The sequence below is a fragment of the Chlamydotis macqueenii genome, chromosome 1 (assembly GCF_036417535.1).
Source record: "Chlamydotis macqueenii isolate bChlMac1 chromosome 1, bChlMac1.mat, whole genome shotgun sequence".
Lineage (NCBI taxonomy): Eukaryota > Metazoa > Chordata > Aves > Otidiformes > Otididae > Chlamydotis > Chlamydotis macqueenii.
Genome location: NC_141556.1, coordinates 38,374,725 through 38,431,775, shown reverse-complemented (window position 1 = coordinate 38,431,775; position 57,051 = coordinate 38,374,725). Strand labels below are relative to the sequence as shown.

Here is a 57,051-nt window from a genome sequence, read left to right as displayed (position 1 = left end):
GAGATGGGCAACAGCATACCCTTGGGCTGGGAAAGGGCTGGGCCATGGACTGTTGGCTTCCTAGGGATGGATACGAACTAGAAGACTACTGTTAACAACATGGGAACTGTCACCACCTTCTCTAGCAGCCCCGTTATACAGAACATCTGCGTGGCCAGAGGCTCACCTTCAGGAGATGATTTTGAGCTCAGAGCCTCAGTGGAAGTGCTGGTGTATGGGCAGTGTCTGGGCTTGTACAAATACTTCACCTTAAATAATGTTGCTTCTCTTCAAAATGGCTTTATTTAACTACTCAAGATGGTGTGGATTCATTACGTGATAAAACTGATGGTACTTGGCAAATCAAGGTGCGTAATGCTGCAGATATTTCGTAACCTGAGTAACTATTTGCCACTGAATTTTGGATTATAAACCAGCTTGCAAAATTCTGTTCCCAAGTAGAGTGGTTTTCTTTGAGATACACTATGTCAGTAATTCCACTTTGCCATGTCACTGAGTCACTGCTGTGCAACCACACCACATTAACAGGAAGCACAGAAGTTTCAGTTCACCTGATCTGACTATTTGCAAGAGATAGTTGGATAGATGTAGGTCACTATATAAAGTGGCAGAGTCTCGTAAAACATGCGTGAGTTTACACTCTGAATTAAAAGAACGAGCCGACTGGTGGAAGGGTAAATAGCAGTGCCTTTGGTGGCGTGCAGCTGCATCCACCGAGATGTTCTGAATTATCTTTTCTCCCTGGGATGTTCTGAGTTATCATCTTTTCTCCTGTCTGCATGAGCTAAGTGATGGCTCGTATCAGCACGTCTTATTAAAACTTTTGTTTATGTTTTACTGATTGTAAACAGCAGTTTACAGCAGTTGTCTGCAGAGGCAGGACCACTGGACTAAGATCTGTTGTGCTTCTGTTTACACCGGGGTTGTTTGGTTGGTTGGTTTCGTATTAATCACCAAATCCTCCCGGCACTGCGGTAAAAGTTACGAGATCAGGGGTCCTGGGGCAGCGGTGGTAGCGCTGGTAGGATCTGTATAATGTAGTCTCAGTGTGTCTTTGGGGGACGCTTTCTCCTGGACCTCCACTACATGTATGTTTCTGAGGTGAGAATAAAGTTATTTAAACCAAGGGGGTTTTTGTCCCAGAATGTAATTAAAAATTAAGACTGCTATGAACTATTAGTCCCCTTCCACTTAGACTTTTTATGATATGAAATACCAGTTTTATGATGTTTATTAAATAGCATCTATGTAACAGAACCAAATGAAGGTCAGAAACAAAGATGTTTGGTGAAATATCAGATATATAAGCAAAAGTGTTGCTGTTAGGGGAAATGTGTTACTCACTGTGTAACAAAATTGTTACTGTCAGGGAAGGTAAGTGAATAGCACATCCTCTGCAAAAACCCTGAGTCAGCAGTGTCTGTACCAACGTCTGACACAACGGCCTTTTCCAAAGTCGCCTAACACTCCCAGGCTAAGCAATTTTAATAATAATAGTACTTCTCCTTCCAAAAGATTCACAGTCTCTTACACAACGTTAAACCCATCATGAAAAAAGCAAAAATACAATAATCAAATGCTGTATGTCCTCCCCCAGTCTCTGTGTTGATGTAATTTGCTCCATAGAAAATTAATCCCTTCTACCATTCCTAATGATCATGCCCAGAAGACACTTGCCTGTGTACTAGAGTGTTTCCATAATGAATGGCTAAATCACAGAAAAGGTTATTATCAAGTTTTATGAAGAAGAATCAACTTCCATTACTGGTGTTTTCATTGCTGGGCAGCGAGCTGACTGAAATAAGGCTCTACTGGAGCTTGAGTGGAAACATTTTTAAGTTTGCTTTCATCTTTTTAATCTTGAAAGTCTAGACAAAAGCAGAGAAGAACTGAGATTAAACGCAATGAACTAGCTCAGAACTGCTCACAAAAGTGAAGGGGATGAGTGTGACCTGAAAGTTGAGGACGGATCCATATATATTGCCTGTCCAGTTTTAAGCACTACGTGACTTGTGGTCTGCTTGTGCAGATATTTAAGGGGGGAGAATTTTGTCACCAGGTAAAAGACCCAAGAGGATGATAGACAGGCTTGCTTTTCCTTGTGCCTACTCTTGGCAATGTTTCTAGCCCAGTGTCGGATCCTGAGGATGTTTCTGATAATGCAATATAATCCTAGCTGGTTGAAAATGTATTAAAGCTCAAGAAAATTCCTGCATGCCGGCGTGCTGGTGATGATACAAAACAGATAAACGTCAGAGTACAGTATTGGTTATTCACCTGTGGCCTCATTCAAAGCAAGAAGGAAGTGTTTGTGGCTTTTGAGGCAGATGTGATGTAGAGTTCCAGTCCTCCTCACAAAATCCTGTCTTCAATATGGGTCAAGAAGTCATTGTCGAGAATATTCAACCGCTATAGTTTCCTAATGAACTATGGAAAGTCCATGTAATTACACTTCAGAAGTTTATTGGTGAGGTCAGGGATAGAATAGACGTTTAACGCTTGGGTTGTTGCTGGGGAGAAAATACGATTTGTGCACAATTTCAAATTTAAAAAAAAAAATTATACATAAAAAACAATGGAGAGGGTACTTTATAGAAGTTCAGAGGTCTTTGGTAGTTTTTAATAAAAATAAAAGCATAGCAGATATGTTTTCTTGTAAGAATTTTGTATTTTAAATAGTGTTACTAGCCTCAAACATTAAAAATAAAATTAAATCTAGAAAAAGTAATGAAATTAAAAAAGAAAATTACTTTTTCTCCTCTCCCCTTTCTCCCTCACCTTGAGCTTGGAGAGGTCTTTTTTTCATAGAATCTTAGAATAATTTGAGTTGGAAGGGGCCTTTAAAGGCCATCTAGTCCAACCCCCCTGCAAGGAGCAGGGACATCTCCAACCAGATCAGGTTGCTCAGAGCCTCATCCAACCTGGCCCTGAATGTCTGCAGGGATGGAGTATCCACCACCTCTCTGGGCAACCTGTTCCAGTGTTCTACAACCCTCATTGTAAAAAATTTATTCGAGATCCAGTCTGAATCTCCCTCCTTCTATTTTAAAACCATTACCCCTCGCCCTATCACAATAAGCCTTGCTGAAGAGTTTCTCTCCATCTTGCCTGTAGGCCCCCTTTAGGTACTGGAAGGCTGCTATAAGGGCTCCCCAAGAGCCTTCTCTTCTCCAGGCTGAACAGCCCAAACTCTCTCAGCCTGTCCTCATAGGAGAGGTGCTCTAGCCCTCTCATCATCTTCGTGGCTCTCCTCTGGACCCTCTCCACCTGGTCCATGTCCTTCTTATGTTGGGGTTTCCAGAACTGGATGCAGTACTCCAGGTGGGGTCTCACCAGAGCAGAGTAGAGGGGCAGAATCACCTCCCTCGCCCTGCTGGCCACGCGTCTTTTGATGCAGCCCAGGATGTGGTTGGCTTTCTGGGATGTAAGTGCACATTGCCAGCTCATGTTGGGCTTCTTGTCCACCAGCACACCCAAGTCCTTCTCCTCAGGGCTGCTCTCGATCCATTTTCCACCCAGCCTGTATTTGTGCTTGGGATTGCCCCGATTTGTGTGCAGGACCTTACACTTGGCCTTTTTTGGTTTGTTTTGATTTGATTTTGTCATCGACATGTCCTCTCCCCTTCTTTTTTTTTTCCAAGAGAACACTGTTTTATAAATAAAAGCTTTGGACTACTATGCATCATAAGACATCAGCAATTCAGGCTCAGAGAGGAATTACCAGTTCCTATACCACTTGCTAGAACACCTAACAATGTTAAAGTAGAAGAATTAATGAGAAAGGCTACTCTTTTAAGACACATTCTTCAGACACATTTTTTCCACTTCTTTCTTTCTTTCCAAAGTGAGAAACACCAGTGATGGTTTCAGCCAGGGTACCACATTTTGAATTAAACACAGCTTTCCTTCCACTGATTTCTTCTGCCGGCACTACTATTCAGACCAGCTTGTTTGGAGAGGAGTGCCTAGGTAAGCAATTTCCCTGAGTTTCACCTTCAGGGCTGGTTCAAGCAGAGAGATTTATTGTATTTTCCCCTCAAACAAGAAGAAAGAGCAATTATTTCTCAATTACAGCAGAAAAGCCTCCAGTTCCTTCCTCCCTCTCTGGACTTCAGCTGAGGACTGGAGTAAGACTAAGTGGTAGGACTGTGCAGGTTCTTAGCCCCGTCTTTGCGTACAATGTAATACTGGATGTGTATCTCCCATCCAGGGTACGGTGAGCAGAAGAGTGACTAGACACATCCTTGTTCAATGCAATCTCAAAACAGAAATAGCAGACCCTGGGAATGGGAGGTGTATCTCCACTTCCAAAGAAATTCTCTTGACATGTTACAGCTGCTACAGCCACGAGTGTGGCTGTACTGTACCTCAGTGGTACACCCAGGAACAGCAGTCATCTGATGGAAGGTGGTTGGGAAGAGGCCAGGAGTGGACAATGAGCAGGAGAACCATACAGTCTGGTAAAAGTCCAGCAAGATGTTGAATATTCATTTTTTTTTGGCTGGTCCATACTCATAGCAAGGTAGAGGGATGGAAGATAGGTTGTTACAACAACTGCAAACAAAAGATTAAGAAATGTGAAGGCTTTAGGAGTGTCATAAAAAGGGAATTTGTGAAACTTAAATTAACAAACTTACAATGGGCATTTCAGCATTTCGATGTCATACCAGAAGCAGAAGGTAAACCAAAGAAGTGAAAACAAGATTTCTAAAGCGTCAGGAGGAGAACATCATGACATAGCCACAGAGAGAGGTGGCTAACAGCATAGATGGGAGAGAGCAAGCCTTATCAAGTCTAACTTACTATTTTCTATGAAAATAGGTATGTCCCAGTGTATAGTTTCTAATACTAGAGAAGACAGAGAGAAGACGTCCTGTAATCACTGCATAAAAGAAGGCAGAAGAAAGATTCAGCATCTAATTCCTCATCCCTCTGCCTGCTGTTGTTCAAATATCCATCAGGAGGTGTGGGAAGCTTGGGATCAGGTGGGCTCCTCGCAGCCATTTGAACAGATGCGACTGGCACAGCCACCTGCTTACCCAGGTCATGGACCCTTTCCATGGGACCAGAGCCACAAGAAGAGGTCAGGCAATTTGAATCCATGTCTGACAAGAGTAAGTGACCAAAGGGATGGAGAAGTGGAATCCAGAATGGTGGGAGGATAATGGGTCTGGGCCAGGAGCAGGGCTATGGTCCTCCCTTAGGGAGGGTCCAAATGCCCTGTCACAGGTGCTGTTCTGGGGTTGGGACTTCTGCTGGATGAGCTGGTGGAAAAGTGCGAGAAACCTCAGTTAGAAGCAGACTGTCCTATACACCTGGAGATGAGTTTGTGGGATTGCACTTCAGGGGAGGCCAATCCTTCAGAACAGCCTCTCTGTCTGTATTTCTCCCAGTTCGGTCTTTAATGTCTGTCTTTGAGTAAGTATAACTCAGTCTTCTGTCTTCTCATTATCCTGCTCCCCTGCTGGGCCTATTAGCCTGGCAAATGAAAAATTTATGGAAAAGAGAAAAAAAGTGTTCTTGAATAGCATTGTGGTATGTTTGGGGTCTGAATTAGGTTGTTGACATCCTGGGTCCAGACTTATTTTCTGCTGCCCACTGCAGTCAGGATGCTGTTGGAGGCTGGGCATGGGAATGTCAGGGATACCCTGAAAAGAGTGTGGAAAGGGACGTCGTCATGATGACTCCAGGGTGAAGGAATGCAGCTTCAAGGGCACAGAGCTGTTCATAGCTGATGTGGCAGGTATCTGAAGGCAACTGAGGCAGAACAGAGCCATGGAGAGGTGAATGTGTGCTGCGGATGCATCAGGGGAAGCTAAAGTGTAAACCTGGTGCCAGACAGCCTTTAACCACTTCCTTTCAGATATAAGCAAAAGAGCTGGGCATTTCAGCCCACAAGGTAAGGCTGATTGTGACTCTTGTCCTGAGAACCTCAGCCGAGAGCTGTGAAGCCCAGCCTCAGGGATGCCCCTGTTCACTCTTAGAGGCAGAGCTGGACCCTGGATTTCCCAGGTGTGATTTCTCACATTTGTCACCTGTGTGCCCTGTGGGTATCAGACAGCCAGGAGTTTGCATTTCTACCAGTTCTGTGTCCTCATGCATTACCATCTCAGTTGGGTTGCAAATTACTCTCTAAAGAGAGCACAGTTTCCCTTTAGCACCCTGCATAGTATTTCAGACTAAAGGTGCAGCACTGCGTCTATGTTAGCAGAACAGGGTCAGGAACATGGAAATCACCTGGATAAGTAAGTGCATGACCACAGCTCTGGTCATTACAGCTTGGAATATGGATTTTTTTTTTTTTAAATGGGAATTTGGAGATCAGGGGTGTGATAAATGATGTGTTGGTGCTACCCAGTTTCTGATTTCTGAGAGAGGTTGGCACATGGCTGGTAACTCCAGTGGGACACTGTGTGGGAAAAAGATATTTGCAGGGTAGGAACTGTAGGTGGTCAGTGCTTTGGGTCTGGTGCAACATCTGACCACTTGTCAGCACCAGCAGAGCACTATTTTTTTACCACAGAAAACGAACAAAAATTAATATAAATTACATTATCTACCATTCAATTGCCAATCCGACTAGTGTGTTACAATGAGGACAGAAAGCACAAACCTGTAAACTTCTCAAACATTTTTATGCAAAAGAAATTCAGGATTCCTGTCCTGGTAAAAGCCCCTGCTTTGCCCCGCATTAAAGTTTGGTTTGTTTTATAAGAAACTAAAGATTACAATGGCCTTGAAGTTGTATTTGTGGGTTTTGTAGTGGTTAGGTAGTTCTCAGAAGAGGATACTGGAAAGTAAGAGAGTTGCTGATGTCATTTTTAATTCACCAACAGCACCCAAAAAAAAAAAAAAAGCTGAGAGAGATGTTGGTGGCCCTATATAAGGTGTACCTCACCTCCTGCAGAGCACATCAAGAATCACAGCAAAGGTAAGACTTGCAGCCTTTGTGCCTCTCTCACTTTGCCTTGCCCGTTCTCCCTGATGCTAACACTACTCTCTCTCTTCAGTGCTGAGTGCTGTAGCTGCAACCCACTGGGACAGACAACTCTGGATCGTGAGCCATGGCCTCCCTGCAGACCTTGATGCAGAACTTCTCAGGATGGGTCATCTTCTGCTGCTGTTGCTGTCTCCCTCTTCTTCTCACCAGCCCTCTGCCTCCAAAAGGGGCAGGATTGGCTTCTACTGCCCACCATGCCTGCAGGCTCAGGAAGATCAATTTCCAGCAGCCCTATATCAGAAATCGCACCTACACCTTGGCTAAAATGGTACAGTAACACACACGTCCTTCATGGTGGGACCTGAGGACTTCCTCCTCTGCCAGTGCCCTAGCTTCTCGCCTTTGGCATTCTTCTCTCTTTTTCCTGCCTTTCTCCAGAAAAAAAATGTGCATTTGCAATCAGTCAGAGCTTGGGCTTGCAGAGTGGGTCTGTTGCCCAGTGGTTGTGTAGATGGAGGAAGCTGCTGCCTCTCCTTCTCCTGCTCCCCAAGGGAAAGGCAGCCCCTGGTACAGTACAGCTCCTTCTCTCAAGTGGCTGCTGCTAGACTGGGACAATTGTGAAACATGAGCTTAAATTTCTCTGTTTGCCCAGTCCAGTTGGAGCTGGGCCTGCCCATGACTCCAGCCATGGCCAGGTAGCTCCTCAGGCATGTTACAGTGCTCTGCTTGGGTAGGTTTCTTGGCTGCTCTTGCCATGGGTGGGTCTCTCCTGGTGCACACCATCAAGTGCTGCAGCACCACCCAGCAGCGCTGCGGGCGGCTGTGAGGTCGGCCACCTGCAGCATCTGGTTTAGTCATCGTAACCACTACGACATTTGACGTTTAAGAGGGGGACAGGAATTTAGGCTTCTGCATATTTATTTTCCAGTGATACTGACCTTGAATCTCACACAGTTAAGGAGAGAAACAGACACATTGTCCAAGCTTATCTACCTGTAACAGGCTGACTATGGTGTCCATTCCCTCATTTCAGCTGCAGTATCACCAATGAAAAAAATAGGGTTTATCATTATTTTTTTTTTGTAAGGTTCCCATCCCTACCTAACATTTCCTTTTTTTCCCTCTCAGGCCAGGGTCTCAGACCAAGACACGGACAACAGGCTCATTGGGCAGCAGCTCTATGCTAACATCAAGGTCAGTCAAGTCTTACACTAGAAGGCTGCTCTTTGTGTCCTTCTGCAGCACTTGTTGATCTCTTGCCATGATTTAACGTGACCTCTTACTTGCCTACCTAGGAAAGCAACCACTGCTACATGATGAAGAGGACTGTGGAGGTTGTAGTGAAAGATGTCCTCCTCACTGAGGCCAAGGACCGGTATCCGTATGTTGAGGAGGTGGCACAGTTCTTGGCGTCCCTGACCTCAGAGTTGAGCAGATGTGTGAGTAGTGTTGGGCTTTCCCTTCTCGTGACTCTTGTTGCTGCTCCTGAATCTCAGAATGCTGCAAACAGCGGCAAAAGGCAGTGATATGAAAGGAAACCTCAGATCAAAGATATCAAACTCGAGGTTGATAGAAAGATGTGAAACAGAAAAAAAAAAAGCACATTGTTGCATACAGCTGCCAATGTTGTGTCTGGATATTTTCTTTTTTTAGAAATTCTCAGGACGCAGAGAGCAAATTGAAAAGAATCTGGATGAAATGAAGAGCAAAATGAAACAGGTACATTTTTTCCCCCAGCATTAAAAAGAACAATTCCAAACTCCAGTCATTGAGTTGGATTAAGGCTGATCTAATTATGAAACTAACTCCAGAGATTATTTAGAAGGTGAAAGGGGGCATTAAAGAGGGGATTAGTGATGTTTCCACTTCCAGCCCTCCTTCACTTGTCCTGTTAACTCTTTGCATGTGTTATAGTAATTTAAAATTGTCCTTCATAAATCAGGTTGCACCAACTGTATAGGCTAGACTGGATTTGAATGAGCTAGTTTATACCTTAAGGTATAATGACTCTAATAGAACTACTTGAGAGAACAAGGAGAGTAAATTCTCAACGCAGTTTCTGTGACAAGCCTAATTTCAATTTTCTGACAAGTAACAAGATGCTAAAACTTACATTCTGCTCTTTTCTAGTTGGGAGAGAATGGAAAGACAAAGGCCATTGGAGAACTGGATTTACTGTTTGACTACATAGAAAATGCCTGTACCGATGCCCCAAAGAAGGGAGGGAACAAGAAGAAAAACTGAAAAAATTTCAGAGCAGACTTGAGAAGATGTCTCAGAAAAACTCTTGCTATAACTCAAATTGATTAACTGTTGTGGACCTCCCCCCTCTCCAGATGCAGTACATTTTTTAACTATGCCCAAAATAGAAAACTAGGTGGGCACAGACAGGAAGTATATTGCTGCCTTCTTTGAAAATGAAAACTCCAGGACAGTGTTTGCAGCTACATTTCAACGCAGGACATTGACTATTTTCAAAGGCTAAAACTGTTTTCCTGTCCTCCTCGTCTCCATTGGAATAAGGCAACTGTTTCTGTATTTTATAGGCTGAGATTTGCCACCTGTGAATCAGCTTTGGTCAAGGTAGGCAGTGATACCCAGCCAGGATGTTTTGAGCCTTCTGCTTGGAAATCTCTCTTGCATATGTTGCCCCCTTCTGACCTTTACCTGAAAAGTTCATATTTCAGACTAATTCAGAAATTATTTTTGTCATTCATATTTAATGGTAATTTATTTTATAGTAATAATTATGAAGTATTTTTATTTATTTAGATTAATTGAAAAATGTCCAATGAAATGTATTTATGAAACTGTACTAGAGGCTTTGAAGTGAACTAGGAAGTTAAAACTGCTGTGTGGTATTTATATGGAAATGGATTGTTTTATAAATACTTATTCTTTAATTTATTATAATAAATATTTTGGTCCTCAAATATTGCCATTTATGGAGCTTTTCTCTTTTACTCAAACACAAGGGAGTTGACACATATTGTGTCTGTGGGGCTACTGGCCAGTTGCTGTATTCTTCTATCCAGAAAGGATGCAAGCTTGGTCTGAGGACATGCTTCTTCACCATAAGGCTGAAATTTCAACTTATCACAGGCCAGGGCTTAGTGAAGAGCACGTGGGTCTGCCTTTCTTGTGGAGGGTGGTGGGAAAAATAGCATAATTCCTCAGAGTCATTGATTTGGTTCATGGATTCTGCCCCAGTACACCCATAGACAAGATCCTGTCCTGAATAGCTGCTGGTGAAAAGTCCCAAACTGTCCCACTCTGGGTCAAATGAGATAGAGACAAGCAGTCAGGCAGTAGTTGCTGATTGAAAACTCAGAGTGCTATGTTCTTGCTGCCCCATACGCATGCTGAGCACAAATGGGACTCTGCAGCATCAGGGACTTGAGAGCAAGAGACGTGCTTGGTGCCTACTCTCAATGCAAGGTTCCTAGACAGAAAAAAACCAAAGTCACTGAAGAGCAGTTTAATCCATCATTATTTGTTCCTTCAGCAATACCTCCTGGGCAAAGACAGAGGAATTGCTCTGGTTCAGCCAGGGACATTGGTGGCTGGATGAAGGTTAAAGAGGTGAAAAGCATCCAAACAGTGAGAAAGACAGAGGAAAAATATAATAGTGGATTTTCAGCAGCTGGTGAAGATTTCTTGAGCAAGACTTTACCATTTCTTCATCAGGGAAACAGGCATCCTGTCCACATATAAGAAAAAAAAGTATGTCCTCAAATAAAAGACTTGGGGTGGTAATGCAGATGAGGAGGAGGGTGAAGTTTTGCAAATACAGCATATCAGGGACATTCATATGAAAAAATCTTGCTAAAAGGGTATCTAGAAGACATCCCATGAATAGATACTGTAATATAGGAAAAATGTTGGCAGGAAATCTACCTTGATCTACCTTAGTAGCTTCATCAATTAAATTCAAAGATCAATTAAAGTTAGTCCAAAAATAGTTAGTGTCAACATGTCTTGCATCTACTGTTGAAGTTAGATGGCATTGAAGTGAGATCAAACTCTCCCATATTGCTCTTGAACCAGAGCGATTTTGAGATAAAAGCTTCCATCCATACCTAATTTGAACAAGGTTTGTGTGAACTGAAATTGTAACGCTTCCTTGTGGGAACTCATGTAGTAGACTGGTGTACGATCTATGTGGGTGATGGGTGCAATCAACAGGGTTTACTTTGCTCCATGCTCTCATTTGCATCTCACAACTTATGAATTACATGCCTGTTCACAGTCAAGGCAGAAGTGACCCAACAGTGACAGCCAGCCAGGATTTTGTGCTGCGTCACAGCGTTAGGGGTTTAATCTTTTGCCATATTCAGCAGCATATTTATTTTCTTTCTTGTGGCATAAGCAATGATGTTGTCAAGAGCTGCTGGCCAACATTCTTTGTATGTATATCATTTAGGACAGCTGACAGCAGAGGGAGGGAAGTTAAGCACTAAATAGAGAGTTCTTCTCATTGACCTTTGACAGACACAACCTATCCCCAAGCTACATGAGGCTCCCTTTGTAGTCAATGGAGGGTAATAGGAATTATCCAGGTGTCACTCATCTCATCTACATTAGAGGTTTATAAAGATTGTGCCAGACAGAATAACAGAATATGGCAGAATATTTGGACAGAATAACATGACTTTGTCCTAAAAGTATCTGTTCTCTTCCCTGATTATAAATGGAGACTACACCATGAACCACACATGCTTACAACCAGGGAAAATGTCTGGGACAAACAATTACTGACCAAAAGAAAATAGAGACATAGTTTCAGTCAGACAAGCTGGGTTTCAATTCAGTCAATAGTTACAACTCAAAAAAGGAAAATCATGCTGAAATGTTTCATTCTGGCATTCTCTAAAGAAAATATTTCCATTTTATGCTTCACAATAGTGTTTTGGTGCTAGAATTTTAGGTACATTTTCTTTCAAAACTTGAAAAGAGATTTGAAAGTAAACTGAACTGTTTCATTTTGAGTCGGACAAGTGCTTTGGGCTGACCCAAAACTAATTTTTTTTTGTTTAATTTTTCGGTTGGGTCACCAAAGAGAAACTCCGTTGTTCATGCAATTCTCATTTCCGTTGCCTTAATTTCCTTTCCTCACTCTGCCTCCAAGTCATGGACTATTTGTGATTTCCAGAGGTCCTGTTAGGGAAGACACCTGCTCCACATCCTTTATTGGATGTGGACATCTCCATTGTAGAGGCTGGAGGACCTCTTCCTGAGCAAAAATTGACAGAGATGCCTTCTGCCAAATTTGCATTTCATTGTCTCTTCCTTCCCTTTGCCTACATTAAGTGACGTGAACAGGCACTTTTTTTTTTGCTATGTAGGTAATAATAAAATATTTAAACTACCTCTGAAACTTCATATTGTGAAGACAGGGGAACGCAAAGCACAAATAGAAGTTTCCACATCCTGCTGAGTAAGTATTGGTGACAGTTTAAGAAATGTCTCTTAAATATGCTCCATGGAGTGTTACTCGGTTAGAGGATTTACATATTCAGTGTCTGAATGCATACTCCTTATGTGACATAGAATAATAGAGGGTTGATATTCCCAATTTGCTGCTGGGAGTATAAGCTAGACAATGCAAAGGACTGAAGCTATCCCGATAGTAAACCAGTGGCATGTGATTATGTCAGCCCGTGCTTCAAAGCACAATTAGTGAAACAATTAGCTGCTTTGAAGAAGGTAAGGACTGCATTGAACAACAGTAAATGCCTGATAACCTTTTCAGTCACAGCCATCATCAATACCCAAGGGATATTTGTAAAATCGGTGTAATCTGGAGCAGAACTGGCCTGCTAATGTGAAGCAGGACTGACTGACAGTCAACCACAGGCTTACAAATGATGCTGCCAGGAAGAAGTTAAAGACCGTGCAAAGAAGAAAAACCAACAATGCAGTTCTGTGGGACTCAGAGTATTTTTGGCAACCCTCTACCCAATGACATGTTACATAAAATAACATATTTAGGATGGAAAGTAATGCAATCTTTCAGGGGATCCAGACCAGGATTCTATGCTGTTCAAGAATTTAGTAGGAAGTCTTATTTGGGTGAGATAAATCACAAAATAGAAACGATGCTAAGACTGATGGCATTTCTGGGGCTACACATGCTTGTTAACACATACCAGTTTGTAACACCTTTTCCTTGGTTAACACGTGGCTGTAGACCTTGTCAGATGTACTGTATGAATTTCACTACTAGCAAAAGTGTTAAACAACTAAGTAAGTGAAAAGATTTCTTCTGAAGCCTAGGAAATCACTCTATCTGCTTAACCTTTGAATTCCAAATCTCTGCCCAAATTCACAGATATCAATTGCTGTAATTTAATCTGGAATTCACTGATGAATGATTTAGAAAATAAGGTATTTCTACATCTTTCCTCCTCTAAGGAGAAATAAAAAAAAAATAATTTTGTGAATTTTCCATTTATCTTCAGCAAATTAACCCATGAGACCCAAATGGAGACATTATGTCAGTATGAAGGATCAAGGCACAGCATTAAATATTTCCAGGATCAGGACATTTTTCTTCTCTGGGCTTGAATAAAGAGAAAGGGCGAATCTTCTAAACTAAAAACATTTTCTGTTTTGCTCAGAGCAAAAAGAACGGAAAGATTTTGAAAAGAAACAGGCCAAAAATATTGTCTTTGACTAGCTGACTTGAAACTGTGGTATGGTTGTTTCTGCAAGAACCAGTAAGGTTCCACAGAAGAGAGAAGGAAAACTCCTATTGACTTCAAAGTGTATAAGATCAGGCTTGTAGTTTGTGCATATATCAAGTTAATTATATCACAAAGAAAAGGTGAAAGATTTCTATACAGACGTTAAGATGGAAGTGATGAATTGGACTGCTTGGATGAAAGGCTTGTTCCAGAAAGTCCAGTGTATTCACACTGATTTGGGAAGCCGAGGTTCTAAAATAAAGATTAGACACTGCTTGTGATTATAGTGACCTTTTTTTTTTTTTGTTGATCTAAAACTATCCAGGCTTTGTCTTAGGTTAATACTTCTTATCAAATACGCCTCTGAAATTTCTGATTTGACCAACCTTTCTCCTTTAGCAGTTATCCTTTATAATGTGACTCTTGCCAGTCTTGAATAGCAGAAGAAAATTCAGATTATATATATTTTTTTTCATATTTTATCACAAAAAAAAGGGTAACTGAGATTTTAGGTAGATAATCCCAGATTTAGGGATTATCAACTTTGATGCTCATTTTTACTCTGGTGACTCAAAACCAGAGAATACTTGTTTGTAAAGCACAGCATTTGGCAAGCAATATGATTATTTTGTAGACATTAACTTGTCAACTTCAACACTGTGATCCATTACTCCTGCATGTAACAGAGGTTTCATTAAGTTTAGACGAGCATCTTCGTTTGATGGGACCCATATGTGTCTCAGAAAATGCAAGACGGTTATTTGCACATGAAATATCTGCTTTAACTCAATGTGAGGTTGAAGCCTCCAAAACAGGGAGCAGCTCAACCTTGGCATAGTGCTTTTGTTTTTACTCTGTCAATGATTCAGTTGTTACATGACAAGGACTTCTGGGCAGTGACTGGGAATACAAAACAAACCAGTGACCAAGACTCCAATTGTGCAAATTGGTAAAACACAACAATTTTTCCTCATTTTGATAATAACCTTGTATAAGTCAACTGCCCTAGCTTTGGTGCCAGAAAACTAGCTAACAAACTCTGAGGTTCTGCCCACAGGTCCCTGCCGAGCCTGTCTCTAGTTCTGTCAGCAGCAAGGATGTTAGGTAGATGAAGGGAGGTGTCCTCTGAGGGTCCAGTCCCCTCCATCAGCCCTGGATGATGAGCACAGACTCAGACATCCAGCCCACAGTTGTCTTTGGTTGGTCATGACAAGTCCCTGGCATGGACTTCATGGTGTTATTTTGAGTCAAACCACCAGCAAGAGAAAGAAGCAGAAACAAGCAGCTTTGTTTATGCCATTTTACTTTGGAAACCTTTTGGCAGTAAGAATTTAAATTTAGATTTAATTTTTCACTTCTTAACTGTTTTCCATTGGCACTTTTTACACTACTTGCAGTTACAAACTTCAGTTTATGCTGGTAACCTAGTGACATTGGAAATGAATAAATAATAAAGAACGTGTTTTAGATGAGATAAACATGGGAGGTTTCTCTGAAAATAGGAAGAAGGGAGCAACTCATCTTTTCTACACTTCTGAAAAGTAAAACAGAGAGTTTCTTAGAGTTGCAGAATGAAGTTTTGGCGGGGAGGGTTAGGTTTATGCTGTAACCTCATAATCAGAACCGAGATAAGAGAGAGGTTGCAGATTGATAAATTATCTCCTGTTCTTTACTGTGTGGTTACAGGAGTGTGTGATAAATAAAATGTTTGTTTTTCAGAACTGACAGATTAGTAAAAACAAACCTCAGTATGTTCAGAGGTTTGGGCAAATATTTTAGACCTAGGATACTTTTCAAGGTTTGCCTGCAAGTTTTGAAACAGGTTGGCTGAACAGCAAGGCAGAGAGAGGCTTCAGGGAGACCTTACAGCGGTCTTCCAGTACCTCAAGGGGGCCTACAAGAAAGATGGGGAGAGACTCTTCAGCAGGGCCTGTTGTGACAGGGCAATGGTTTCAATATAGAGGGAGGTAGATTTAGATTAGATACGAGGAAAAAAATTTTTGCACTGAGGGTGTAGAACACTGGAACAGGTTGCCCAGAGAGGTGGTGGCTGCCCCATCCCTGGAAACGTTCAAGGCCAGGTTGGATGAGGCTCTGAGCAACCTGATCTAGTGGGGGATGTCCCTGCTTTTTGCGGGGGGGTTGGACTAGATGACCTTTGAAGGTCCCTTCCAACCCTAGCCATTCTATGATTTTGTATTCTATGATCTGTCCTATAAGCCCATTTTAGGTACTGGAATCATAGAATCATAGAATGGTTAGGAAGACTGCTATAATATCTCCCTAGAGCTTTCTGTTCTCCAGACTGAACAACCCCAAGTCTCTCAGCCTGTCCTCACAGGAGAGGTGTTTCAGCCCTCTGATCATCTTCATGGCACTGCTCTGGACTTGCTCCACATCCTTCTTATGTTGGGGGCTCCAGAGCTGGGTGCAGTACTCCAGGTGGGGTCTCATGAGAGTGGAAAAGAAGGGCAGAATCACCTCCCTCTACCTGCTGGCCACCCTTCTTTTGATGCTGCCCCGTATGCAGAGCAGCCCTGCAGGGAAGGACTTGCAGGTAGTGGTGCACCAGTGCTGTAACCCTGCCATAGAAGGCCACCAAATTGATCAGGCACTATTTGCCCTTAGAGAAGCCGTGTTGGCTGTTAGCAACCATCTCCTTATTTTCTATGTGCCTTAGCATGGTTTCCAGGAGAATCTGCTCCATGACTTTCCCAGGCACAGTGGTGAGACTGACCAGCCTGCAGTTCGCCAGGTCTTCCTTGTTTCCCTTTTTAAAAATGGAGGTTATGTTTCCTCTTTTCCAGTTATTGGGAACCTCACCAGACTGCCATGACTTCTCAAATATGATAGACAGCAGCTTGTCAACTTCCTCCAATAGTTCCCTCAGGACCCATGGATGCATCTCATCATGGCCCGTGGGCTTAGATGGTCTTGAACCTGCATTTCTCCTACAGTGGGCAGTTTTTCATTCTCCCAGTCCCTGCTTTTGCCTTCTGCAACTTGAGCAATGTGGGTAGAGCCTTTGCTGGCAAAGGCTGAGAAAAAAAAGTCATTGAGTACCTCAACCTTCTCCATGTCCCAGGTAACCAGGTCTCCCATTTTCTTCTGGAGAGGGCCCACATTCTCCCTGGACTTCCTTTTATCCCTGATGTACCTAAATAAGCTTTTCTTGTTGACCTTGATGTCCCTGGCCAGATTTAATTCTGTGAAGGCTTTAGCCTTCCTTACCTGATCCATGACTGCTCAGACAACCTCTCTGTAATGTTCCCAGGATTCTTGTCCTTTTTTCTACCCTCTTTAGGCTTTCTTTTTTTTTTTTTTTTCCCCAGCTCTAGGAGCTCCTTGTTCATCCATGCAGGCCTCCTGGCGTTCTTGCCCGACTTCCTCTTTGTCGGAATGCATCGCTCCAGAGCTTGGAGCAGGTGCTGCTTGAATATCAACCAGCTTTCCTGGGTTCCTCTTCCCTCCAGAGCTTTATCTCATGACTCTTTACCTGGCAGATCCCTGAAGAGGCCAAAGTCTGCTCTCCTGAAATCCAGGGTAGAGAGCTTGCTGCACGCTCTCCTCGCTGCCCTAAGGATCTTGAACTACACCATCTCATGGTCACTGCAACCAAGGCCTTTGAGCTCCACATTCTGCACCAGGCCCTCCTTGCTAGTGAGAACAAGGTCTAGCATAGCACCTCTCCTCATTGACTCCTCTATCACTTGCAGGAGGAAGTTGTCATCCACACATTCCAGGAACCTCCTGGATTGCTTGTGCCCTGCTGTGGTGTCCTTCCACAGATATCGGGGTGGTTAAAATCCCCCATGAGGACCAGGGCTTGTGACCATGAGGCTGCTCTTATCTGTCTATAGAGGGCCTCATCTACTCAGTCCTGCTGGTGAGGTGGCCCCCCACCTGACCAGTAGCAGACCCCCACTGTAATGTCACCTGTCCCTGCCCTCCCTTTAATCCTGACCCATAAGCTCTCTATCAGTTCCCCATCCATCCCCAGATGGAGCTCCATGCACTCCAGCTGGTTGCTGACATAGAGGGTGACACTCCTTCCTGGTCTCCCCTGCCTGTCCTTCCTAAAGAGCCTATATCCCTCTATTCCAATGCTGCGGTCATAGGAGCCATCCCACGATGTCTCCATTATGCCAACAACGGTTATAGCCATGCAGGCGTGCACAGACGTCTTCTCTAGCAGAAAAGTCCCAGATATGATCATATCTGATAATTGAATAAGTAAATGTTACACTAAAAATGCCCCTACTGATAAGATTCATTGAAAGTGTCACTTCACAGCAAAGGCAGACACACCATGAGAAGCAGAGGAGTCTGGAGACAATGGAGGGGCTGTTGAATGAGAGCTGGGGAGATGGGGAGATGGCACCATATCAGCAATCTCTGACGGAAGCTCACAGACTTCTCAGGGCTTGAGGACTACTTCCAAGGGAAAAATAACTGAAAAAATAATTTGTTTCTCACACAACTTTACATTAGTAACACAGTTGCCTCTGAGAAGTCTGCTTAATTTATGTCTTCAATAATGTCCTTTTCCAACACCAAGAAATCTTTTTGGGATCGAGGCTGTAGTTTCTGCAGCTTCACAATATTCTAGCCCAACTCCCAGTTGATGTTACTCACAGAGCTGTACAGGTACCCTTGGCATGGCCAAGAGACTCAGGGATGTCCTGAGTTAAGAGAACAGATGGGAAAAACCTTTAAAAATTAAATTTAAAAAGAGAAGCAAGCCAGAAAAAAATCAGAGGGAGAGAAAAAAATGAAAAGTGGTGCACAAAGATAGAAGGGAAGAGAAGCATTTCAGCAGAAGAGTAGTGCTGTGCAAACTGACCCACTTCTGCCAGCCTAGCGGCTGTGGGCATCCTCCTCCCACAGAACTGGGCCCAGGTTTCCATTCAGTTTGCTTTTTCCTTTCATAATTTTAGTACAATCTTTTAATAAAGCCATGATGAAATTACAGGGGAAAGCAAGTCACAGACTCATGAGCACTCCTCCGTGTCGCAAGAGAAAACCAAGAGTTTGGAACAGCTGCCTGCCTGTACGGGCAAGCTGAGCTGCCTGTTATTGCCAAGCACATATGTACACTCTGCAGTAATAACGCTGTACAGGGATTTCCTAGTGTGACTTTGGTGGTAGCAGACGAACTTTTCTAAAGAATCTAAGGACTGAATCATTGTTGTTAAGTGAAATCACTTGACTGGTTGATGGAAACAATTTGAATACGCTGGAAGACTTTTTCGTATCTCTTTTTTTTTCATAATCTCTTTTCTCGAATAGTGGTCTACTCATCAGACTACAAGAACGTGAGTAATAGAGGCTATATACATAAACGTTTTATGTCAAATTCAGCACCTTGTCTAGCCATGAAGTGATTAATGATTTTAATTACACAGTTGAAGACATTTGAAGATATTCAGGGAGTGCTGAGCGTTCTTGCAAAGTAGCTAATTTTTGGCCATAAAAATTACTACTTTAAAAACGAACTCTTGTGTATTTTCTGTGCACAGAGAGACAATTTTAGTTTTAATAACTTGGCGATTTCAAACTGGACTCTGAATATCCTCTGTAATCTGTCTCTGAAAAGACTGAATGTGCTGAGACCTTCCTATCAGACAACTGAATTAAAACTATCTTTACAGACAATTGGCCATCTGTCACCAAACTGAAACACAAAACCAGGCCAGTAGCACAGAGAGATCCACCAGTTGAACCAGTCTATGCCATTTCTTGAAGACGAGAGGAGATTAACAATATGTTTATAGCAATTCACATTTGAGGTTACTCAAAATATGTTAGTCATAAAGTGCAAAGAGATGCAAATGCCCAGAGGAAATGTAATTGGGTTTGGGTTTTGGCTTTTTTTTTTTTCGGTTTGGTTTGTCTTCTTCGTCTAGGTTTGAGTCTGACTTCTGCTTTACTTAATGCCTTAAGATTTTTATGAAGTTTGTCTAAGGCACAGAGTGAAAAAACTCTGAGTGTGGTGGATATGTGTCCTTGGTGGTGGAGGGTGGCAGAGATAATTAAGGGACTGGGTCATCTTTGATCTGAGGAAAGGCAGCGAGAGTTGGGACTGATCAGCCTGGAGAAGAGAAGGATCAGGGAGATCTTAGCAATGTGTGTAAATTCCTGAGGAGAGGGAGCAAAGAAGAGAGCCAGGCTCCTCCCAGTGGTGCCCATAACAGGCAACAGACACAAATTAAAATGCGTGAAATTCCATCTGAACACAGTAAGACAGTTTTTCACTGTGAGGGTGACCAAACATTGGCACAGGTTCTGGCACACCAGAAAGGTTGTGGAATCCCATCTTCGGAGATACTAAAAACCTGACGGGACACAACCCTGGGCAACTGGCTCTACATGGCCCTGCTTGAGCAGGAAGGTTGGACAAAATGACCTCCAGAGGCCCCTTCCAACCTCAACCTTTGTTTGTCCTCAACAAAGGCAACTGAGGAGTGCCTGGATAGGCACCATATAGTGTGGATGTGTCATGGGACACACCATCCCCTACACCAAGTGTAGTGGTTTCACAGTTAGGGATGAGAAGGGCACCAGATTGATATCCAGTCCTAGGCATCCAATGTTTTAGCTTTCTTTACACTGTGTCAATTTCAGTTATGTAGGGTGTTTTCCTAACCAGAGTGATGTATGTACAATATCTAAGCAGGAGCTGCCAGTACCACCTGTTCATGCTATTCTGTTGTTCCCTTGCCTTTTATGACTATTAAGGCTGATGGCAGTGAATCCTTGGGTGCCTATGTGGTTAGTTTGCATGGCTAATTTAGGTACCCGTGTCTGAAAAATTGGCCCATAATTGTTCAGTAATTGCACAAAATCTATAGCAGCTCCAAAGGTTCCTATTACAAGAATAGAAGGTTACAAGAAACAACGTTTAAACACTGGTGGGTATTTTATGCTTACCTATGTGCCTATGTTCATTACAACCATGTTCAGAAAATTGCAGAATCAGTTTTGGATGCTGGGAGCTGCTCTGCTCCAAACTTCTCCCTCCAATGGAGGCACTAGGGTATCTCAATTTTTTACTTCCTACAGTAGTATTGTCACTCTCAGTTTTTTGAAAACCTCACTAGGCTTCGTTGTTACTCATCAAATCACATTTCTGAGCACAAATACTGTAGCTCTTAATGTAGACCTACTATTTTTCAGATGACTGAAGTGAATTAAACAGGATAAAGGAACAAAAGAAATAGTAAAGAATAGTCTTAAGAGACAGCATAACACTAGCAGCAGCTAAGCAAATATGAGTAACATTTATAGGAAATACACGACTAATTTAGTTCTAGTTATACTAACAGGAAATAAAATAAACAGAAAACGTGAAAGATGAGAAGATTCAGAAATAAGAAACTAGATGAAGCTTTTTATGGATGGAGACCAGAAAGCCAATTAAGCTACAAAACAACAAATAGATACAATTTTTTACTGTAAATAGACTAACGGAACTTTGCAGAAGTGGTAGATGTATCCGTTCTATATAGATCAAGAGAATTTAATATTGATAATGTCTACTGAACTTCTATAAATCAAGACAATTCCATGGTTCATAATAAGATGGTGAAGAAAGGATCCAGGCAGGTGGTCTTATGCACTCATGTGGAACATAAGTCACATGCACCCTTCTTTGAAACTTAGTCCCTAGCCAGGGTAAGTCAGGCAAAATTTTATTCTCTGATAAAAGTTGTCTACTCTATTAGTTTATCTTATTGTTTCTTTTCTTAGCTATTTCTTTTCTCCTTCATTCTCATGATCATAAACTTTACATATTTTGTACCAATGTAACACGTGAACTTAGCATGTGTTACCAGCATTGTATTGTTCCTTAAGTATTCGTTGACAGTGTACATCTAAAATTTTCCATATGGAGAGAGCCCATTTACTTTTGGGGTAGGCTCCTTGAACTCCTGTGGTTCCCAGCCTAGGTCTGGAAGTCAACATGCTTGGTGGTGTGTTTTGTTGTTGTCCTCAGACTGGCTCTGCATATATCCAGCCCATAAAAAGCTTTGCAGATATTTTCAGTCTTCATTGCTAAGAGGGCTGGAGTCCCTGAATTAATTTCTTGCTCTGCTTCATATAACTTTAAAATACCGAATAATGCCAATTCTTTGTTATTCTATATTATTTATACCATAATTATGTCTGAGTGCCAAAGTGCCACTAAAATCCAGTGTACAAAACTCTACATGAGACCCTAAAAGAAAAGACCATCTTTCTTCGGAACAAGTAACAGATGAGAAAGTTGAAAAACACTGGGTATTCTCTGACTAAGTAAGCATAACAAAAAAGGTGGAAATGTAACCAATTTTACAGGATCAGATATTAAATGGTACCCGCCACCCTTCTATGATAGGAGAGATAGGAAAGCCTTATTTCCTTTAGAAAGAAAAAGTCACCATGCATCTACATCCACCTGCATCCTTTTACACTAGTCAGTTGAAAAGTTAGCCAATTCAGTAAGATGTTTGTTGATTCACGAGTGGAGGTCTTGAGCCCAACGCAACGATGTCACTTATACAGCATTCTAAGCGTGGTGGGAAGAGCTCACAGAACAGACAAAATGAAACTTGTGGGCTCAAGGGTTTTCCAGCAACATCAGAAGTTTCAGAGATGTTGAAAATTATTTATTTTCTTGTGAAAAGCCATTACAGACTGGCTACATGACCCATTTATTCTATTTAGAAGAAAACTGTTGACCAGGGAGTACCACATCTTGGGGAACCCAAGGCAGTTTTGCATTCTGACTCTACTCTTGCTATCGCCTGAGATCCTCTTCTAGGAACAAACTAAGAGTAAGTGGCTCATCTGCTGTCCACATACCTTTTATTCTCAGATTTGGTGCACCTCCTCTGGCAAGCCTGACAGCATTTAGAGAGTTTAAGTAAAGACCACAGTTCAAATGAGCACTAAAATGAACATAGGACCTCATGTGTCCATCATTTCCACTTTCCTAAACTCTAAGCTCTCCTTCCCTTGTTGGTTTGCTTTGTCCTTGGACCTCATCAGCACTTCAGTGCTGGTAAAGCTACTAGGATGTATGGATGGTCCTGTGGTAAAATGCATTTCCCAGAGCTGTTACAGGTGGGATCCTTGAAGCTGGATGTCAGTCCAGCTTGGCCTGGAGGCTGCATGCATGGCTGTTTGTGTAAATGGCCAGTGGGATCAAAGCTAGGTGGATTTATTATCCAGCTCATCTCACCCTTCTTCCTCCCAAAGCCAGCTCATGCCCCTGGCATGGGCGCACTGGTGGTGCCATAGAGGGGCATGCAGCTCTGCCACTGGCTCTGGCAGCTCAGGTTGAATGGTATCAATTGTAGTTTAAGTAATTTTCTCTGATCTGTTTAAGCCCTTCTGTTTTGCTCTCAAAACACTAACGGAGTAATAAACTCTGTCCTGGCTGAACATGTCAAGAGCTTGTTTTTATGTTCAACAAAAATGTTATCACTATAGGCTGAAGTATTGTCAGGCTGGACAAAAAACTCTTTCTCCCTCTTCTTTCATACACCTCAACCAGTCCCAGCAGTCTTGACATTTGACTCTGTGTCGGTTTTATTTAGTGAGCGGGGGCTGCAGTGGCAGCTTCTGCAAGAAGCTACTAGAAGTTTCCCCTTTGTCCCATGGAGTCGTCCGGGCCTAGGCTGGCCAGGGCTGAACCAGTTGGTGATGGAATGTTCCCCAATAATGCTCCTGTGATAATGTATTTAAGAACAGGAAAAACAATTTAAAAAAGGAAGAAGATGTGAAGAAGCTGAAGTGGGGCAGAGAGGCAGGAGAGGGGGAGGCGCGAGCCTTGTGGGCCTTACGGCCCTCACCCTCTGTCCTCCTGCCAGGCGGTTGTCTGGGCCTGACTCAGCCCAGCCCGGCTGCAAGAAGTGGAGAGGAGATGAGATGGATGATGTGAAGAGAACCTGAGAGGCGTCTGCCTGCTGGTTGTGAAAAATTTCTTGTGAGAGGAACGGCTGCAGACACCAAGGTCAGTGAAGAAGGAGAGGGAGGAGTAATGCGGCTCCTGGCCAAGATTCCTCTGCAGTCTGTGGTGAGGACCATCGTGGAGCAGGTTGTCCCCCTTCAGCCCATGGAGGTCCAGAGAGGAGCAGAGATACACCTGCAGCCCATGGAGGACCCCACGCCAGGGCAGGTGGATTCCTGAAGGAGGCTGTGGCCTGTGGAGGGCCCACTGGGACAGCTGTTCTGGAGAGACTGCACCCTGTGGAAAAAGGACCCACTCCAGATGAATTCATGAAGGACTGTGACATATGGGTGGGACCCCTTGCTGGAGCAGGGGAGGAATGTGAGGAGTTCTTCCCCCGAGGAGGAACGAGCAGTGTAAAGTGATGTGTGATGAACTGACCATAACCCTGATCCTCTCTTTCTGCCTGTGCTGCTTTGGGGGGAAAGGAGGCAGAGATAACTGAAATTAAGTTAAGCTCGGGAAGAGGGAGGGGTTGGAGGAAGTTATTTTGTTCTCTTTCTCATTATCCTGCTTTGGTTTTAATAATAAATAAATAGTTTTCCCCAAGTCAAATCTGTTTTGCCTGTAATGGTAACTTCAATGATGTCTCCCTGTCCTTATCTCAAACCTCGAGCCTTTTTATTGTATTATCTCTCCCTGATTCCCTCAGAGGGTGGGAGGAGTGAGTAAGAGACTGTGTAGCTTGGTTCCGAGTAGGGCTGAACTATGACAGACTCACATCCTTCCCTGACTTAACAGCCTCACATTGCTGGTATCACTTCAGCGTTTCCAGGTCTACCCTTGGTGTGATGTTCCTAGCATGTCTGGAGTGGTACCTGAAAAATCCTGAGCATTTGGCTGTCTCAGAAACAGGCCAGAGACATAAACTGTCCAATAGCTGTTTGAGCAACTCCATAAAAGAGTGACTGTCTGACTCTATGATTTTACTTTTACCACATCCATAGTGGATATGCTGGGACCTTGCACATTTTTTCCCAGTGCCTGTGGCTCTCAGTGGGCTCATGTGGCAACTTGACAGCCAGGCATGCCCCGGCTCTTGAACAAGGCCCTCCCTGGAGCCCTCCCTTTTACGTTAAACAGTCTGCTGCTTCTACTGGGGTAAATCTTACCCTGGCAAAAGACTAATTACAGAGATTAAAATAGGTAACAAACTCCTTTGCTACTAACTGCTGTACCCTTGAAATAAAACACTTCTCAAAGACTGGAGAGGGAAGTTTTAAAAGCAGTGCAGTCCAACTTCCTTACACATAACAGATTTTCTAATGTTTCTTAGGGTAAATCAGCAAAGATTCTTTTCTCTGTGGGACATTAACTTTCAAAAAAGTGCTGCCATGATATTTTGTGGAAAAATAAAAAAAAAATTCACACATTTGGTATACTTCGTTAGGAAACTAAACTAACCAGCTCAACTGCTTTTTCCTCACTTGACCACCACTTAAATGAAAGAAGACTTCTCACATGGGAGGGAAGTTCTTCTTTCTTGGAAACCTTGACCCTGCTGCCAGTAAATATGGAGATATCGTTTAGAAAAACGTCACAGATTATTGTGGTCAAATTTGTTGAAAGTGGAGCAAGATGTATAAAAAAGCACAGCAACAATACTGATCAGCCAGCACACGAGCAATAGGTTATCTACATAGGCATCTCAGTGCAGAAGCTGTTTCGAGGGTTAACGAAATTAGGTTAACCTCTGTCATCTAACCAGTCTTGCTGTGTCACATACACTGCTGTGACTGTAGAGGCAAGAAGATTTGGGAGCGAAGATGAAAGTATATTCTATTTTCAAATCTGGGCATTTTTTAGTTCTGCTTTGTCTTTTCACTGTGGAAGGCAAAAAGTCACCTACAGGAAAGCATACCTGCCGAAAAGGACTCCTCTCCCAAGTGACAGAGAACCTGTATATCAAGGCAACTAGTTTAAAATCATCTGTTCCTGTAAGTTGATCCCACCAGTTGAAAAGTTTATTTTATTTACAGATGCTTCTTTACCAGCTTCATTACTCAGCACCTGGAAACTTTAATAAGTTGAATGATCTCTACAGTCCTGAGAAATTGGGTAATGATGCTACTCCTTTTGTAAAGATGGGCAAAAAGAAGACGCACAGAAAATTGGAGTGAGTTTGCCAAAGAGTTTGCCACAGAAGAAGTTTGCAGCTAGGCTGGGATTCGAACACATATTTGCTGACTCCTCATCCTACATCTGAATAAGATGATGGTGATGATTGTTATTACTACTAAGTTTTGTACGAACTAGACTTAATACTCTCTCTCCCTTTCTCTCCTTAGGTTAATTAACACTAGCACATTATGTTTTACAGAAGGATCTCATCAAGAACACAAGACTGCTTAAAAAGACAACAAAAATGCTGTTTATGGTAAGATTTATACTACTGCTTTTCCATTTTCTTGCTTTGATTTTCCTTTGGTCCGTAGACATATGAAAGTGTGATCAAAAGGAATGACAGCTGACACAAAAGCCACTTGTGTTTAATTGGGAAGGACATTATATTTATGAAAGCCATACATTTAAGGAAGTCCTCTGCTTAGAGGAAGAGTGTTGTCTGTGCCCCATAGAAAGGGATTTTCCTCTGGGACATGAGGTGAGGGTTGAGCATGGTAGGGGAGAAAGAGGTGGATTTGAAAAGCCTGGCTGGAGGCATATTTCTCTAGGAAGTGTTTGCAGTGGTGCTCTGCCAGGAGACTTGAGGGTAAAGGTTTTTGCTGTGTCGGGGAGGAGCGTGCTTGTGGTAGCACTTGCTCCTCCTGTGAGTGCTTGGATGTGTACAATCCTCCCTAGCAAATCTTTCCAAGCACCAGCCCATTCACATGAAGGCCAGGGTCACAGTCGCTGTTCCAGCAGCTGAGATATCTTCTGCTGAGGGCGTGTGGTACCACGGATAGCCCAGGGATGCTGCAGAGCAGCCAGGACACCCAAGTTGCTGCTTTCGGCTTTGATCTCTGCGGTTGCACTGGAAGAGGGAGATCAGAGTTCCCCAGTGTGATTCAGCATGACGGTGAGACACTAAACTTGGGGTGCCTATCTGTAAGCGACTACAAGTGTGTGAGACATCTTAGTCAGTTTATCCTTCAGTAGAGACCTACTGACCTTTGAACTCCCCTGGATCTCATCTATTACCTTGGGATTGAAGGCTTCTCGCTTGTCTGTGGGACCTACACATGGATACCTGCATTCGGATGTCTTAATCTGCAGCTGCATTACCCTCCTGGTGGTAATTTCACATCTGATACTTGGTTCCATTGCCTAAAAATAGGCATATAGACATTTGGAATACCTTTGGGTATCCAAGAGATCTCACAGGCCAGGCAGATATGACACAGGGTGTACAGGATGACTGTTCTCTTCTGGAGCAGCAGTTGGGGATGGGTGGGATACCCTACAGTGTCTTGAGTAGCATGGGACACTGATGCGGAGGAATGGAAAAATGACACCGACAACGACTTCTACAACTTGGACAAGATGGTTTGACTTAACCCACCAATTTATCATCCATTTATTCTTTGTTTGTTAAATAGATTTGTTGCTGTCACTTCTGTTTGTGGTTGGTTCTACCAATACTCCTTTGACTGCCAGCACAGCATCCTCCCACCTTTCCTTCAGAAACCACAGGGGTACATTGAGCTGTTTAAAAAAAAAAAGGAAGCAATTCAATGGCATACTAAAATTAATGAAAATGTTTTTATTCATTGTACGCTTTCTAAACATGCACAGTTTTACAAGCCTGAAGTTTTAGGCTGAGGTTTACTTGTAAGGTTTTCATTTGGCAGCTCTTTACCTGCTTTGTTTACAGACAAACTGCAATGTTCGAGATCAACTCCTCTCCTTCTACGTGAAAAATGTTTTCAGTCATCTTGGAGTCAGAAGTGACAAGTTTTACATTATTAGTGCCTTCCAGGTCTTGCAAGCAAACATGAATGCCTGTGTGAGTATATTCCTGAGAGCCAAACTAACTTTGTCCAACTGAAGAGGTTAGGGAAGGGCTTCATCACAGTTTTTCTGCAGACAGAGAGGGTGATTCAGAGTCACAGTGTGCCCCACGTTACAGAGGACTCAACCTCCCGAGGGCTTCCCCACTGGGGCCGGGGAAGTTTGACACCACTCATTTCCTCCCAGAGTGAGCTTGTGGGAAGTGGGCAAGGTGGTGGAGATACCATGGAGACAAGCCACTTCTCTGCTGATGATGTCGACTTGTGCTGTGCTCTCGGCACCAAAGCTGCAAAGAGACAGTAATCACAGGGAGAAATGTGGCTCCAGCAGTGTGACACTGGTTATGCTTTCCTCTTCAACAGCGTACCCACTGGACCTGCGTAATCTTTACTCACATGTCATCTCTGCTCCTGCATACTAAATTTTGAACGAACTGGTGGTGTCTCATGAGTAAGCAGGGATCTGCAATTATAAAGCACATTGGTTCAGCTTCCGTATGTTGGCTACGCCCGCAGTTGGAGCAGGTTGTCAGGGAGTGATGCTGCCCACTGGCAAAATGTCCCTTGAGTGGATCCAGGTGTGCTGGGGAAGAGTCATTTTTACCAACACCATGTCATCACCCCACCCTGTGAATAACAACAGGACAGCACTTAAAGCACAATTTTGCCCATGCAAATATGCATACTAACATATTTTGATGCTAAGACAACACTGTCACTTATGGGTCATTTCTCTTCTCATCTTATTTTTAATATAATGATGCATAACAACAGAGTGTGCTTTAAAACTTCATGTCCTATGGCTATGTTTTTTTTTTTCTCACCTAAACCTGCAGTCCTCACAGGTCACAGTGTCCCAAAAAGTGGAGGGTGACTTAGAGTGAAATATAGCCATGGATATCGAGGCAAACTCTGTAATTTTTAAAAGTGAGGGCAAGATAAGAAGTCAATTAAATGTTAAGGAATTAAAACTTTGTCTAATCTGAATTGTATGGTAGCATGAAAGAAGAGGACGTTGGTTCTATGTGTGCATAAATATTTGCAATGCAAAAACAAGCAGCTTCAGAGATGTCTTTGCAGTGCTATAGCTCAGAACACAACCGGAGTGTTTGTGTAATGCAAAAAGATTCAAACCTAAATGGGAGAAAACTCCGCCAGCTTTCAGGTTCTGCTTTTAAAACCATACTAAACAGTTGCCATTTACAGTCATTATTCACAGCATTCAACACACTGCTGTAGTTATCTGTGTCTGTCAAAATTCCAGATATTGTATGCTATCATACACTTTACAGTGATTTCACTCTTGTCTGGAAAAGCAGTTACACCCTGTAAGTGCCAGTACAGAGTGAGGAGTTCAGACTGTCAACTGTGACTGAATTCAGAACATCAGTTATTCTGAAATACCATCAGTGACTGGAGCTTGCTATATAACTTAGTAATACATTTGCTTCTGTGCTGTATGGAGACAAAATGATGTAGATCTCAAAGCTCCAGCATTCTTTTTCTTTCAAAATTAGTGCCAGTGTTTTATCAAACACAAGTCTAAATATAACAATTTACATTTCTGGATCTTAAAAAATACTGGTAGGAAATACTTCCTCTGGTAGTAGGAAAACAGCAGCTCTTTGAGAAATGACAACTTGTCATGATTTTCTAGGGGACATCTCATTTCTGGAAACTAACATTTTAAAAAGTAATTGTATTTGTTGAAACTCATCAATATAAAACCGTGTGAAAGAATAATAGAAACTGTGAACAGAATGAAAGTAATAGATCCTTTACTAATACTAATTTTGTGATTTCTCCATCATATTATTCCTTAATAAATTAGAAACCTCATTAATCCATCTACGTAAGTTCTTTAAATTTTATTATCTAGTTGAGTTATAAGATGTTTATGAGAAGGGATTTCCACTATGCCAACATACTTACGTAATGAATTTGTTACCTTTCAAGGATAGTTCTTTTACAATTGAGGGAAACAGTGATACCTTTATATACATACCCACCTTAGATCCTTTCATAAACTCAGGCTCTAATTCAGCCAGCTAGAGGCATACATACTGTTTAAAAATCCTAAAATTTTTTTCTCCAAACTATTTCCAAAGGCTTTGTAGTATATTGTTATGATTCTCACCCAGCTAGTTCTTGGTTTTAGCCAAACAATGAAATATTAATATATTTTCCAATTATTTAGGAGCTCGAGTCCTGTTTTTCAAAAACACGTAGATACTAATACAACGTTGCCAAGAACAGTATGAAGCTGACTCTGAGGACAGACAGATGTTCCTACATCACCAGCAGATTAGGAAAGTTTTTTCTTATTTAAGCGGAGTGCACAACAGCAATATTTTCACTACAGGATTTTTAATCATTGCTCTATCATCACAGGCAGAGCTTGTAGACCTCTAGCAGAGATTGCAGCATTGCTTGCAATGAGCAAGCTTACCTGCTTACTCATTTGTTTACTTGCTCTTTATGCAGGAAGGACGGAGTTTGTAATGTGTATTGCCACTCAAGCCAACATAGTCTTTTAAGGTCAGTTCTGCTACCAACTGATTTCTGTGGAAATCTGCATCATACAAGCTGCCCTTAGGAAAAAAAAAAAAGCCCCAAATCAGAACAAACTGCTCTAGTTAGAAGACTTTTAAAGGTTGCTTTTATTTACACTTTCATCCTGCAAGTTGGCTTTAAGAAGCACAAAAGGTGACTTGAAAGAAAAAAATATTTGTTGCTTCTTTTAAAAACCTCTGTGCAAGGTAGAAAAAAAACCCCATCCATTTCAGTGGAGTCACTTCTTTTCATATGAGTTGAGGACCCTTGCCTTTTGCCTTTTCAAACATGTTGTCCTTATTTGTAGATGGGAAAACATCAGATTTTCCACTTTTTCCTGAAAAAATGATTCTCCGCCTTGCAAAGCCCGGAAAGCTGGGGACTCAGCAAGCCATGCTACTCAGAAAGCTCAGCCAAGCAGCTCCAAAAATCTCAACTAGGCCAGTTTTGGCCAACCCGCTGTGCCCCGGCTGGCTGGGTTAAACCCAGGGTGCAGCCTTCGAGTCCTATAGGATCAAGTGATTGATGCTTTCCTTCCTAAAACTGGCTTCCAACTCAAATCTTGCAGTGGTAACAGAGTCTTGTGTCTCTGATATCACAGTCGGGTGTGTAGAGGAATGTCAGAACCTGCAAGTAAGACATTGTTGGCTGATTTCAGCAGGATGTCTTGCAGTTGGGGCGAGTCTTGCTGGCAAAACTCCCAGTGATCTTAATGGAAAACTTAACTTGACAAAATCGTGCAAGGTTAGCCTCTAATTAGCCAGACAGTTGGGGAATGGGCAGGAAAATGGGAGGAAGCATAAATTAACTTTATAAGCATATTTGGAGGTCTTGCAGAAACATGCAAAATTGCCCTCTGTGTTTTGCAAAGGTCTTTGGTCCTCAGCCTCTCCTTCTCTGAAATTCAGAGTTAAAGGGCCTTGAATCTTAGAGCTAGGCTGCACTGTACAGAAGCTGTAACTGCAACCAATGTAAAGATTTCTGAGATGAATAGGAAGCCTTTAATAAGAAGACCTAGTGGAACTCATATTACAATTTGTTTGTGCTGTGAACTCAGCTTTCTGGGAAGCACATAGGTAAAATAACACATTAGTAGTAGGGGGAGGTGCTGACGCAATGCTGAGTTCATACCTTTTACCCGTAGTCCTATGGTGCCACACTGTGGGTTGGACTCTTCCTCACCACTATGTCTTTACATTAGCACCTTTGCTGCAACAAGCTCTTTTGATTTCTTCTCATCCCTTCAGCTTCCATGTGCTCCATCCACAAGGTTAACTTCTCCTGTCAGAAAGTTAAAGAAAAAGTTTCTCAAGGTAAGAGCAGGAGGTGCTGGCTCCAAGCTGCACTGTTCAAGGGCTGCGGGCATTTTATTTTCCAACATCTTTATCTTCTTGATAGCTTGGAGAGAAGGGAATCTACAAAGCCATCCATGAGCTGGATATTCTCCTTCCCTGGATTCAGGCCTACATACAAACCATTGTGTGAAGAATGAGGAAGCGACAGACAACACATCACTTCTGTGCTAAGAACAGATCCTTACCCAAAAGGCCTGAAAATCAATGCAGAGTCAGATGTACAGCAGACCTGGCAGTAACTCTGTCCCACTGAAGGAGAGCCTCTGTGATACAGTGGTATAAAGAGGGATTTTCAAGAGCTTGCGTGGTTGGCTTAGCATAGCAGCAACGCCTGTCCTGCAGTACAGGAGCAGTCTTTGGAGTAGTTACAGCATGATGATATACTTCTGGTCCTGCCTGCCTGCCAGCTGCTTTGCAGGCAGCCAGCAGACACATTGCACGAGTGTAACTTGAAAATTGCTGCTGTGTGGATCAGGCACAATGTCCCATGCACCATGGGCATGATCTAGCCTTGCCTTGTGCCATCCCGTGTGATTACAATTCAAAGCAATGAGGACCACTTTTGAAAATCCCTCCCCTAAGCTACACTTCTTTTTTTTTGTTGTTACTAGAGCTATATAACAGTATACACAAGCTGTTCTACATATAAGTAAGAAAATAAATTATATACTGCTTATCATTATTATTAATTTAAGTTAATACTGATATCTAATAAACAGACTTCAATTAATGTTGAAACTTTGGTCTATAACTTGTGCGTGACCTTCAGATGTCACATGTTCTACATAAGATCACACAATGCAGAAAACAAAATAAATAAATAGTCTTTGACTAGGCTTGCAAAATGGCTTGAAAGAGATTCATGGGAATGATGGTACTAGTTTCCAAAATATCTTTCATATAGTACAGAATGAAGATGGAGTTCTAGTTTTCTCAGTTTTTTAGAGAATGACCAGAAGAAACTATCTAGGTGATGAAAATATTCCCAATCTGTATGTTTGCACTTCCATCACAGTGACATTCTGCAAAATTTCTGATCTCATGGCACTAGTATGTTAAGGGCATTGAATACATTGACGTGCTGAGACCGAAGAACCTGAGTCAGTTCCTTCTCTGCGTTGCGGCCTTCTGCAGCCCAGGGGTGGTGGTTGGTCTCTAACACATGATCTTTTGATTCCAGGGTCCAACTACATGTACTCTTTAAATAGGCTATGGTAAGCACACTTTCATTTTTATTCCTTCAGGAACCACTCAGAAACTCTCTGAAATCTCCACACAGATGGCAGCTAGAGCACTAGGAGGCAGCTTGGCTATCCCCACTCCTGAACTCATGAAAGAGTCATTGCTGCTGCTTGTGGGCTGTTGATCTTCATCCAGATGAGTTATTAGTGGCTGGTGAGTGTTGAGGAGAAAGAGTATCACCTGTTCTTTAAACTTGCAAATCACTGCCCAGCATCCTGGAGGGAAGAAAGCATGAAGCTATAAGTAAATCCAGATTCTGTTTGGAACAGAGCTAGCTGCTAGCCCGTACTCCAGAATCTCCTTACAACCTCACTTCACCTCTCCCTGCCCGCAAACCGTGTGTAACTCATCCTTTCTGATGCCTCAGAGACTCAGAGTGTGACTGGCTTTCTCTTCCAGCTTCTTCCATAGTTTTGCAACACACTGCATCAGCACTGGCCACTTAGAATCATAGAATGGTTTGGGTTGGAAGGGACCTTCAAGGGTCATCTAGTCCAACCCCCCCGCAAGGAGCATGGTCATCTCTAACCAGATCAGGTTGCTCACTTGTGGCAAAAGTCAAAGAAAAGTAATATTAAGTTGCAGGGTGCAAGTTACTCATTAGTATTCTCTACTTCACTAAAAAAAAAAGGAAGGATGCCATCATTTTGGGAACCTGCCAAAGCATTCAGCAAATCTCAGTGACGGCAGCTTCTGATGACAATATACTGTTTTTAAGCATTGGTGCTTTATATAACAAATTATCTCAGACAGATGCAAAGGCTTATTTTCAATGAGAGCACAAGGCAATTTCTTTATACTTACATTTAATATGAAGAGCAGTGGAATAAAGACATGAGCCTTTCAGCACAAGCAATGACCTGTCATACCGTGGACATTCTAGCTTTGTACTCTAGCAGTTAGCATCAAGGAATTACATTAGTTCCATGTTGAAATACAGGACATTTTTCTGTTAAAGTACAATAGTGGATGCTCTTGGGAAATACTGCTGACTGATTACAGTGCTGGGACAGTGATAACAGCGTGCATTTTGTGAGCTCACTGTATTCTGGAGTTCAAGTATCAGTGCCATGGCACTGGTACATGTCTTTTGCAGGGGCATCTTGATGTCCCTATGTTGACTTTAGTCATCACATATTAAACATCCCAGTTCAGAGGAGCTGACTAGGCGCACCTGTTAACACTTTAGGGTAAACACTGGAGATGTTTTAGTCTAACACTTTACATGTAAAGAAATATAAAGTTTCTGTTTGCTGAGTATTTTATTCTATTACCATGATTTCACCCGATTATATATATCCCACCGGCTGGTAAAAAGAAGGGTTGACTCAAAGAACTCTTAAAGGAGGTAAAAATCCATGGGCATGACCTCCCCAGCCTTCATCGCTATCCAGTCCTCGTCACTGGCAGGGAGCAGTAGCTGGGATCTGGGAGCTCAGCACGGGGGCCCTCATGGCTGCGGGAGCAGGAGGAGCTGCAGCTTCTCTGATGAAGAATGGAGCCAGTGACAACTCTAAACTGAAGAACTTCCATATTTAATTCAGAGGATCCCTGGACGATGTTTTCAGGTGATTCAGGTTGCTGATGATTTTTCTTTTAGAATTTTTACTGACCTACCACATCTGATCAGCTGTATTACTTTTTTTTTTTCTTTTTTTTTTTTCTCCGTTCATGGATGTCCAGCATTAGAAAATAAAAACTCCAGAAGTCGTCTACAATGATTGCATGTGGATTATTTGTGTTTTCTGCTGTGCTAAGGTGCAAAGGTGGATATGAGCTCCATGGCTAAAAAGAATTTCACAATATGAGCACTGCCACTTGTCTTACAAAGGGATGCAGAGGTGTACAGATGACACATAAAGGGACAGATGAACTTTGAAGTGGGCCTAAGTGGATCAGATAGCTAATTTTTACAAATTCCATCTGGATTTAAGTGATTTGCCTGATTACATACCAACCCACAAGTAGCACCTTCTTCCCCAGTGACTGGTGTGGTGCCTCGTGGTGGAGGGGTGTGGAATGGCAAGCCTGGCCAACACGCTGCGATCCCAGGGGTCAGTCTCTGGGCACGGTGCATGCCTTCATGCAATAATGCAAATCACATTTCCAAAGCAATTAAACACTCCTGAATGAAAGACAAAATATGGCTTCTGCAACATAAAGATAATTATTTCATAGGTCCTGTGATAAATCACAGATGCCATATGCAGGCCACGTAACAACAAATATTGTGTTGCATCTTCACAAAAACCTTTGTGTATAGCAAAATAATTAGTACTAAAAATATATAACTGATTATTTGAAGTAATAAGTATGGACAAAAGCTTATTGCCTTTTAAAACTGGATGAAAATAATTTTTTTAAATTTTTCAGATCAAACTCTAGGTGTCACTCTTAGAAAACAAGACTCATGTTGGTGCCAGTTTACTTCTGACTCTTCAGTTGATTGAGAAAGTGTTAGAGCATGTTTCATAAGTAGTTTCCTTGGATGGAAAACTGAGACATGAAGTTGGATTAGAGGGCTTTAAAAATTCAATTGCCACAACTTAGAATTGAAATTAAGAATGCAGGGGAAGAAAGTTGAGCATACAGCCAAAGACTAGGGTTATAAACCAGATATTAATTCAGTCCCTGATTTTACTGTAGGCAACTTGCTTCATTAAGGTGCTGTTCTCCTTTGGCAAATTGAAAAATTTTCTATCAGTTATTTGCCTAAGTTAATTTATTTTTGCTTTGCATACAGAAGTCCTCAGAAGGAAATTGATACCCGTGTAGTGTTAATTGTTGTCACTGTTGCTTGGCTTGGCTTGTCTAATCACAGTGTTTTGGTCTTTTTGGAGTAGGGACTCACTACAGGGCAAAAAGGGTATTTTGTGACTGTTACTGGAAAGAGAAAAATGAAAAATATGTGGCTGTACATTAAAATTGTCACTAGCTCGTAACTTCTTGAAAATCACTGATCTAGTGGAAAATGGCAGCTGCACATGCAGTTTTGGAGTTATGTAAATAACAGTCACAGTCAGCAAAGACAACAATTTCCATCACAGACAAAACCATGCAAAATTTTTCTCTGTTTTCCCTGAAGTGCTTTTTTCTCTGAAGTGCAAAATCTTCAGAGCAGAGACTATCCCTTAATAAGTAATCTCTGCTGTAACCAGAATCATTACAGCAAATTTCTGATTTTGGCTGGAGTCCTGAGGTGGTGTTTATAATTATAATCTAGTCCTTAGCAAACACCGGGATAGTTTCCCTCAGAGAGCACTGAAAGGAAGATAATTTTTCCCAAAACATGAGAATAGGAATGAGATTTGGACAATGATGTAACATGTTGGATTTGGCTATTCGGTTACTGTTTCTTCATGCATACAACATGCACCAATTTCTAGAGACTGCAATAGCAGTCTCCTTACTGCAAAGACACATGGCCAAAGGTGAAATGTGTGGACTTTTGGTCTAGTGATTAGTAAGATGCTTCCCAAAATAGTTCCCTGTAGCCGCAGAGCCCAGGTACTGCTCAAAGTCATCTTCCCCCCTCAGCAACTGTGGGGTGTTAGATAAGGAGAGGGCTGCAAAGAGAAAGGACGCCTGGGCAGGCAGTGCCATTACGGGATCCGAAAGGTTGCAGCAGCACTCGCACAGCCATGCTGTGGTCACTCTGCACCTTCCCCCATATCTAGCAAAGCTTCTTCTTATTGTAAATAATGACTGCCATAGGGGTACCTGCTTCTGAAAACCGACAAGGGCTGCTGAGCTGTGGGAGACTCACTTTCTAGGAACATGTGTGGAGAATGATTTTACTGTAATTCAGTTTTCGTTTAAAAATCAATATTTAGCTTGGTACTCCTATTCTGTTGGCTCCAGTGGAAGAGAGATTAGGAAATATAAAGGCAGGCAGTACGTCTGAGGAGCATTGCCAGAGGGAAAAGGGAGGTAATGGAAATATAATACCATCGAATGAAACTGAAGACTAAAATGGAATAAAGATCTTGGTGACATATGTTGGGAGTAGGTTTGAATGCTAAATCGCAAAACATTACGGATAATGTTTTTTCACTCCTGTGGATGGGGTTGCAGCTCTGAAATGCAGCAGTAGTCATAAAGCCACAGGGCAAATGAGGCTGCCAGGGGCCTCTGGAGACCTGTGGCCTGACCTCCTGCTCAAAACAGGGTCCACCAGGAGGTCAGATCAGGCTTTGAAGGTCTTTATCCACTTGGACCTTGAACATTTCTGGTAGTAGCCATAGAAGGCTGACTTTGAAGGGCCATTGCATCATTTTTGGACAGGGTAAAGTGTTACAGAGCTGAATGCAGCCATAGTGTAAGCAGTGGGACCATGCAGCCACAGAGATGTTGTCCCATCACCCAACCATGCACATCACACCCAGTGGCCCCCTTGTTTGCCCTAGCAAACCCACCTCTGTGTCCAGATATAACTAATTCAAGTATAGTCTTGCGGTGACTATAGGCTGACAGTGCCTCTGTGAAAAAGGCAGCTGAAGAACAAGGGGCTTTTTTTTTTCCATAGTAGAAAGGAGAACTATGAGCAACTGCCTGGCCACAAAACCTTCATGAAAGGTGAACAACAAACTGCAGGAGAGCATCAAGTCCTGCAAGGGTAAAGGGTCAAATGAATTTTGAAACACAGTTAAGGCAGATGAAAAGTCGCAGATGTTTCTCTTTTGTAGGTTATTTCTGAAGAAGATTGCAGGCCACTCACCAGTGATGCTGAGGCTTTTGGTCCAATGCCCTGGGGTAGAAACCAGTCCACTCCTGCTCTTGCTTCCACTCCTCTCCTTGGAGCATGGGCATTGCCAGGAAAGTTTTACTTGTGTCACCCATGAAAGGGTCTCCCTGCTCCTTGGCCATTGACTCTGGCTGATAGCAGAGTGCCTGCCCTCCTCGCCCCAGGTCATGATGCCCTTTTTGGAGATGTGTCACCTCTTGGTGGGGAAAAGCAGCTTTCTGGCTCAGCAACCTGGCAGAACATGCCATGCTAAAATATGCAAATAATAATAGCTACTCTGATTTTTTAATTGTGAGACGTACAAACTTGAGAAAATCTAAATTTAACACGGCTTAGTGAGAGAGGATGTGTAAAGGAAGAGGGAACAGGAGGAAGCTGGCATGGGAGTCTGGGAGAATAAGAGTGGTGATGGGTGAGTAGAGGAGCCTGGGATGTTTGGGTCTTAGCTGTAGGCTCAGTGTGTTGCTGTATTTTGCACATTAAAAAAATCTGTTTAAAGACAGCAGGGAGTGGACCTTCCAGCAGCTGGAGTTGCAAAGAGAATAATGAAATTCAATTACATATTATGAATGAGATTGTATAGAGATACTAATGTCATTACTGGTATAAAGAGCGTGTCCAAAATAGTCTATAATTTTGAAACTGGTAGGGGCAGGTCCTGCAATTTTCACGTAGTGAGAGGGCAACATAATGTTTCTTATGAAAAGGATAAAATTAAGTTCCATTAAATAAACCTGAGGGACCTTGTGGGGAGATTCTTGCCATTTCTGCAGTCCATCCTTATTCTGGAAATGTCTATAGTCACTTTGTGCTCTTTTAATTATCTTAGAAATGAGTTCATCAATAGCAACTCATCCTCTCTGAACAACACAGAAAAGTTGCAGGTAAGTTTGCAGGAAGACCATGTAGTTTGACTGCTTCTTTCAAGCACGTGCTCAGATGCATTATTGGAGTTGAAAACTGGAAAGGTGGCTCTGCCACTGAAGAAGGTCTGCAGGAGTTTGTTTAAAGAGATTCACTGAAGTGGTCCATAATCTTGTCACAGACATCACAGTGGAAGCCAAAATTTTTCTTTTAAACCAAAGAAAACTCCCTTGGGTTGCACTTAGTGGTTCTGCAGCAACTGCAAATGGGGCCCCTTCCACCACTCTCCCCAAAATCACTGGTCATGACAGCCTGAGAAACAGCAGAAGAGCTTCACTAGGATGTTTCCTGGCCTTGCGGTCAGCAGCTGTGCTACCTGCCTGCTTCGGCCTCGGATCTCACCACCAGCCGGTCGTACAGGCAGGTGGTTTGCCATGTCTCCTGATCTGACAAAACCCAAGCTGAACAAGCCGAATGCTGCTAATACTTTATCTGGAGCTTAAGTAGTTAACTGGTGAGCACCAATGGGCCGGTGTCATCTGAGCGCACAAAATTTAATTTTCCTTTGTGGTGTATGCAGGTTTGGTTTTGCTTTCCAAACAATCTTTTAGTCAATTATCATATTTTTCTTATCTTTAAGGTCTCGAAGACTTTTAAACACGTGACATAATAGTAGAGTTTTGGCTTATTAGCATGCATCACTTGTTAACATTAACCGACTGATGCTTTTCCTTCCACTTTCCCCTAGTGCCGCTTGTTTAAGTTGTTTTGGTACTCATGGTGCAACCATGCTTTCAACCGAGCTGACGAGAAAGAAATAACTTCCTTGAAGAAGCAAAGGTGCAGAGAGAGTTTTTGTTTCTCCTAGAACTTAGATGAGCAGTAGTTAACAGCAAAATATACCATGGTGATTTTTTCATCGCAGATGAAGCTCAGTAGCCTGTATCCATCACTAATAAAGCATCATCAATTATTTCCTGTTTTCTCCCTCTGCAGGCGAAAGAAGAAGCGGTTTGTGCCGGCCCAGCTCATTGTCCCTAACCACAAGCGAAGAACCCACTGATGTCTCCTAGATAAATTTTATCATGTCAAAATGAATGTTTTCTCTGTTACTGTATAACAATTAGGGAATAACCAGTAGCACTTTCCAAGTGATGAAGAAAGCTTGCAGAGACAAACCACAGGCATGGTAAATTAGTCACTTGATAAAACTATTTACAATCAAGCTTCCTAGATGTGAGGAAAAAAAAAAATTGTGAATGAGAAACCACATGCTGTCAGTGGAAAAGGCAGCCTGTTTTTCTACCCACAGCAGGGGAAAGAGTGTTTCACGTATGACACTGCGCTCTGAAGGCTTGCAGATGTGAATCCCAAGCTGGTGGACAACTGCAGCGGTGGTTGGAAAAGGGCAGCCCAGGCCAGCCATCAATTCAGAGTTTCTAGAGAGGGTACCAGGCATCGCGCCCACTCCTGTGAGGCTCCCCTGCTCTCTCCTTCCTCCCTTGTGTGGAGGGGAGCCGCAGTGTGGACGGTGATGGGGTGAATGCGTTGCTTCTCAGTTTCAGGTTATTTCTGGCATTTTGGGGCAACTTTGACATCAGCATGGGAATGACAGCAGGTTTCTCACTCTGTGAAATGTTGAGGGGGTTTTAGAAAAATTTCCCATTCCACTTGAGCAAAGCCAAGGGCATGCAAAGCTCGGAAAAAATTGCAGGGTTGCAAATGGCTACAAAGAGGGGTGCAGTGTTGAGTGCAGGGCTGCGATTTGAGTCAGCTTGGCCTCTCTGAGACCAGGAACTTGGGCGTACACACCCTGCACTCCTAAAAAGGCCTGCTGATACCAAAGCATTATCGAGCTGAATATCTCACTGATACTACCCAGCTGACAGATATGTTCAGCACAATCTGTTTTCAACCACGGAAAGAAAGATTCTGGTGCTTATTCCTCTGTGTAGAGGAAAACCAAGTGAATCTTTGGGGGTTTTATAGATAGAAGAGAAGAGGCCACACTGATGCGCTGGGTGGCTACAATCTAGTAAAGAGCATTACCCAGACCCAACCTCTAGGATGGATGTTCTGGTGACTGTAGAAAGACTTAACAATTGTTATAAATTGCCTGTGTTGTACTATGGCAAAAAGAGTGAATATAAGTGCTCAACCCATCCATGAATGAGGACTACTGAGAGGAAGCAGAAAGATGCTGTAACTTCAGCATGCAGTTTCACTATTTGTTTTCTGAGTCTGCTCCAACTTTTGGAAACATTGGAATATTGCAAAGGATTTAAAGGAGACGTATAAGAAAATGTGCCCTCTGGTAAAAACAAGACAATAAAGACATCAGTTCAATCCCATTCGTGAGAGGGAAGATTAAAAAAAATTAAGTAAACTGCAGTTCATCTGCAAAAGTGACTTTACAAGAAACATCATGGTTCTCCAGTCAGACAGAAGAAAGCACTACAAGGATTTACTCCTCAGTACTAAAATCAGGAAATCCAGTTTGCCTGGAACTGACAACAAGACAGGCACTCACCAGAGGAATTGATAATGGTCAATTTATAAGCTGCATCCGCCAGATACTGAGCTCAGGAGTAGAATGAGATACTTCGAAGAAGTTTTATACCTATGAATACTTCCCTGTTCTTTTGGGAAGGCTGTTCCAGAATCTCACACTCTGATTGCCAGAAGTCTTCCATCTTTTGGTCTGAATTTACCCATGGCCAGTTTATAGCCATTTCATCCAGTATCAGTTTATTCTGTTAGCTTACATGACTTACTGAATTTGCTGGTTTCCCACTCTAATGTAGAGCTGTAGACAATATTTATGTAGACAACAATTACGTCTTCTCTCAGCCTTTGTTTTTCTGAAGTTGAACAAGTCAAAGTCTTCTAGACTTCTTTCATGAAACAAGAGCTCTCTACTTGTTGTCTGGGCCATTTCTAGTTTGAACTCTTCTATATAGCACATAGTTAACCCACAGCTGTACATTGGCATTATTCCCTTCATCCCTCCCTCTTCTGGAAATACCTTGCCCAGTTAACCTTCACAGCATCTGTTTCCATCTCAGTGTTGCCTCAGTGGTTCCTATGATGAGCAGTGGCACCATGTGGTCGTTCTCCCAGAGAAACCTGGTCCAAACTTCTACTGTAAGTGGGGTCTTAGGTTAAGTTATCTAGGACCCTGTCAAGCACAGTGTTGAATACTTGATGGTAGATTCCACCACTTCTTTGGGCAACCTACTCTGATGTTTAATTTTTCTCATACTGAAGATCCCCCGATGCAACTTGAGCTTGTTGCACCTTGTCCTGTCAGCATGCATCCATGTGAAACAAGTACCTCCACCTTCTCTGTAACTACTTTTTGGGTAGTGGAACACTGTGGTTAGATACCCCCGAACCTTCCCACCTTGTGGCTGGACAAACTCAATTCCTTCAGTCTTTCTTCATAAGTAGAGGTCTTCAACACTCTAATCACATTGGAGGCCATTTTATGAACTTTTTTTCTGTTTTTCAGTGTCTCTCTTGAGTTGGGGGGATCAAAGGTGGCTGCACTATACTGGATGTAGCCTGACAAATGCCAAGCAGAATGGGAGAGAGAACATCCTGTGACTTGCTGGCAATAGTTTTGCTGATACAGCTGAGGATACTATTTGCCTTTGCTGCTGCAAGGATGAAATCCACTTGTGTTCAGCTGTCTACTGGCACTTCCAGGTCCTCTTCAGCAGATCTACACTCCTATTTTCATATTTTTCTTCTTTACTTTCGTAAAAAATTCTAAAGATTTTTGCACTTTTGACTTGCAGAAACTCCAGTTTTGCTTCATGTTTACCTTTACCTTCAGACCCACTGGTTAGTTCTTCTAACTTCTCAAAATGTTTATTTTTGAAATGAAAATAGCATTGTTTAACTGAAAAGTTACAACTTAAAAGTAACAACATCCAATCTTATTCAGATAATTACTTTCTATGATAATTATGTCTTTCCCAGTAGTACCTACCTTCTCAGTCATACTGTATTTTATAATATTTTTTCTTTATCCGACCAGGGGATTGGATAGTAGACACCTTACGTGACTCCAGAGGAATGTGTTTTACTATGATATTTTACCCAGCACCATTTTTTTTTCTCCAAGATATTCCTTCTGGTTCCTTCTGTGACATACAAAATTTCTTCATCATCCCTGCTTTTACTTCTACTTTTCCTAAACTTTGTTGTCTGTCCTATAGGCATGCCTACTACTTCACTATTTCATTTCTGTTATTTCTGCAACACTTCTGGAGTTATTCTAGGACCTACAGACTTTCTAAGCCTGTGAATATCTGATTCAATGTGACTAGAAAAAATGTGAATCCATTCCTTCTTCAGCTAATTAGCACTTAAGTTCCTGCAAAGACTTCCTTGGAGGCAGAGGAGGACTGATGCATCCCATCACAACCTCCTTTGAGTGTAATTCAAGATACAATGCCAGAAATTATAGATTTTTTAAATAGGTTTCCATATGTGCCCAGGTATGAGAAGATTAATGACTACTTTTAAATATTTAATTGCTTCTTCTGCAAATATTTGTTTCTGTACATCTATCTGTCTACTTGTGCCTGATTATTCTGGTTCAGAGTCTAGTGCAAGCAACACTTTAATTTCCTGCTTCCCACTGCTTAGACCATTCAACTTAGATGCTTAAACATTTCAAATAAGGTACAGAAATTGTTGCAAGATATCTTATGTCTTCATTAGCAAAGGGAGAAATGCTATAGGAGCAGATTTGTGAGTTAAAAAAACTGAACTAGCTCTAATCTGGTCCTATGGCCTGAGCTCCTGTTAACAATCGCAAAACACCAAGCAAGCCTTGGAAAATATCTTCCAGTTTTATTTTATTCAAAAGGAACACATTTTTGCAGGTTTAAGAGAGTGCTCCCAAATGCAAGACAAAGTATGGTGGTTTTAAATTCCCATGTGTAGAACAAACGGCACATCAACGTAGAAGATCTCACTGATATGCCATTTTACCTTATATGGGAGGGAAAAAAATTACTAGCTAATCTAAAATTTATTTGGATTTTTTTTAGCAACTATCAAACCAGAATTGCTGGTTTTCCAAAAGAAAAATCTCTTGTGGAAAGCAGAGAGCATTTCAAGGGTGCTGATGGAAACCAGAGTTGGTGTGCCTGAACTCTGAGCCCATTGTAATTGAAATTCAAGTGTATATCTGCTTTTGCAAAACTTTGAAGAGACTATTGTACTTTGCCTGTGTATATGGAGATAGAGATAGTACACCACAGTTAAAGCCTGATGTATCATCGCTCCTCTGCTACTGATATCCGCACAAACTAGATTAAAATAAAACAACTTTAGCTATGGTAGCACATGCTACACAGCTTCTCCTTCAATTTTGCTGCACAGATATGCACAGAATAGACTGATGTGGCAAGCCTGAGGTATTTGAAAAGGATGAATTAAGAGTCCAGAGCCCTGTACACATTGGTATAAAAAAAATAAGGTTAGTTTATGTGGGAAGGTAAGGCTCCTTTCATGACTCTTTGTCATAAGTTTTGGAAGTTTTTTATAACTGCCATATAGACTTTCTCAGATATTAACTAACTCTTGAGTAATTGATGGCATTAATATGCTTTCACAACAACCAAATATCTGTATTAGGAAAGCTATTCCTCTCCTTATGGTAATTAACTTATATAGACACTTAAATATATCAACATGTGGTCTATGATTAGTAGAACAATCTTGCTGTTGCTTAGCTGTCAAATTTAATGAAAGTGGCAAGGGCTAAATTAGTTGACTTTTGAGTCTCTCAAATTTGCATCAAATTGCTGACTCTATTCAAAAGTTACTGACAAGGAAGGAACTGAGAGCTAGAGAAACTGCTTAAGTTTCGTTTCCTTAGGAAAAAAGATTAGCGACCCAACTTGCCACAGTACTTACGTTTTGAATACTTTGAAGTATGCCACTTGAGATTGTATTTTGTTCTTCTCCAACATTTTTTTTTGTTTTATTGTCTTTTTAGAAACTTACTTTATTTTAGTTTGGGGGCAGACACTTATTAGCCCCTTCAAAAAAGCAACAGAAAATGAGTTCTCTCATTTCTTAGTCTTTTAAGTGTTTGTTACTAGCTAATTAAATCTTTGCATCCCCAAAAGTGGACTAGAGTTCCATTCAGACCACTTCATGGTTGTTAGTCCAGGCCTTTGAAAAAAGGAGTATATGACTTTAAAATAAAGTGCATCTACACTCGACCCACAGTAGCTCTTCTATAGGCAGCCTTATTTCCTGTGGAGATGAAGAGGAAATGTACTTAGGGTGTGAAGCACTTCATTTTTTAACTACTAAAAATCAAAGATCTTGTATATTTCTCCTTTCATTTTAAATTCTGAATCTAACTGGAAAGTCTTTGCAAGTAAATAACTCTCTAGAATTCCAGTTCTAAGTAAAATGTCATCTGTGGATGGATTGCTTGTACGCTTGACTTTCTGGTGTGCTCATAAGTGTTCTGGAGGCAGGACAGAAACAGGTAGGACCAAATCTACATACTGGTTTGCTTTTTTCTGTGAGTAAAGATGACTGGCTTGCTTAGTCACACAATTATGAATGGCACTAAAGAGAAAGGCGGGCAAGGGGAATCCCCACCAAACTGTCTCCTGGATTGTTTTAGAAGAAAGGACTGCATCACGCAGCAGATTTCTGCTAGGAAACCTCCTCTGGATGTTTTGAAATGGTTATGACAAAAAATGTCCACTCTGTAGGCTGGTTTGAAACATTTAATGGATATTTTCTTACTGATGTTTGAAATAGATAGTTGAGTGAGCCTCCAACATATGCCCACACCTACACACTTGTGTTTGCGTGTACATACGTGATATTTAACTATTATGAATTGTGCAAGGGATAACATGTAAAAATGATCAGATTTTTCCCCAAAATGCTCACATTTAAACTTAGAATATTCAATAAGAAATTAAAGCATTGCAGGGGTACTTTAGCTAGTGTTTTTCTCCAAATTTAAATGTGAGTATTAATTTCCAACAATAAATGTGCCTATACGACAAAGGTACTTAAACTGTGAAAGCCAATGCATCTGTACAATGAAAGCTTGAATGGCACTTGAATTCCTCGCTAAAACCTAGACCAAAAAACTGCAATGCAAATAAAAGCCCACAACACAGAAAATCAACATAAGGAGAAGGAATGAATCACAAAATCCAACACATGGAGAAAATTCAGTAAACATAATGGAAGGAAGATGAATGGGGCTGGCTCACTGACAGATTGAAAGTCCAAAAAGTACCACTTGGATATAGTCTTGCGAATGTATGGAAAGTATTAGGTTGATCAGGGGGCTGTGATTTCCAGTGTTATCAATATGCAATGAATTTTCAGCAGAATCCGTGCTACTTTGAGAGGTTGCAAGCTGGCCTCTGACGAGGTCAATGGAGATGCCTTACTGAATCGCCCTGCACATACAGAAACCAACAGCTGATCCAAGACTAGCATCCTTTGGCCTTTTCTCTTTAAAAATAGCATGGTCCTGTGGAAAAAGCACTGTGAGGTATTATCACAGATACCTGGATGCAGAAGTTCAGATGGCTTTTCAGCTTCTTTTGAAGGTGAATCTTGTCCCATGAAAATGAAACTGAATAGCCGACTGTGAAAATGCCATAGGTCTCTGCATGGAGAGTTAATGTATAGAGGAAAACACACTCTCTTTTACTGGGAATTGAGGAAAGACACTGTGAGCAAAACATGGGATGTTTTTTCTACCTATTGATGTACAGCAAAGGTAGACATATGCATATATACTCACGGAAAACAGCAGAAAGTCAGAACTACAGAACATAAGTCAGGCCAAATTACAGTGGAATTGTTTTCTTAATGAATTAGGTCTCTTAAAGTGAATGAAAATATTGCCTTAAAACTAATGAAAATATTTACGGAAAAGTTTATGGAAATACTGTTGTGCTGGTCTTACGAAGAGCAGGGCTATTAGGGAAGAATTAGAAAGCCTGGAAGGTCACTTCAGGGAGAATTATTTTATGAAATATATCTTTATTTTGTAGAAGACTTTATACCCACCAAGGCACAAAGTGCCTTTTTTGAAGTTATTATGTTGTACTGGTTAACCTTGCCTGGTTAACATTAAAAATCGACAATATGAATATTGTAGATGTCCGTAATGCCTACAAAACCTAGGCAGAAGTATTTAATAGGTCTTTAGGAAGAATCTTGAAACAACTCAGTTTAAATCGTAATTTTTTCTTATTACGCTTTTAGAAATTCTTGTTTTCAATCTTTCCCCTGCAAAGATGATGATCAAAAAGTGATTAGAAAAAAAATCCCAACCCCAAAACTCTAAAATAAACCCTGAGATTCATGAACTCACATGAGATAAGAAGTTGGGGCTTTAAAAAGGAAACAAACACTGTAAGATTCGTGATATAATGCTCAGAACCAGCAGTACCTCCAAAGAATATTATGGTGCTGAAAATAGAAAACTTTCAAGACTAAGTATTTTATTCTTCTTGGAAGAATGAAGAAGAGCTGGTGAAAATGAAAGGTTTTGTGTGGAAAAACCCGTAGACACTCTGTGGTTATAGCACAGGAGGTATTTTATGCAACACCAGCCACACTTTGGGCTGCTGCCGTGTCAACAGTTGTGCTGCTTTTCCGTTGGTATGGATTTAAACTAAAATTCAGTAAGATTTGGAATTTTCTTCTATTTTATGAGTAGTAGATTTTAACCAGGTGCTGGGTATGTGAGAAGGCTCTGAACTGTAGAAGCATAGAGTAAAAATCCACACCATGTTTGTCCACCGCTGTCTTCTACAATGCCATCATTGTTTTCCATACTTTATTACACGAAAAATAGCATTTTAGAATTCCACTTGCCTTTCTCATGGTTATCTCCCACTGGTAGCTTATAGTTTCTTGATAATTCATACATGCAGACTGTTTTTTGGAGAGCTGGAAAACCAGTTTGCACCGACCTGAAATATGGCACAAGAAACAAGGGAGACTCTTTGGTCTCCATTGCAGAATTCCTCATATATGTCAGTTCAATAGTCGTTCAAGGAAAGGGAAGAGAGACAGCATTATGCTCATTTTTCTAAACAGGGACATTAACTGCTGTTAATGGGGACACATGTTCTGAGAAAAATATTTGTCATAATCTCCATACGCTCCAGAAAACTATTTTAGCACAAGTCCTGAATATTATGCTATTGTTGGAGTCTCTAGACAACACAGAGCTGATAGTCATACGGTTAGGAGTGGCCAAAAAGTCCACAACAGTGTGTGAGAAGGTCAACCCAGAAGAGCTGTTCCCAGCTATCCTCTTCTTCCTGGGCAAGAAGCTTGAACTCTTACTTACGGAACAGACGAGTATTCAGACCATGAGGGGGCAGTTACTTCCTCTTACTAATTCAGAAAGTAATCATTAGTGTTTTGTGAAGAAAGGTTTTCCCAATCCATAAACTTTTTTCCATCCCACATGGGGTTACCAAATTGAAATTCTGAAGGGAAGTATGAAAAAGATGTCATGTGTCGGTCAAGGTACTACAACTTTAATAATTCTGAACTTACACTCTAATCACTTAAAGTTGTACACACCAGCTCATTATCTATCTTGACAACTGTCTCTCTAGATGTCTAACGATGTGTTACCTTCTTTCTTCCTTCCCTTTCTTTGGAAGACTTATCAGCTAACGTGTGTGAGAAATTTTATGAGTGGAAGGAGGGATCAATAGCCTGTATTTTCCTATTGCCGATTGTGTGCAGACAGGAGTATGTAATGGAGGCCAAAGGGTCTTCCTTGTGTTATAATTCAGATAGTACAAACTGGTTTTCCAGTTCTCTCAAAAAATAGCATTTCCAAAAAATGCTTAGAATGGGCATGATAGAATATTTTGTTTAGAAAAATGTCAAAACAGCTTATTTTGAGAATTTCAGAACTTCCTGCACTGATTTTTTTTTTTCTTCTTATAAAACAAAGTAGCTGGTTTGTGACAACATTATCCCTAATGATCATTGAAAACATCCTCTGAATCACAGAGACCCACTGGTCACAAGAAGTAGACAGCTACATCCTTCACAATGCATAGCACCGATGAAACATATCCGTATCTGTAGGAGAGTGGTGGGGTTTTTTTGTGGTAGGGAAAAATGTAAGTCTTACAGTGGGTTTGTAAGGGTCAGCTGAAAAGTCATGAAGCCTGATTATCAAGACATCTACTTTGCAGATAGTGGTAAGATGAATAACAATATTTAGTAATTACATGTCACTGGTACAAGGCATATGGAAACTTTAATCGTTTAAATCCCTTACCATTCCCAGAATTGTGAAGGAGGAAACAAATTAATTATTTCTGCTGCTTTATAGGAAAGGGAGGCAAATAGGTGAAGTGTGAGGTAAAGTCAGAATGACAACTCAGAGAGGGTTTTCCAACCCTGAGCTGCTTTCCTTGGGCCACAGTAATAAAGAAAGCTACTGAGTTTTAGAGAAATGAAAGTCTGGTGGAGATCTCCTAGTAAGGGCAGTTCCTTGCTAACCACTCACCCAGCACACTGAGGAGTATGCACGAAACAAAAAATGAAAGGGGAAAACCCCTTATTCAGCGGTCATAGTGAAATTTGACATGACTTTGCAAGGACATCATGGGGTAATCGGTGTATGGTGTTGTATGAACAGAAGGGTGTGAAACCTCTGCTTTGCATGAAGACTCAGATGACTTCCAGGCAGCAAAAAGAAAAAATGTCTTAGTTTCATTTCCTACTGTGTTTGGAACAGATGACAGTCCAGATGTGACTATGGAGCTGCAGAGAAGGACCACTCCAATTCTGTGCGGCACAACACTTTTCAATACTCTTCTGGCATCTCTTTCAACTTGATTAGGACTTTGCTCGGGCAAAGAATTTGTGTTAGTGCTGAGCGTTCAGTCCCCTCCAGCACCCACTCAATAGATATCTACTAAGGAACATAGATAAAAAATTGGATGCTCTGGGGCCTTTGCCTCTATCTAGTAAAGGGGAGATATTTGCAGGATACCCTCTATTTTGTTTGTAACCATGCTGATGCTCAGGAAAGGCAGTGCAGAAGAGCCAGCTGAACTTGAGTCTTCCTTATAACCTGACGATTCATGGTTCTTGGGCAACAAGGCACACACTGGACAATGGTGAATCTGTTTATCACTTTTGGGTGGAACGGGAAGTAGAACAGGGTTGTGAGGGGCACAGGGCCCCTGGGACTCATGGACCCTCACATTCTGACCATCTGATGTAGGCTGTTGCCTAATTTCAAAATGAGTTGGAGAAAGGTGATGGTGTGTATCAATAGAAGAGAACATTATGAGACAAGTATGTCAACATCAACACGGTACCATTTATTCAAATGTGAAGAATTTGGAAAAGGAATCCTGTATTTTTGTATTAGAATACATTTTCTGTCCTGCCAGCAGCTGATGATTTACTACAGAACTATTCAATCCTTTTTGTGAGAATTTGAATGCGGTGAGGAGTAGAAGACCTGAATCTACCCTCCACATGCAGTACTTGGAAGTTAGATCTGCACTCAGAAGACAGCATGGCAGAGCTAGACATACGGCTTTCTTCTTCTCTGCTCTTTGCTTAATTTATTGCCTCAGTTTATGATATAATACTTGTAGCATTGCTTAGTGTGCAAAGGACCACAATGGGACTGGGAGACTGTGTTCCTAGATTTGCCTTTTCTAGACGATGAATGATCATAAATCACTCCATTGCTCTGTGCTTTCATTTTCTTACCTGCAAAATTGGACGCTTGAGAGTGGCTTCCCCTGAAAGGTGAGGAGATCTAGTGGTAAAATTAGCCATATAAACCCCTAAAGCTTGAACCAGTATCTACAAAAGGTGAGTTGGAAAAATCCTTTCTTTCCAATATTTCATTCTCCTCTTATTCTTAAAAGTTTAGTAGGACATTTCTGTTCAGTAACGGGATACCAAAGGGAGGTCACATGAGAGGTACAGCCAGCTGTGGATGATGTTGAACAGGCTTAACAAGGCAGTCTAACCCAGTGCAGTCACTCTGGATGAATATTCTCTGCAGAGGAGGGCAGTGTTACCGACTTAATCTTTCAGCTCCTGGAATTACACCTTCTGCCTGGATGGATAATTACAAGAATTAGTTGTATTCAGTTGTGTTGTGATTTGTCCTCAACATGTTAAGAAGCCTGAGCTATGTGAGCAAAGACTCTCTCCCAAACTCCATACTAGCAGCTTTCCTTTGCACACTCTCTAGTAATTCAACAGCAAAATACTACTCAAATTAGGACATGTTATGGCAAAAATAGGGCTTACTGACCCAGTCCCTCTTCCATAGTTATATGTTCCTGATGGCATAGAGAGTACCATATGTAACAGGAATAATTTTCCTTCTGCCACTTGACATGTCCTTTCCAACACTTTGCCAAATAATTACTCTGTAAGCTCATGGCCAGTTGACGTGCCTCAGCATGTGTCTCCCAGCTTTTAAAATATGCTTGGTTTTCCTGTGTGTGTAAAACTACATTTAGCTGTGCCGCAACACGCCATTTGATTGTGCTTGCCTTGCAAAGCAACCCAGATGTTTCAACATCACCAATAGGTTTGTTCAGTGTGCTGGTATTTGTGAGTCCACTTTGAATTCTAAGTCCACTTTCAACCTTGGTGGGACCTCAATTTTGTCACCATCCCTGGAGGTATTTAAAAGATACGTGGATGTGGCACTGAGGAACATGGTTTAGTGGTGGACTTAGTAGTGTTAGGTTAACAGTTGGACTCGATGGCCTTAATGATCTTTTCCAATCTAAACGATTCTATGATTCTGATTTCTAGCATAGAATCACAGAATCAGAACGGTTTGGTTGGAAGGGACCTTTGAAGATCATCTAGTCCAATCCCTTTGCCATGTGCAGGCATGATGACTTCCAATTTTTTTACAGTGCTTTGAAGCATCCTTGAAGAGCATTATCACCTCACCTCCACGTCAATACTTTCAGCAATCAAGTTATTGTTTAATCAGTTTTAATTTCCTAAACTAAAGGCAAGATGGGCGTTGCATAGTGCTACTACCCCAAGCAGGTTACAGCTGTAATTTTTGTGCAGTACTGCACCTGCTGTGAGATGTGTGCCATCTGTCTATACTGCTGTTCCCAGGGAGTTTTAGCATGCAGCTTCTGGGCCTGCAATTGCTGGTGAAATCCGGTTCTTGTCTCTGCAAAATGACAATTGCATTTGCAATTGTAGTAGTAGCCTAGACTTATTCCGTAGATGGAGGTCCGCTTTCAAGTTGCAGATGAAAAACTGTTGATGGGAGTCAGTGGTCATTTGCTGAAATAGGAGATGCTGCTGGGGAAGGGGCCAGCTTCTTACAAGGAACACCCAGAGAGACATGCAGGGCTGTCCTGGAGAGCTCAGATCATACTTGTTGGGGGCCAGTTTAATTCTCATCTGTTTCTGATGAGCTACAGATATCCTTTGCTACAGCCTGCATGAGCTAAGCCCACAAGTGCCCTCTTCCTGATCCTCTCTTTTCTTTTCCCCTATGGATTCCTTTTTTCTTTCCCTTGTAGGCTCCTGCCTACCCTGCATTCATATACTACAGTCTAAAAATACTCTGATTTCTTTGTAAGACTCTTCAGAGTAAACTCTTTTCCCATGATATCCATCAGAGTAGAGTTCAGTTCCTATACAAAAACCTTTTCCCCAGCTATCCTGAACGCGGTTGTTTCAGGGGTCTGTATGTGCTTGGAGGCCATCCTGTCTCTCTTCTTCAGCTGGGCTTTTTTTCATCCATGTCCTTCTGTATTCATATTCTACACACATAAGTGCAAATTAATGGGCAGGTGGGGGACTTTAATTATTGCCAAGCAGACACGAGTGTCTTTATACTAAATACTCCACTTTTGCAGATAGTAGACAACCACAGAGGAATTTAATATGATGCATCATTGCATCCATGCTGGAACCTCATTTTCCCCAAATCTATTTTTAATCCGGAGGTGAAGAATGAGAAAGCATCAGAAATGCACTTAAAACCTTGGAAAGAATGCAAATAATGTTTCACAAAAGGACAGCAGTAGGGAGAACATTTAGATCTCTAAGTGACTCTGAAGAATGGCATGGCAATCTCAGTGGTTACTTTAAAAGAAAACCAGAAATGAGTTGACTGTTATACTGACCCTTTAACCACACGATAATGATTTTTTTTTCAGAGAGCGTGTAAGAATATGCTTGAGCCACAATGCATACTCCTCAATCAGTATCATAATTTCCCCCTTTTCCCCAGCCACTTGTAAAAGAAACTTCAGAATGTGCCACGTAAATGTTACCCATTGACAAACCACTGAAAATTTTTCCAGGACCATGCTTTAAGAAAGATGCTTTCGAGGGATTCCTTTGATTAGCCAAAGGCGAAGGGTTCTTATCTAACACTATCTTGTCTAAATATACACAGCCTGTGATGACGAAATAAAAAATTTCAAGACCAGGTATAAATACCACTAACAGACTGATCAAGTTCATTCGTCTACTGCCTTCTAATAGAAGATTTAACTATTAGAAGTTGAAGCTCATTGCTTTCAGAACTGACATCTCACAGAACTTATCTGAGCATTTTAACTGAATCATCACCAAGAAAATGACTTGCAAGACCTACAGCTTGCTGGTTCTCTCAGTCGTCATGATTTATTTTGGACGTTTTGGAAATAGCTTAATTCTGGCTCAGCTTCAAAATGATATAGACAAACTGAAAGCTGACTTTGTAAGTATGATCTTCTACTGCATTTCTATTGTCCTTCTGCTTGTGCTTTAGGTATAGTCCAGACTTGAGCACTGCTTGACATACTCAATGTGTACCAATAGAGGGTAATCATAGAACAAATTTTTTGGTTATACCTTTTTTCAGAGAAGAATATGCATAATTTCTTTGATTTTGCTAACCTCTTTCACTAACGTGATTCAGTTTTTCAATAGTAGTTTGAATTTATTTCAAGGGCACTCTTCCTTTCACAAGAGCTTCTCCTACCTCCATTCAGCCTTTGATTACATGGAATGTTTTATAACAAGAAATCTTAATGCAATTTATAATGAATGAATGAATCTGGATTCAATTCTATTCAAATGCAATTTACTGACATTTTTTTTTTTGTTTTACATTGGTAATGTTAACGGGAGATTTAGTATTAGCTAGTAATAGAAACAAAAGTGAGAAGAACTTTTGCTTTAACAAATGCACCTGCTACTTATTACTGTTAGTAGTAGAGGGTTGCCCAAAGGCAGTTCCTACTCCTTGTTCTTTTGTATCCTCCAGCCATTCTGCTTCCGAATCTATGACTACGATCTGACATGGGAATGTGATCCAGCATAATATTACTTATTTTCAGACAGAATTTTGATAACTTGATAACTGTAATATTAATTAATCTATCTTCATCTAGGAGGCATTAAAGTTCATAGTTTACTTCAGCTGGGATTAGTTACAGAAATAATAGTTCTACAATAGAGTAACTTCTAATGAACAGTTTTTATTCTCAATATAGTTTTGTTTTTTTTCCTTAAATGTATGAAAGCAACTGCAAGAGTCTGATTCTATTTTCAGCTCTGATTTTTTCAGAATTTCGTGCATACAAAGTTGAAATTTAGTAGTCAAAGAATCACCCCGAAGTATCACACAAAGCAGCCTAGTGTGATACTGCAGTGTTTGCAGATTAATAGGAAACTGGCTGTAAAATTGGCACTATATCTTAAATTTGTCATTAGCATAGATCACTAGAATATATATAGCTCTGTCAGAGAGATCCTGAGTGGTGGTGAGCTTCTTGCCTTGACATTAAAGTTTCCAGTCCACAGCAGGTGCTCCCCACCTTTCTGAAGAACAGCAAAACAAGGTTTGGTAATGTGCTCAGCACGGGGAGCCAATCAGCCCACGAGGTTTCTGTCAGTCTGCAAGTTTTCCCTTTGCACTCACTGTATTTAAATTACTGTACAGACAAAAAAGGAAATAGTGACTGTTGTATACAAAAAGAAAAAAAAAAGACACACACAGAAGAGGAAATGATTCAGTTTACCTTTCCTTGGTGGGAGAATTGTATTGCTTTTTCTTTCCTAGAATCTGCCACTGTGTGTGGCTAACATCTGATGGTTAAACTCCATCCCTGCGAGCCTCTCAGTAGCTCATTAACCTTGTATATTCTCACACCTGACTGTGGACTACTGGGCTATTCTCCAGCTCTATAAACTGCAGTTTTATAGTAAAGTTAATTTGTCCTTGTTCTGTGAGAGATTTTACTAAGACTGGATAAATCTAAGGCTATGGATTGCATACTGCTGGACTTTAACTTGCCAGAAAACACACCAAGATCAGATCTGACAGTTTTCTAGCCAGTTGCTATGCTTATGAAATTTAATTTTCAGCTGTCAGTATCAAAACTTGCAAGGAGTGTTTGGTAAAATAGATGGTGCTGGATGTTTCTATTTAGATGAGTTATAGCAGAAGAAGACATTCAAAAGCAGACTAGTACCGTAAACGGTACTAAGTAGTCATCCAACGCAATTTGGCACTTAGAGAAGTGAAAGCATTGTAACAGCTACAGGCCAGCGGTGCAAAAAACACGTCTCTCTGGTTTTTACTGCTCTTTTGAATAGAGAACACAAATTTGCCTTGTGATAAGCATTGTTTATATAACAGATATGTTTGTTCTTTTTTGCAGAACTCAAGTCATTCAGACGTAGCTGACGGTGGGCCAATTTTTACAGAAAAACTGATAAACTGGACAGAGGTGAGTCAGAACGAGATAGACGACAAAGCATCTCAGGTTCTTTGCAGGGCACTTCTGGTACAAAGCAGCTCCCAGGGCTAGCAAAAGTAGCTGGGGTGAAACAAACATGAGCAGAGGCCACTTCGGTAGCTTGGAAACGAGAAAACAATCCCCATGAAAATGCTCCCTGTATGGACCACGGTGCTTTGTGCTGCACCATGAACTGATCCTGAGGTACAGCCAAGCTCAGGAGACGAGTAGCAGCATCTTCTTTATCGTCCTGTTTCAAGTGGCAGTGAGAACCCCTTTGTGCTGCGATTTAGCTTTGTTCATTTTCCTGCTGATGGGCACTCAAAGGCCTTTATTTTTGACTGTATTTTTCAACAGAGAAACGAAAAAAGGATCATCCTGAGCCAGATTGTTTCCATGTACTTGGAAATGCTTGAAAACACTGACAAGTCAAAGGCGCATGTCAGGCGCATATCTGAGGAGCTCTATACTCTGAAAAACAGCCTTCCTGATGGCTTAAAGAAGATGAAAGACCTCATGGACCTGACAAAGCTTCAGGTAAGGCTCTTCTGCCTCCAAGACTCATGACACTATATTTTCCAGTTGAGATTTAAGTGTGACTCAAGCCAATAACGCTTTAGAAAGCTGTCTGGTAACCCCCGCCTGGCTCAGTTTACGCAGGAAAGCCTTAATGTTTCCAGCTGCAGGGGCTGCTGCTGGTCTGTGGTGGGGGGGTGTCAGTGTGGGGGCTGCCCTCCATGAGTCTTGCCAGAGTCTGGCACAGAGGTGCCGGCAGCGCTGCTGTGTCGTCTGCCCACCAGAGCTGCCACTGACATGGCTGTTTGTGGTTTAGAGACTGGGTGAGAAAGTTGTGCCTGGCTTCAGCGTGTCTCTGTGGGCTTTGGAGGCACTTGGCTTGTCAGCGAGTGCCGATGGCATGAACCACCGGCCCCTGCAGAGGTCCGCAGCCAGTACCCCAGTGGAGTTAGCTGCTGGTGGGTAATTCATATATCATCGTAATAACTACAAAGAAGCTCAGTTTCACAAAATATGGCTGGTCTGGGGCATGTTGCAAAGTAGCACAGAAGGTAGAAAATAAAAATCAGTGACAAAGTGGCTCTTTGTTGTAGGAATTAGGTAGCGAAGTAATAGGAAACTGCAGGTTTCCATCTGGTTTACCCTGGTAGCAGTGTAGCCTGTAGGATGTGATCAGTAAATAATTATAGCTCTTGGCATGACCCTCGTTCTCTTTGTTTCTTGCTTAAAACAGATGAGTGACTTGAAAATCCAACGCAAAGCTGTGAATGAGCTGTTCAGTGTCTTACAAAAACTGGTGGAGACTCCAGCTTCTCTAAAAAGGAAAAGGAGCCAGTCTCAGCGGAGGTGCAAATGCTGATGACATGATATGACCTTTTGTACTCTGTCAGTGTGCAAATTTTATTATTATGCACATTTTTTTATTTCAGTCTTTTCATTGAGCTTTTTATACATTTATTTATTAATATTTAAGTATTTTAAATAATTATTTATAAAGAAACACCAAAGTATTTATACTTTCTACTACTATATAAGAAATTACTTTGTCTTAAAATCCTGTCTATTTGTTATATGCTTGTTGACCTGAAAATTCAGAACGAGACAATGTTTACCAATTTCCATATGGAAATCTTAAAATGACATGATACGGTACTGAGCTTTCCATCTGGTGCTGTCTTCAGAGAGGGATGTTATAAGATCAGGCTCGTCATTCATTTACTTGGCATGCAGATGCAAGCACCAAGAAGTTCCTGTACGCAGGAAAACACATACATATCTGCTTACTTCTGAGCATATCTAAATCCAAATCAAGCAAACAGACATGCTTACAAGTAAGCAAATACTGAAGCACTTTTCTGAGCTAGGGAATTGCTGGTTAATTGCTAGTAATTATGCACTGAAGTTATGA

At 41.6% G+C, this 57,051-nt stretch overlaps 3 protein-coding genes across 3 annotated transcripts; all 3 read left to right on the top strand.

Annotated features, from left to right (window-relative positions):
* The first annotated feature begins 7,064 nt into the window (after positions 1 to 7,064).
* Positions 7,065 to 9,184, top strand: IL22 (interleukin 22). Its single transcript, XM_010120960.2, has 5 exons — positions 7,065 to 7,268; positions 8,069 to 8,134; positions 8,236 to 8,379; positions 8,594 to 8,659; positions 9,071 to 9,184. The coding sequence occupies exons 1-5, from the start codon at positions 7,065 to 7,067 to the stop codon at positions 9,182 to 9,184; spliced, it is 594 nt and encodes a 197-aa protein (XP_010119262.2).
* A 16,202-nt stretch (positions 9,185 to 25,386) lies between these two features.
* On the top strand, positions 25,387 to 31,605 carry IL26 (interleukin 26). Its single transcript, XM_086743052.1, has 5 exons — positions 25,387 to 25,557; positions 25,941 to 25,997; positions 27,432 to 27,563; positions 31,368 to 31,433; positions 31,519 to 31,605. The coding sequence occupies exons 1-5, from the start codon at positions 25,387 to 25,389 to the stop codon at positions 31,603 to 31,605; spliced, it is 513 nt and encodes a 170-aa protein (XP_086599178.1).
* A 21,373-nt stretch (positions 31,606 to 52,978) lies between these two features.
* IFNG (interferon gamma) lies at positions 52,979 to 56,502 on the top strand. Its single transcript, XM_010120973.2, has 4 exons — positions 52,979 to 53,101; positions 55,050 to 55,118; positions 55,485 to 55,664; positions 56,377 to 56,502. The coding sequence occupies exons 1-4, from the start codon at positions 52,979 to 52,981 to the stop codon at positions 56,500 to 56,502; spliced, it is 498 nt and encodes a 165-aa protein (XP_010119275.1).
* Positions 56,503 to 57,051: the final 549 nt, after the last annotated feature.

What these genes read in the sequence shown, in the direction of transcription:
- IL22 (XM_010120960.2), top strand. Translation starts at nt 7,065, where the DNA reads ATGGCCTCCCTGCAGACCTTGATGCAGAACTTCTCAGGATGGGTCATC. An exon ending in CCTCAGAGTTGAGCAGATGT is followed by an intron (nt 8,380 to 8,593) that starts GTGAGTAGTGTT and finishes TTCTTTTTTTAG; the next exon opens with AAATTCTCAGGACGCAGAGA. An exon ending in TGAAGAGCAAAATGAAACAG is followed by an intron (nt 8,660 to 9,070) that starts GTACATTTTTTC and finishes GCTCTTTTCTAG; the next exon opens with TTGGGAGAGAATGGAAAGAC.
- IFNG (XM_010120973.2), top strand. Translation starts at nt 52,979, where the DNA reads ATGACTTGCAAGACCTACAGCTTGCTGGTTCTCTCAGTCGTCATGATT. An exon ending in ACAAACTGAAAGCTGACTTT is followed by an intron (nt 53,102 to 55,049) that starts GTAAGTATGATC and finishes TCTTTTTTGCAG; the next exon opens with AACTCAAGTCATTCAGACGT. An exon ending in TGGACCTGACAAAGCTTCAG is followed by an intron (nt 55,665 to 56,376) that starts GTAAGGCTCTTC and finishes TGCTTAAAACAG; the next exon opens with ATGAGTGACTTGAAAATCCA.
- IL26 (XM_086743052.1), top strand. Translation starts at nt 25,387, where the DNA reads ATGAAAGTATATTCTATTTTCAAATCTGGGCATTTTTTAGTTCTGCTT. An exon ending in GTTTAAAATCATCTGTTCCT is followed by an intron (nt 25,558 to 25,940) that starts GTAAGTTGATCC and finishes TATGTTTTACAG; the next exon opens with AAGGATCTCATCAAGAACAC. An exon ending in CAACAAAAATGCTGTTTATG is followed by an intron (nt 25,998 to 27,431) that starts GTAAGATTTATA and finishes CTTTGTTTACAG; the next exon opens with ACAAACTGCAATGTTCGAGA.